At 35.3% G+C, this 72,089-nt stretch overlaps 1 protein-coding gene across 1 annotated transcript; it reads left to right on the top strand.

Moving 5' to 3' along the window:
- The first annotated feature begins 20,779 nt into the window (after nucleotides 1-20,779).
- On the top strand, nucleotides 20,780-48,895 carry LOC149787050 (cyclic GMP-binding protein C-like). Its single transcript, XM_089976027.1, has 6 exons — nucleotides 20,780-21,017; nucleotides 28,914-29,444; nucleotides 31,790-31,896; nucleotides 41,278-41,538; nucleotides 42,089-42,207; nucleotides 48,721-48,895. The coding sequence occupies exons 1-6, from the start codon at nucleotides 20,780-20,782 to the stop codon at nucleotides 48,893-48,895; spliced, it is 1,431 nt and encodes a 476-aa protein (XP_089832153.1).
- Nucleotides 48,896-72,089: the final 23,194 nt, after the last annotated feature.

The raw sequence follows: 72,089 nt of genomic DNA, 5'->3' as shown, positions 1-72,089 counted from the left end.
GTCCGGAAGAGCGGATTCCATTCGTGGTGTGTTATGAACATTACTTTTCCTGCGATTTCATTTTGAGATTAAGTCATTTTTTAAAATTCTGCTATTTTACATAAACCATACGACACGTGTATATGATTGATTGTTTTTGACATTTAAAGGTGATATTACAAAAACAAATAATTACGCTATAACAGACATGCATACCTATACGAGTGTGAACAATAAAGTACACACGATTATGGTATATACTCCTTAAACCAAAATTACATACAAAATTTTGATAGACAAACAGCAATGTCAGTCAATGCATTTTAAAAGAATAAGCCATAAGGGTCCATTCGTTATCTTAGTAGGGATTGTTTTGAATAATAACAAAATTTTGTCTTTGGGGAGTCATCTGTAGAGACAATACAATCCCATGGTTTGTCACTAATACAAAACAATACCACATTAATAAATTCAGCTAGTTAATGGTCTATGGTATGACCCAACCGGGGTTTGAACCCGCAACCTCCCTCACACCAGGCGGACGCTCTAACAACTAGGCCGTCGAAGCGGGAAACACAAGAAAGAAGGAAAGAAAGAAACAAAAGAAACAGATAAGGATAGATAGATAGATAGATAGGTAGATAGAAGCAAATATTTTTGTTACGAAATTCAAACAAATAAACAGAAAGAAGTAGATGCAAAGGTCGAAGTTTTGATAGAACTGTATCCTTGTTCATTGCTAAATGTTCTTTTTCATGTTATTTTATTTTAACTGACTTTATTTGTTTGACCAGAGCAAAGGACCTATGGATACATATCACTATATAATTCATTTTGATCCCTTAAATGTCTTTGAACTAATAGTTTTCTGCAATACAATCAGCTAGGTACGGTGTTACCTACTCAGTACCTTGCTTTCTCGTGCATATTTCATAAATTTTGTGCATCAGTTGGTGGGTTTGATTATATATAGCGACAGAACTTTACCTGGGGAGGTATCAAAATAAGTTTCGAAAGTGACATTCCAGGAAATTCAGGAATCTTCCAGTTTGAAGGATTTATATAACTTTTAGAAGTATCATTTTTCTGTATATGATTATAAAACTACATGAATGCGCATTCATAGAACATGTGCTCACAATGGGCGTTTGGCAGTTATCAGCCAGTGTAAGTCTAACTGCATGCAGACTTAGTCATGTTACCCGTATTCAGAATTACGGTAAATTTTATTTAGTCATTGTATTGTTCAAATATCATTCTGACTACATAAATACGTGTTCGCAATTACGGAAATTCATATCCAGTGAATATATAAAATTCTATTGGAATGACATTACTTTCGAGGGTATTTATTATCCACTATTGACATAAATACAAATCATGGTTGGATTCGGACTTTGAACAGTTCTTTAAACATCCAATCGTTGTGGTAGAGACTTGAGTGGATGACGGTAATAATTCTAATAACTCTCTGGTCTATACATTGTTGAAATGACATTCATTTTTTTTAAGGTTTAATATTTTGTAACAAATCTGTTGAGACAGATATATCCTTGAAGTAATCGTTTGCAACACAATTAGCTAGGTATGGTGTAATCTATTCGTTACCGAGATTGTTCATACATGCTTCATAAATTCTCTGCATTGATTGGTGGGTTTGTTTATAGCGTCACTGCTTTGCCTCGGAAGGAAGAAAAATACATGTTGTCGAATATGACATCCCAGATAACTCAGGAAGCTTAGATTTTGAAGTATCTAAATAAACTTTGTAAGTATCAGTCTTCTTTGTAAGATTACTAAACTACACAAATACACATTCATATTACCTGTGTTCACATTGGGTGTAGGGCGTTACCAGCCAGTCTAACTACCCATACACCCAGTCATATTACCCGTACAGTTCCGGTAATTTCTATGTAGTCGTTTTGAAAATATATGTCGGGGGCCTCGAGTGGCCTTGTGCTATCAAGCGCTCTCTGTTCCAGATCATTGTCGTCTCACCTGTCTTCGTGGGTTTGACTCTCGGCCTCTATAAAAACTATGGTCCATCACATTCATTATGCGGGTGTTTAACAAGACGTTTTCCTTAAATATAATGGTTATTATTTTCAAGTATACGAATTATGTTTATAGTGACTATCGTGTACGACACATTTCGTTGATTGCACTGTGGTACAGTTTACAGTGACAATAATGTACGATACATTTTGTTGATAGCAATGTGGTATAGTTTATATTGACTATTGTGTACAACACATTTCAGTGATAGAAATGTGGCAGTTTATTGTGACTATAGTGTACAGCACATTTCGTTGATATCAATGTGGTATAGTTTCTTGTGACTATAGTGTACCACACATGCCATCGATAACATTGTGGTACAGGTTATAGTGACACTAGTGTACTACACTTTTCATTGATATCAATATGGTACAGTTTTTAATGAATATCGTATACGATAGATTTCCTTGATAGCAATGTAGTACAATTTATAGTTGATAGCAATGTGCTAGAGTTTATAGTGACTATCGTATGCGATACTTTTCCTCGATAACAATGTGGTACAGATTCTAGTTAATATCGTAAACGATACATTTCCTTGATAGCAATATGGTAGTTTCATTTACGACTACTGGAGACTAAACTCAACTGAAGAAATAGCTAGCTTTCATTACTGATACAAATAGAGTCCCGGATCTGTGAGACAATTGAATACACATGCGTGAAAGTATGTATATAGCGAAATCTCTTTGTATGTTTGCCGTTATTGTATCATTTAATTCTGAGTTTCCTCTGACCGATCTCAACCTGTTAGATCCAGAGGATAAAAAGTGTGCCAATCTAACCATAACCGTACGGAATATTAATATCAGGCAGGGGATAGAACATGTCAGAGGAAGTCGCATTAAGATTATATGAACTGAAATAATTGTATCCATCACGGGATAGAAGATTACAAAGGAACTAATATAATATAAGTTGCAATAAAATATTAGCAACCACCAAGTGAGAGCTGTCAGAGGAACACTAACATAAACGGAAATAAAATAGTGTGTGTGATTTAGATTTTTAACGTAGCTTTAATAGCTTTACCACTTTTTCAGTCATATCGCTACGATATCTGCAGTGTGGCAGTTTATATTGATGTCTAGCACTGGGGCATCATGCCGCAAACATGCAGCACGATGTCCCACCCAGTCACGTTATCCTGACACCAGGCCGACCAGTCCTAACACTAACCTCTTAATGCTGAGCGCCAAGCGAGGCAGCTGTTAGTACCATTTTTATAAGTATTTGGCATGACTCGGCCGGGAATCGAGCCCACGACCCCCCGCATTCGAGGCTGACGTTCTAACCGCTAGGCCTCCGGAGCGGTCAAAATAAAATATTAGTATCCAACACAGGATATGAAATGCAAAAGGAACTCACACTGAGATAACTTTAACTCGATTGCACTTAACTTTTAATTGTCGAGGGTAAGCTTTACTCTGTTGAAATTTGGAAATGACCCATACAAAATCAAAAATGAATGTATCAAATGGGACTGTATCATATATACAGTACATCATTAGATATATACATAATGACCCACACAAAATTAAATGTGTAAGCATCAAATTAAGCCGTGTCAGAAAAACAAGACCTCAAGATCGCCATGATATTCAATGTTGAAATGACCCTTACAAAATTAAACATGAAAGCATCAAATAGGACTGTATCAGATATACAGTACATCATTATATATATATATATATATATATATATATATATATATATATATATATATATATATATATATATATATATATATATATATATATATATATTGAAATGACCCACACAACATTAAATTAAATGTGTAAGCATCAAATTAAACCGTGTCAGAGAAACAAGACATCAAGATCGCCATGATATTACATGTTGAAATGACCTATACAAAATTAAGAGTGTAACCAACGGGATTATTTATTAGAATGATTTACCTTTATATTTACAGGGAATATTTATTAGAATGATCTACTCTTATATTTACAGGAATTATTTGCTACAGTGATTTTATTTTATGTTTACGGAGATTTTTGTTTGTGAATGATTAACTTTTATGTAAACATAGACTTTTTGTTACAATTATTTACTTACTAAAAGGATTTACTTTAAAGTCTCCGGGGAATATTTGTTAGAATGATTTATGTTAGTGTCTACTATGACTGATTGACAAATCGCACCCAGGATTGTAGACGACATATTCAGGTCCATACCATGAAATTCGCCTTTGACCAGATGAATTAAAACAAGAGTGTAATAAGCATTTTTAATGTGCTGGTGTACTTCTTCTCAATCATTAACTTTCCTATCAGTAGATGACTCTGGGGTGAAATTAATTATAAAGTAGGTTAACAATATTAATACATTGCTAATTCTGCTTGAATACTCTTTCCACTGTTTACAAAGCAATCACACATGGTGTTTCGATTTGCTCATGCCTATAGTCTGGACATGGTTTTGTAGTGCTTAAAAGTAAATATTTAATTGACGCCTGACTTTGTTCTTTTACACACAAGCTGATAACTTAAGAAGTATTTCTAAATTAAATAGTATTTATGTATGTTCAATTCGGTTGGAAGTTTGTTTTTGTTCTTTTGCAGACCAGTCCTAACATTGTCGTTGTGTTAGGTTGACAATTCACTTCACCTAGGTCCACCGCAAATTAAGACGACACGATGGCCACATCAAGGTCACAGTATGCTGCTTGCAGGTTGGTCAAAGATAGGACTCTGAAACTAGACACGAAAGGTATGTGATAGATAAACTGAATATAACAACTTAGAGACAGATAACGTGATCCACCCTAATCGCAGGACACAGAAAAGTAATATTTACAAGTATCCATTTTATTTCGCCAGTATAATGTCAAGTATGTCTCTGAATCTGCATAAAGAACGTAATTCATTCCTTTTTCTACCGAAATATTGTTTCATTCTTATTATGAAGGTTGATATTACATGTTTCAATGTTAACAATCCTACTATCAGGGTTGACGCTGCTCATTTGCATGCTGACAAGCATGCTATCAGGGTAGCCGTTGCTCATTTTAATGTTAACAAATTTTGCTATCAGGGTTGACGCTGCTAATTCTAATGCTGATAATCATGCTATCAGGGTTGACGCTGCTTTTTCAACGTTAATATTCTTGCTATCGGGGTTGCCGTTGCTCATTTCAATGTTAACAAATCATGCATTATAGTTGACGCTGCTTATTTCAATGTAAACAATTTTGCTATCAGGGTTGACTCTGTTCATTTCAATGCTGAGAATCATTATATCAGGGTGGACGCTGATTATTTTAATGTGAACATTATTGCTATCAACGTTGACACTGCTCATTCAATGTTAACAAACTTGCTATCAGGATTGACATTGCTCATTTCAATGTTAACATTCTCGCTATCAGGGCTGACGTTGTTCATTTTGATGCTGACAATCATACTATCAGGGTTGATGCTGCTCATTTCAATGCTGACAATCATGCTATCAGGGTTGCTGCTGCTCATTTCAATGTTAACATTCTTGCAATCAACGTTGACACTCCTCATTTCAATGTTAAGAATCATGCTATCAGGATGGACGCTGCTCATTCAATGTTAACAAACTTGGTATCAGGATTGACATTGCTCATTTCAATGTTAACATTCTCGCTATCACGGTTGACGCTGCTCATTTAGGTGCTGACGAATTGACAATCATGTTGTCAGGGTAGACGCTGCTCATATTAATGTTAACATTCTTGCTCTCTGGGTTGACGCTGCTGAGTTCAATGTTAAAAAATTTGCTATCAGAGTCGACTCTGCTGATTTTAATGCTGACAGTCATGCTATCAGGGTTTACGCTGCTCATTTCAATGTTAAACATCTTGCTATATGGGTTCACGCTGCTTTTTTAACGCTGACACTCATGCTATCAGCGTTGACGCTGCTCATTTAAATATTGGCAATCTTGCTATCAGGGTTGGCGCTGCTCATTTCAGTGTTAACATTCTTGCTATCACGGTTGACGCTGCTCCTTTCAATGGTGACAATTATTCTATCAGGTTTGATGCTGCTCATTTCAATGTTAACAATCTTGCAATTAGGGTTGAATTTGCTCATTTCAATGTTAATATTCTTGCTATCAGGGTTGACGCTGCTCATTTCAATGTTAAAATGCTTGCTATCATGGTTGACGCTGCTCAATTCAATGCTGACAATCATGCTATCAGGGTTGACACTGCTCATTTCAATGTTAACATTCTTGCTATCAGAGTTGCTCTTGCTTACATTAGTGTTCACAATCTTGCCATCAGGGCTGAAGCTGCTCATTTCAATGGTAGCAATCATGCTCTCAGGTTGACATCCCTCATTTCAATGTTAACATTCTTGCTATCAGGGTTGACGCTGCTCATTTCACTATTAACAAGTCTGCTACCAGTGTTGACGCTGCTGATTACAATGCTGACAATCATGTTATCAGGGTTGCCGTTGCTTATTTCAATGTTAATATTCTTGCTATCAGGGTTGACGCTGCTCATTTCAATGTTAACAATCTTGTTATCAAGGTTGCCGCAGCTCATTTTGATGCTGACAATCATGCTATCAGGGTTGATGCTGCTCATTTCAATGATGACAATCACGCTATCAGGGTTGTCGCTGCTCATTTCAATGTTAATATTATTGCAATCAACGTTGACACTCCTAATTCCATTGTTAACAATCATGCTATCAGGGTGAACGCTGCTCATTCAATGTTAACAAACTTGCTATCAGGATTGACATTGCTCATTTCAATGTTAACATTCTCGCTATCAGGGTTGACGCTGCTAATTTTGGTGCTGACAAATTGACAATCATGTTATCAGGGTTGACGCTGCTCATATTAAAGTTAACATTCTTGCTATATGGATTGACGCTGCTGATTTCAATGTTAACAAACTTGCTATCAGGGTTGAGTCTGCTCATTTTAATGCTGACAGTCATACTATCAGGGTTGACGCTGCTCATTTCACTGTTAAACATCTTGCTATCTGGGTTCACTCTGCTTATTTTAATGCTGACAATCATGCTATCAGCGTTGACGCTGCTCGTTTCAATGTTAGCAATCTTGCTATCAGGGTTGGCGCTGCTCATTTCTGTGTAAACATTCCTGCTATCAGCATTGACACTGCTCATTTCAATGTTAACAATCTTTCTATCATGGTTGACGCTGCTGATTACAATGTTAACAATCTTGCTATCATGGTTGACACTGCTCATTTCAATGTTAACAATCTTTCTATCATGGTTGACGCTGCTCAATTCAATGCTGACAGTCATGCTATCAGGGTTGACACTGCTCATTTCAATGTTAGCATTCTTTTTATCAGAGTTGCTCTTGCTTACATTAGTGTTTACAATCTTGCTATCAGGGCTGCCGCTGCTCGTTTCAATGCTGACAATCACGCTATCAGGGTTGACGCTGTTCATTTCAATGCTAAGAATCATGTTATCAGGTTGACATCCCTCATTTCAATGTTAACATTCTTGCTGTCAGGGTCGACGATTTTCATTTCAATGTTAACAATCTTGCTATCAGGGTGGACGCTGCTCATTTCAGTCATAATATTCTAGCTGTTAGGCTGCCATTGCTCATTTCAATGGTAACAAGTCTGCTTCCAGGGTTGACGCTGTTGATTTCAATGCTGACAATCATGCTATCAGGTTTGCCGTTGCTTATTTCAATGTTAACATTCTTGCTATCAGGGTTGACGTTGCTCATTTCAATGTTAACAATCTTTCTATCAGGATTGACGCTGCTCATTTTGATGCTGACAATCATGATATCAGGGTTGATGCTGCTCATTTCAATGTTAACCATCTTGCTATTAGCGTTGACGCTGCTTATTTCAATGATGACAACCATGCTATCATGGTTGACGCTGCTCATTTTAATGTTAACAGTATTGCTATCAACGTTGCCACTGCTCATTTCAATGTTAACAATCATGCTTTGAGGGTGGACGCTGCTCATTCAATGTTAACAAACTTGCTATCAGAGTTGACATTGCTCATTTCATTATTAACATTCTCGCTATCATGATTGACGCTGCTCATTTCGGTGCTCACAAATTAGCAATCATGTTGTCAGGGTTGACGCTGCTCATATTAATGTTAACACTCATGCTATCAGGGTTAACACTGCTCATTTCAATGTTAACATTCTTGTTATCTGGGTTGCCGTTGCTCACTTCAGTGTTAACAATCTTGCTATCCGGGTTGACGCTGCTGATTTCAATGTTAACAATCGTGCTGTCAGGTTGGCATCCCTCATTTCAATATTAACTTTCTTGCTATCAGGGTTGACGATGTTCATTTCAATGTTAACAGTCTTGTTGTCAGGTTTGACCCTGTTCATTTCAGATGACGCTGCTTATTTCAATGTTAACAACCCTGCTATCAGGGTTTATGCAGCTTATATCAATGTTATCATCACTGAATGTAATATGTAAATCTTCCATGTTTTCTAAAATATTGCGTCACATATATTTTGTGTGAAACTGAGAAAGAAAACTTGTAACACATCTATATTTGACCACACTCTTATCCCATCCAAACTTGTAATACACCTATTTTCGGCCACACTCTTATTCCATGCGGACTTACGAACAAATGCACAGTATCACTTGATACTTATATTCTTGTTTTTATGTTAAACGCGTGAAATACTTACATCACCTCTCTAAAAAGAATAATTGAATTTATCACAGTATAATGTGCATGCGTTTCCACATATGTTTCGCTCTACTGAATGCAACGTGATGATTATTATTTGGGTCTAGGAACTAGAATGCCTATTTTATTAAAGTATGAGTGGTCAATATCTGAAACTGCCCTATGATCAAGGGGCATGATACGGATTTTTTAAAAATATGAGTGAATCGTGAAATCCCTGTAGAAAATGAAGAAGTTGTACAACCTTTTAAAAATGTCAAATTATCGAGGAAATCGAGTTTTTTTTAAAAAACATTGGCGGCTAGGATTCGAGCGCATTTTGAGTAGAGAAAATCTAGACATTTTCATTTTACTTAGGGATTAAAACTCAAATAAAAAAGACGGTAATTTTTAAAAAAATCTTAGCAATGCACAGAGTCTGTTTTATACCTATTTTTTCCCAATCCATACCTAAAATCCAGCGTGGAGTGGGGTGAGGGCAGACATGTAGATAAATAACGTTTGGGTACTGCAATTTCCATCGAGCTTCCATGGATATCCGTCCAATATCAAAATTCAAGTGAGAGATCTTGTTACCTTTTAAACCCAAGTAACAGTTTATTGTGCTATTTCTATATAAAACACAGCTATGGTTACATATGTTACAAAAAAAATGAGTGTACCTATTATTTTCTAGTGTGCGTCTGCAGTGTGACAGTTTATAGTGATGTCTAGCACTGGGGAATCATGCCGCAGCCATGTAGCATTATGTGTCACCCAGTTACATTATCCTGACACCAGGCCGACCAGTCCTGACACTAACCTCTTAATGCTGAGCGCCAAGAGAGGTAGCTGTTAGTACCATTTTTCTGAGTTTTTGATATGACTCGGCCGGCGAACCAATGACGTCCCGCATCAGAGGCGGGCGCTCTTACCAATATGCTACCGGAGCGTTCCCTTTATTATTGCAAGATTAGGTGTAGTAATGAAAACCACACCTGTCATTATTACAGAATATATCTGATATAAAATAATGTCCAGGAATTTATAATACCTTATATTTAAAATATGATATTATGATTTCATTTTATGATATCCTAAATTAATTTACAAGAACACATATTCGAATTTCTGGTATCATAAATGTTTTCAATTTCTGATATCGTCAGTTCCAATATATGATATACATTCAATTTTTTGATTTCGTAAAATAATATATCATTAATTCGATTAATTTATATAACTGAATTAAGGAAAAATGAACCGAATGACCGTACCATCGTAAATGTACCAACTACATTTAAACTGATCAATTCTGTATTTAAAAAATGTAACCAGCATGCTATTCTCTTAAGTATCAGTGTAAAGAAGAAATAATAATTGAATTACTCGAAATAGAAATATACAACACTGTTACTTCATTTTAGTTACGATTTGATACCTATAGAGGACGCAACCGGAAATGACGTACATTTATCCCTAAAAGTCGAAGTGAATGCTTTTTGTTGTCGAAAAATAAAACACTATAAACTATGGATAGGGAATATTTAGATGAAACTAATGAAAACTAATTTAATATTCAGCCTTATGGACGACGCACTAGACTGTGTGGCTTTCAAAGCTGTTCCATTGTCTCAATTTATATTGAAAATTCCCGTTAATGCAGGTAAAATTAATTAATGCTGGCTTCCATGTGCCGGCAACGTTAAAAAAACGATGAAATAAATCTGCACACTTAAAGAATCCAAAGAAACCAAACTTGACTCTCTTTTGTCGGTCGACTTCAGAAGAAAAAAAATAACTAAGTCAAGTTTCCGGGGATGGTTTGCATTGTAATAAAATAACCTATGTATTTGATATCCTGTCGGTAAGTTTAAAGAATGTGTTTATTGCTCCCTGCCAGTTGTGTTCATCACCCGGGCTTCTATTTATTTGAAATATGTAATCATAAATGATGTTTGCAGGGCAAATATTATATACAATAATAGCTTGCTTTAATAATACCTTTGTAACTCAAGCTAGCAAAATGATTATCGTTTACACTCGCATTGAATGTATTTTAAAATAATGATTTTTTTAATTATTTGCGAGATACCGACTTATAGTTAATCTGGATGCAATACAAGCTGGGTCAGTTTGCAATAAGTAACGTATCATGCGTAAATGGCAGGTACTTCAAGCAATCGGGTGATACTTTCGTCTCATTCGCGATTGAGTTATTTAACATAAGCGATACACACTACACTAAGGATGCATACGCAAGTCGGCATCCGCTACATATGCGGAGTTCGTGGATATATACATTTCAAAAATAATGTTCGCATGATGAAATAGACAGAATATACGATAACAATACAAGATTAATTTCTTTCATTTTATTTTCAAACAAGTGTATGTTCATCAGATTATTTTGTACCGTGAGTGTGTGGTTGTGGGGGGGGGGCGGCCACAAATTAAACACAAAATTATTTCCTTTCTAATTTGTACGGAATAATGGAGCAGATATGATTGATGATATTGACCAGTAATGACAAGCTTTTAATTTACGCGCGCAAATCTAAGACAACTTGAAAAATAAAAACAAACAATAAAATTAACTGGTATATCCGGAAAAAATGCTCAACATTATTCTTTCTCTTTCTTCCATGTGTAATCTATTATGTACTGTATGCAGCTGTGTTACAACGTGAAGCCTAAAATTAAGTATATTTGTTATAATATCTAATGTAAAGTACCCTTAGCAAAATGTATACGTATTATGTAGAATATAATCTGTTACGTATTTTTTGTTTTATAAATGATTATGGATAATTTGACCGGAAGACTTAAACTGAAGATGTCTTTGTGCAGATGCATATATTTTTTAGCATACAAAATGTATATAAATATTTTAATTATAACTAGCAAGATATGTCAGTTTCTGTTTTCTCTTATTAATATGTACGTTACAAAGTATGATTATTTTCTTTCTAAGAATATCAAAATAGTTTGGTTAAATTGTTTTCCTCCTAAAACCTATTTTGCACAGCATCTACATTTCTGTTGAAGAAAAAGAACGTACAAACTATTGTTAAGTTTGGCCGAATTGTCTTTGTGCCAAATTCACTATCATCCGGCATAAATGATTCAACTTTTCCAGCCCTCCCCTATTCGATCCCAGAGATTAGATACACTTTTTTCTCGTAAACATGGTTTTTCGGAAAAAGAACGAACGCTTTTTCCCATCATCACTCTGATGGTTACATCCATATGCGACACAGTGCACCATATTTGCTGTACAAAAGCACAATCGTACGCAATATCACATATACATTTATGTCGGGAAATTAAGCACTTGAATGGCTAGGTTGAATAGAAGGGATAAATGCACGTTATATCCGGTTTTGGCGCGCGGAAACTACCGATTGTTTATGGAGATTGCTGAATAATTTTTTCATTTTATAAAGCTGAGATTTAAGTCTAATTAAACATTGTTATGGTGTGCATACATAACCAATGCGTTTTATTTATAACTATAATAATATCGCACGTTTGTATAATATAGGTGAAAAGTGACCTTTAAGTGTCATTATACTTTTGCTGATTGACAGCTATTAAAAACAGACATTGATAATACTAGCAATTGGAGAAAGTATGTCACTGAGACTTATACTATGCATTCTTCAGTTATGCACAATGTACAGTTTATGAAGCCTTAAACATTTTAGTTCACATGCTAATATAAAAATCATCTCTAAAGTTAAAGTAACAAATAAGGAAAATTAGGTCCAAGTGATTGATTTGTAATTATATATATCTCAGACTCTAAACAGACATTGGGCTACCTTAATGTGTTGCTAGCACCGGAATGTAGACAAGAATGGCACATGAAATGTAGACCCTAGTGATTGTACACTTGTATTGCCTGGGAAGGTGGAGAACATTACAGTAAGTCAGCACTCTGTTCAAACCTACCAAAGTCACATCTGCATTAAAAGTCAATACAATCTTAAGTTTTCAAAATATAGTCTATAACAGAGTTTCCTACCAAAAATAGAGTTTTCCATAAAAAAATATTTAAACAGTGACAAAAGCTTATGAACTGGGGTTACTGTTACCTACTTAGGGTAATGGAGAAAAATATTTCTTCGAACCAATTACATGCAGTTTTGCAAACAGATTACATGTACAAGTCAGACAGATATATATATATATATATATATATATATATATATATATATATATATATATATATATATATATATATATATATATATATATATATATATATATATATATATATATATATATATATATATATATATATATATATAAAGTAATCTACATATGCATATCAACATGAATATCTTTCCTGTATCAGGTTGTTTTTTCTAACTGGAACTAACAGTTTTTGGTTTAAAACAAAGCTATATTCAAACTATTACTAAGTGTGTACAACAAACTTTGGTTTAATTACAGTTACGATGTCCTTGTGGATGTCAATTAGAATTCAGTGAGTCGCTAACGTGGCATAAGTGTTTCCAATATCTGCCTCAGATGCGGGTGATAGTGTGTTCGAACCCCGTCTGATTCATACCATAGACTTATACAAATTGTACTAGCAGATGCCTCACTTAGCACTCAACATTAAGCGGTTAGTTTTGGTACTGGTTGACCTAGTGTCAGGATAATGTGACTTGTGGGACATGATGATACATGTCTGCAGCATGATGCCCCAGTCCTAGACAGTACTATAAACTTCCACACTGCTGACATCATAGTAATATGACTAAAAACATTTAAAACTATGTTAAACATTTAAATCACAAATGCAAACAATTTCAAGTACTCAAAGTTATGACTATCATTACAATTACACCATACTGATGATTTTCAAATATAATTACAATTTGATAAAATGTGTAATTGTAATTAATTCCTCATTTACACCACTCATGATGTAATTGAACCCAAGTCTTAACCCAACTGTAGACAAAGTAAAAACATTGATGCACACTTTTCTTATCTAAAGCTTAGTTTTATCGTTTAGTCGCCTGGCAGATAAATATGTATATTTGTTTTAAAATTGTACTATCTGCTTGGAATTAAGGCATTAATTATCTTTGATTTTGTAACTGACTTGTAACTGAGCAATTATGCAAATCTAGACCTTCAAGTACTATTACAATTGCATGATATTGGCAATGTTCATTTACAGTTACATTGTAATTACTACATTTTATTTGTTTCCCATAAATAATTGTTGATTAACCATGACATTAAGTTTTTTTTTTTAAATCGACTTCAAACTTTTAAATTAGCATACATAATTAAAACATGATAATCGAGTCACCTGTACCTAAACAGATGTTAGGACCTGCTCAATATATCTAAATATCTGATCTGTCCTGGTTTGGCTAAGTATTTTCTTTTCCTGTTTTTTTTTAATTTTTTTTATTGACATCTCACTTAAAATTAAATGCAAACAAGATTTTGGTCAAAATATGATCCAAGAACAGTGTATATTTTAGATTTTTAATTTAGCTTTGAGAATTGTTCAGTCATATCGCTACGATAGCTGCAGTGTGGCAGTTTATAGTAATGCCTAGCACCAGCGAATCATGTCAGAGACATGTAGCATTATGTCCCACCCAGTCACATTATCCTGACACCAGGCCGTCTAGTCCATACACTAACTTCTTAATGCTGAACGCCAAGCGTAGGCATTCGAGGCATGAAATTAATGTGTAGGTTTTATAATTCACAATCTGAAGGAAAACTATGGGCAAGCTAACTTTAATTTGTATTAAAGCTGTTATCGACAAACCTGCACTCGAACCAAATACAACCATATCGTACTGGCACTCCTGCTTACATATACAATATGCAGAATATGCAAATGAAATACAGATCATCTGCGTCGGTAGCTGCATATATTGGTCTCCTATTGGACTTATATATAAAATGGAATGTAGCAACATACTGTCTGGGAACCAGACTAAGCCGCCAAAATAGTCGGGTTATTGGTTATTTGTCTGGTCGTACATATGGACTGCAGGTTCCCAAGAACTTGTAGTGTATTAATAAGCCAAGCGCACGAGCTCTTAGGAATGTGTACCGAATTATGTAGCAGACGACATATAGGAATGGAGAATGTAGAAGTTTACTTGCAAGCATGACTGTTCTTTGGAGTACCCAGGGTATTACATACATGTAATATTGAACATCATTCCAAATATTGTAGGATGACATTATTGATCTCTTTAACGTTTATTTATTTAAAAATATTGTTTTAAGTGCCACTGGTACTAATAGTGCTGCTTGTTTCCTTCAGTAAAACGAAAATTATGGGCAATAACTGTTATTGTTTACTGTCATAAACGAGTGCCTGTACTGAACGCTGATTATCTCCTTTTGTATCTCCAGTGTGATGGTTTCCTTTTCTCTAAATAAATATTGATAATTAATTCATATTTTAAAAGAAAAAATATACGTAATTTTTCTCCTCAATTTTACGTAGAATTAGTTCATCATTAGGCATGCATTCTATCTTCTATGGAATTTGTTTTTGAAACCAAAATGAAATTTGAATGCACCGTCATATTGTGTGAATGAGTTGATAATTTTACCCATACTCTTCCGTTTATTGTAAACACTACCGATTTTTAAAACGACAAACATCAAAGATGTACAATATTCAAAAGACGTAGTCATTTCATTCATCAATTTTAAGTTATTGCATTCATTACGTTATAATTTATGACCTGATTAGCGTCAAGATGACCTTAACATTATTTGATTAATAAAAATGTGTTGTCTGCTTCAAATATTTATTGTCTAGTTGTATTATTTGTAAAACAAACTGAACCAATGAAAAGGAGAAAGAGATATCACTCCAATGCATACGGAATTATTGCGATTATTAAAGACGGTGTTACTTGAAAACAAATATGGCAACCGTATTAGTAAAGAAACTCACGTTTGATTCAAGGCATCGCTAATTTTTCCAATTTGTAGCTCCGGAAATTGTCAAGTCATCGTCATTACATGTAGCTAAACGGACCCAATTCGTAGTAATTACTTCGCGTGACATGAATTAGGTATTTTGTGGAAAGAACTATACAAGTAATAATGATATTTATTAATTGATGAATGGAAGGTCTACGTTTTGTGCAATTTGTCCTCGAAAAGGTATGTTTTCTGAAATCGGTATGCGGGTACACAGTTTGAAAGATGTGATGCAGTGGCAAAAACGTCTATTACAACAGGGGTGGTCCCAGCGGTCGGGAAAAAAATCTACTTATTTTTTCCTTCATGCCCGTCAATTATGTATAGGATTACAGGGTGATAATCTCAAAAGCCGCGTCCCTGGTGGTAGGGATGGACACTGCGATTAGACTTAAAAGGCATGGAATCTTAACACTGAGTCAAAAGGTAGCAGCATTTATTAATTTGTGTCTTTGAATTAGAGAAGTTCATATACGTCAACAAGGCATAGCTCATTTTTCCTGTCTGTAACTCCGGAAATGTTCAGGTCATCAACATTACTTGTAGCTAAACGGACCTCATTCGTTTTAAATACTTCGTGATAAATGTATTAGATATTTTGTGGAACGAACTAGGACTTTAGGCTATTATTTTAGGTCAAAAATAGATATATAGATATGTAGAAGTTTATTTTGCATTGTTTACTGAAAGTATATATGTTTATATTTGGTGTATTACTTATCCTTATGTGTGTCACTCTATTATCCACAGCCGGCCGTGAACCCGACTTTAATGGCGTTGCGGTGACAGAAGACACATTGCTGGTCATAGACGAGTATGCGAGGAATCTCCAGCTTTACAGTCGTCATGACGGCAAACTTTTGTCTACATCAAGCGAACTGGAGTCCGATCCCCGGGGTGTCTGTCTTATTAGCACGACGGAAGTGGCTGTGTGTCTGTATACCAGCAAGATTTTAATCCTGTCATTTAAATCTGTAGTTGACGTAAAACGGGTTAAAACATTAGATGTAATGACAGGATTATATATATGTCATTCAGTGGCAAAAGTCGAATCAACGGACAAACTCGTTGTCAGCGGTTGGAAATTGGACGACGAGATGTTTTACTGGTGTGTTGTAAGCCTTACACTTGGAACTGTAGACTCAACCCACAAGATTTGTAAAGGGGACAGTTGGAGTCCTAGTCACTTGGCCATAAAAGACAACACAGTTTACATCTCATGTGAGACTGGTGACTCCACTACTGATGGTGTGTATGCATATGATATTTTTAATCCACACACACTCAAGTTTATGTATCAACACCAGGAATTAAATGAACCGGGGTCGATAATGGTTGACAGGGATTGTGTGTACGTGTGTGACATGGACTCTAACATAATTCATCAGCTGACAGTAAGCGGCCAACTAGTGACCATACACAAACTGTCATCAATTCCCTATGGAATATTCTACGATGACCAACATGGAGTTCTTTACACCACAAGCTACAGATGTAAATTGATTACTGTATACAGACTGGAATATTCACATCAACCAGGTATTTCCATGATATTTAAATACATCTTTGACATAACACGACAACGAAAACTACATGCTTTATTTATTTACAGTCCTGAAGGATCTCAATTCACCCTTAGAAACAAAACATACGAATTGTAAATGTTACATTTGTAACTTTATTATAAAACAAACACGTTTTAAAGATGTAAAATGGAATTATAGTGGAACAAGTAACTCAATTTTTATTATTTTAATTTAAGTGTAAGGTAACGTCATATTGACTAAACCATCTTTATTCATTTTAAGTAAAAATAAATATTTTTTGTTGATTGAAAATTCATTGCTAATATATTTGCCTGCAAATCGATTCAGTAATGATTGTTAAATGATGCATACATTTCTTATCATCATAAAATATTGATATAAAAATTGAAAATCTCCATGGACTGGCACAATGGCGGCAGGCTACTTAACTCACATCATTATCATTGTAGCGTAAAAGATATTTTTCGCAGAAAGTGGCGCTTTCATTGATATATCCTTGCACACGACATTGAATCAGGATTAGACTGGTTCACCGTCTTGGTTTACAGCGTCAAAATTTCCCATGCATTTTGATATAGTTTTCATAGCATTGATGTTTAATGAGCGATTCTATACGGATTTTGCAAGGAATATCTATCAACTGACAAAACAAAAGCAACTGAAAATAAACCAAATAATCAAAATTTAAAGATATGTGTTGTCAAATTAAAATAAAATGCATGTATTCCTGTAGTGTTTAGTCACATGTATAAGTTCGACACGGGACCAGTCTAATGCTTGCTATACCATATTTTGGATATTCTGAGCTACGTTATTCAGTGCGCCATATTTACTAGGATCTGTTTACGTTTCCAAAGAAGGATACAATGGCCTTATATGGCACACCGAAAAGACGAAGCTGAAAATGAATGTGGTTCTTAGCACAGAGATGAGCACATCGTGACTATAATTCAGAAAGGAAATTTTTTTAAACTTTCAAAACCAAACTTTGTTACCTCTGTGTATGCTTTTAATTTTTGGAAACATTAAACTCATCAACGGCGACTGCAGTGCTAAATAAGACGGACAACTAAATATACATCGTACGTTGCATGGTCCTGAGGGATATATTTGGCATTACAAAATATGCAACGCTGTTTGAAATAGCAAGCAATTCAGACATAACTATTATTATTATTTTTATTGAAAACAGCAATAAACCTAAAGCAATAACATTATAAATGTTATAAATTTTATTAAAAAAATATTATAAAACCATTTTTATTAAGCATTATTTTGGACTATATGGCGTGTAATTCAACAAATTAAGTCTGTATTATATTTAATATTTCATTTTTAATTCAGATTAATTGACTCAATTTTGAATATGCTTGTTTTAATAGTTGCTATATTGTACTTTGTATACATCGGCCCATGACCATTAGCCCATAAATCACCCCCCCCCCCAACCTGTGTTGGTAATGATGCATGATTTATGGACTTCATTCAGTATCATTACAGGTGTGGGGCCGATTTATCAATCGAGTCTGTCTATCGATGTGAGTCTGCTTTTTAAAAATAGCTTTTCCTTCAAAGTCTTTAAAGACAATGATATGAGCCATTGTGCACGTAGTGGTGCTGATATTAGTAGTAGTCACCACAGGGTCTTGTACAGTTTCTTACATTTACTCATGCGATATGTTACTATATACTACTACCATAATAGTATTATGATATATGTATGATTTATAGGTTATTTTGTAAGCAACGAATCAAGCCCCTGTTGTATCAATATATAATTTCACGAATGTTATATATATATATATATATATATATATATATATATATATATATATATATATATATATATATGCATACATACATACATACATAAGGTTTATCAGTTTGGAATACAGAGTTCACAATGAGTTGAGGATTATTGATTTTTTTTACCTTTAATGAAACAAATGAGTTTTTCAGAATTTAAATTATCATGCCCATGATGCAGCTAGGCCTATACAAATATGGCAGTCTTTCATCTCGATATTTAGCAATGAACTTGAATATTGCTGTTGCATTCATACATAAGTCTACATGTCGTTCTGTTCGTTTTGACGAAGGATGTTGTTAGTTATTGTCTCACGTTACTTGAAGCATTTGAATGACTATTTGTATAAATTTATTGTGTAATCATTTCATTTTCTTGAACAGGGGATAAACAAAGTCTGATCACCCCTATAAATAAGTGGTCAGTTCTTATTTCCTTTTCCAATTTAGAAGGAAATGCATGGAAACTTTGTTAAAGAAGAAAGAAACATTTTGAAAACAAAATGTTTATACATCAACCCACTGTAGTACTTTCTCAGATTTGCAGAGAATATTCTTATATTTCATTTTCGCAAGGGTGAATATGTATATTTATTTGACAGCAAGAAAACAAAACTAGTTAAGGTCAGCATGTTTCAAGTGTAGGGTGATGTATTTCTATGACTACATTACAACTAGCATTTTATATGTTAGAAATTAAAATGTATTTTGACTTGTATCACGTGCTTAAGAAATAAATGTAATCATTCTGATCTTTGCAAAATGATAGTAATATTTTTTGGTTATTTTGGCTTAGTGTTACGGCTCAAGCTTTGTTGTAATGGACATACATGAATATGAGACCCTGTTCTGTTGTGTTGTTTGTATCGGACATACATGGACATATGACCATGTTCTGTTGAGTTGTTTGTCTCGGACATACATGGATATGATGCCATATTCTGTTGAGTTGTTTGTATCGGACATACATGGATATGAGGGAATATTCTGTTGTGATTTTGATATTTTTGTCACTTACGTACTTTCACATATATGGAAGTGAAAATGATCATTTTGAATGGTAACATAATTTTCCATAACATGAAATACAGTGCTTATTCTAAGTGATTAGTGATTACTATAAACTAATGAATATTCTAACTGATTAGTGATTACTATAAACTAATAAATGGTGTATGAGTGATGGGTGCTTTGGAGATTAACAAGATACAGATTGTTCTTGCTTCAGATGTGCACCTTTCTAAAGACTGTGCTAAGCTCTGCTGCGCTATTTTCATTTCCTGGACTTCAAAGATTAATAACTTGCAACAACAAACAAAACAAAAATCAATAACTAAACATACTGCAATTTCTGAAGCTGATATTGCTTACTCTTGCAAAAATGTATTGCATTAGTTTAAAACTGCTTAAATTTGTGCATTTCGGACTAATACCAGCCATTTATGATAAGTTGTCATCGTTTGATAATGTATGATTTCAATAATTACCACATATAAATAAAATACATCCAAAGTACATGAAAGTAGCAAAAAGGTAAGCCAACATTTCCATCGTGCATGTAGCAAATGCAAGGAACTTCACTGATACATGCCCCTCTTTAAGAAGACATAATAACGATAGAGCAAAATCATATTGGCGCCGCTGTCAGGTGTACTTGATATACAAATACTGCCTCAATGTTTATACTATATATGTAACTTATCCATTGCTTACACAGGTATTCCAGCAGAAATTTTAAACATGGACTACAGATCAATCCAACTTTTTGAAGAGGCTCTGAAAGACGGAAAGGAGACTGTACACAGCATACGAGTAATTGTTGTCGGACACATGGGTGTAGGCAAGACAACCCTGGTCAGGCGTCTTATTGGGGAGGAGGTAAACATTTCTGAGAGATGTAGTACAGAGGGTATAGATGTCTATGTCAACTGCTGTGATGTTTCTTTATCAACCCATGAATGGACAAGGCGAACAAAAGGTATAAGGGCATATACAATCATACAAGGTCCACATTCCTGTATTTGCACACATGCTGAGAGGTGACATGTATCATGTTTTTATCTGTCCAATTTAGAGTCAAAATTTAGTGTAGTGTGATCTTACCTAATGCTAGCTCATTTATAGGATATTTTGTACAGGAGGTACCTTTTAACTTTTATTACTATTGGCTTACAGTCAAGCATGGCATTGTTTCATTCTTTTAAGGATAATATTTGTTAGGATGTCTTCTTAAGACTGTATAGCGACGGTGTGCTTAAATTATGAGCATCGGAGTGAAAACCTTTCACAAAGCTATGCGCCATGTTTGATTATGCATGTTGTGTTTGGTACCTTTATGATTAAATTTATTAATGTAGCAACTGGCTGCTCAGTCATTTTCATTATCTAGACTTGTAAACAAAGGCTTACTAGAGGACTATGTAATATGTTGTATAAGTATCAAAAAGGATTAACTGTGGTATATTTCCAAGTTTCATTTTTTTTTTTGTTTTAGAATTAAATCTGAAATAACACAATCAAAAGAAACATAATATAAATTATACAAAAGCTTGAAAACGAGAATATTGTTAAATAACTCATTTTATAAATTAAATAAGTAAAATTTATATTAAAAAACCTTTACATTTTTATACAGTTTAGTTTGAGTTGCATGAATCTATCATTATAATAGATGAAAACAATGACAGTCATCCCCCTCTTATACATCACCCCTTCCGCACGGGGAAAGTGGCTGTATAGGATGGGTGGCCTTTCCTGAGGGGGAGTATAACTGTGACAGGTATGTGTATGAAGTAAGAAAGCTACAAATGACTTCAAAGGATTTAATATCTTCATATAAAAGTAGCACTAATTATTAAAAAGGTTCTTCTTGTCTTAAGAACTAACTTATTTCTCGTTAACATTCATTAATAGCTTTTATTCATAAGCGTAAAATGCGAGTAGGGTATTGTTGATATGTGCATGACATGACAAAACCTTTCATAAATTTCATTTAAATCTTGATATAGACATTGCTTGGCATTGGAAATAATTTTCTTTCAATTTACTTTATTTTTCCATTGCCAGAGAATATTCACCTAATCTGTTACGATATTGTATATTCTAGTCTTCCCAACAAACCTAACGTATTTTGCCAACTCTAATTTAGTCGAATGACTTTTACTTTTTCTTCTAAAATATTCTCTATTAATGTGATGACATGTTGAAGGTTTGTAATTATTTATTCCCATATTGGTGACTGTTCAGAACTGCAACTTAATTATGCAGACAAAACTTTTGAAGAGCAACGAAATATTTGTTTATAAAGGAATTCATACGTGTGCTGTCACATGAGGTTTTGGTGTAGCTTATTCTGACCATGTTATGGTCGTACAATTACATCCAGTTGTAATCACCAAAGAAAAACACTCAACCACTGTATGATGCCCAAACCTCTATCACAACATTGATCAACCCATTTTGGCTTTAGACATATTAAAATAAAATGTGGCTGCTTGTGAGGGCAAATTTTACATTTTTGCAGTAATATGCTGGCTGTTGGTAGTGTTGGTTGGGTAGCCTTTCTTGAGGGGTATTGTTTGCAACACAGACTTGTCGGTGATAAGGAAGTCTGGCTGTAAAATGTGGTTGGGCCCTGATCAGGGGGTATGTATGAGGGGGACAGATGTATCTTGAGCTATGAGGAACATATATCCTAGCTCAAAAGAATCACTCAATTAAATAGGTAAAACATGCAAAGTATGCTATAATTATCCCCCACTGTTATAGAACTTTTATTATGGAGTATAAAATTATATGGACAGTGTCCTTTCCTACAAGGAGTTGGAGAGACATGAGAGTAATATGAAAAAAAGTACTTTTGTGGATCCAATCACAATGGTTGTGGATACTGCATTTTAAGGTTTTAATGAAAATATTATATGAAGACTTATTTATGTTGAAATGTGCATGTCAGAAGGGCTGGCAATATGTCATGACTAACAAAATCAAGAACAAACTGTCCACTGCTACAGTTTGGTAGTATTGGATGTCTTCACAGACAGACCATTTCAGATGTTAGAATTTCTTTATGCAAGACAATGCCAGTCATGAATAATTGATGTGCACTTTTCTCTTATTCAAAATAATCCGATGTTGATGTAGTCTGTACTTTAAAGTGACTATAATTGGCTGATGTAATTTCGTTCAGGAGCAGCTGTAATGGTTTCAGTGTAATGCTGGGGTACAAGCCGTTCATATCAGTCCTACAAATTTGAAGCATGCTTACCTTTTATTAAACCTTAGTAAGACCTGAAGATGTGCTTACTTTGTAAAATAAAAGGAAAATTCATTAAAAAGTCCTTATTTTTAATGTTTCTAAACTTTTCATCTATAATATCAGCTTTATCATGATAGTTGCTAAACCATGTTTTGTTTATTGAATGATGAAAGGAGAAATCATTGAAAACAGGAAATGGAAGTCAGTATACCAAATCAGTACGCCTCAAAAGATCCATGCACTCTTTCAGTGTGGAGGTACAGAAATGACCAAGTTGTGACTAGGTTTGGTTATAACATTCCAGACATGTTTCCTTATGAAATCTTTACAAAGTCCTTGCACAGCATTTTCATAAAATGGTTTCAGCCATGAAATCACGAGTCATTTACATAAATTAATTTGGAAATGAATATACCCCTGCTTGTTGGATTATATTGTTAATAACATAAACATAATATTTTGATATGGTGTAGTTACTACTGCTGCATGGCAAAATTGACTCTGTCCTCATAAATATATATTTGTTATACAGAAATGGAATGCTGATTTTCTCTAGGGTCATTGCCATTTCTTTATTTCACTAGGGCAGTTGTACATTTTTAAGAGAAGTTATTATCCATAAAAGACCAAATATTATGAAAGTAGTTAACATTAACTAATCATTCTAATTTGTTAATGTATATAAAGGTATTTACATTATTTTAATAAAGCTGTAATGTATTAATTTATCAGTTTAAATTATACAGTATTGAAAAACGTAAAGATTAAGAAATAAGTCCATATAAATATGAAGATGTTTTTATTAAGTTCTGCAAATTAAACAAAGATTTTGTGAAATATTTATTTTTTAGTCAGGATATACCATTGAACCATCAACCCCAAGATCGATAGGCATTTTCTTATTCCTAGTGCAAGCTATTCATAAAACCTTTGGCCAGCTCTGTAACCATTTTTCTTCCTTTAGTCAGTGACTTTGCGACTTGACATTTTCACCCCAAAATTGATACCCTTAGTGCTATCCATCCACAATATTTAAAGAACGTTAGTGAAGCGGAACTAATATTCATTTGATATTGTACGGAAAGCATTTTAAAAATTGTTTCAGTCAGTGACCTTGATTTTACTGACCTTGAATTTTGACATTTGATTACCTTGTATGTTTGTAACTAATGTATTTGATATTGTGTGTATTGTATCTTTTAGCGTGCTTCTTCGCTTTATTAGTATAAAAGTATATGCTGATTTCATCCCGTATGCACCCTTTGGCTTTTAGTCACCCTCTGTTGCATGCTAACCTGCTTTGTAACATAGCTACATGGTGAGTGATATCTGTACTAACACCAGATACGCCATTAACCAGGCAATTTTATTTACATAATGTCCTGGGGGTTCTTGTTAGAAGGATCACACTGGATGATTTGTAAGTGAATATCTGTATTTATATTTTGTCATTCTTAGCAAGCTTAAAGACCAAGGAACATATTTCTTAAGGTGAAAGTTGTACTAATATTAAGCAGGATCCATGTCAAAAGACTCTTGTTAATGTCAACATTAGTACTAATTTTAAGCAGGATCCATGTCAATAGACTCCTGTCAAGGTCAACATTAGTACTAATTTAAGCAGGATCCATGTCAATAGACTCCTGTTAAGGTCAACATTAGTACTAATTTTAAGCAGGATCCATGTCAATAGACTCCTGTTAAGGTCAACATTAGTATTAATATTAAGCAGGATCCATGTCAATAGACCCCACTTAATGTCAACATTAGTAGTACTATTAAGCAAGATCCATGTGAATAGACTCCTTAAAGACCAAGGAACATATTTCTTAAGGTGAAAGTTGTACTAATTTAAGCAGGATCCATGTCAATAGACTCCTGTTAAGGTCAATATTAGTACTAATTTTAAGCAGGATCCATGTCAATAAACTCATGTTAATGTCAACATTAGTACTAATTTTAAGCAGGATCCATGTCAATAAACTCATGTTAATGTCAACATTAGTACTAATTTTAAGCAGGATCCATGTCAATAGACTCCTGTCAAGGTCAACATTAGTACTAATTTAAGCAGGATCCATGTCAATAGACTCCTGTTAAGGTCAACATTAGTACTAATTTTTAGCAGGATCCATGTCAATAGACTCCTGTTAAGGTCAACATTAGTACTAATATTAAGCAGGATCCATATCAATAGACTCCTGTTAAGGTCAACATTAGTACTAATTTTAAGCAGGATCCATGTCAATAGACTCCTGTTAAGGTCAACATTAGTATCAATATTAAGCAGGATCCATGTCAATAGACTCCTCTTAAGGTCACCAGTAATACTAATATTAAACAGGATCCATGTCAATAGACTCCTGGTAAAGTCAACATTAGTACTAGTATTATGCAGGATCCATGTAAATAGACTCCTGTTAAGGTCAACATTAGTACTAATTTTAAGCAGGATCCATGTCAATAGACTCATGTTAATGTCAACATTAGTACTAATTTTAAGCAGGGTCCATGTCAATAGACTCCTCTTAAGGTCAACATTAGTAGTACTATTAAGCAGGATCCATGTGAATAGACTCCTGTTAAGGTCAACATTAGTACTAATTTTAAGCAGGATCCATGTCAATAGACTCATGTTAAGGTCAACATTAACACTAATATTATGCAGCATGCATATAAATAGACTCCTGTTAAGGTCAACATTAGTACTAATTTTAAGCAGGATCCTTGTCAATAGACTCCTGTTAAGGTCAACATTAGTACTAATATTAAGCAGGATCCATGTCAATAGACTCCTGTTAAGGTCAACATTAGTACTAATATTATGCAGGATCCATGTAAATAGACTCCTGTTAAGGTCAACAGTAGTACTAATTTTAAGCAGGATCTATGTGAATATGCTCTTCTGAATAAATATTTTCTTGAACTTGTACAAGTATTAAACAAATATATGTGTCCAAAATATTGCTTAAACATCCAAACTTTTACGGAAAATTGATAAACAAAACAAATAATAATAATAATAATAATAATAATAATAATAATAATAATAATAATAATGAGAATAATAATAATACCACGATCGAATAGGAAGCGTCTGAGCTGAATGTCGACAAGCAGCTAACAACGTCATTATAAACTTCCGATGAGAGACCCAAAATTGATTTTCATTTTCGTGCAGTACATTTAGTAAATTTCCACAAAGATGTTATGTCGAAATAACCAATTTACTGAAAATGCTAACAATGAAAGTTAGGATCATGTATTAAGTTCGGAACATGTATTAAGTCTTGTACTCTTGAACATTACCGAAGTCGACCGCATGAGAAGGAAATTGTCTTGTGTGTGAAGCAAGACAACACACTAACAGAAAATCAAAGATACAATTGGTTATATAGCAAAACTGAAGAAGGGATAATGTAACCACCTTTATTTGGTATCACGTAGAATGTAATGGTTCAGTAAAATTAGTTCTTGGTCAAAGTAAGCATGTCAAAGGTGGGGGACACGTTACCCTATATTGTCGATAACCGTCGAAGTCTATAGACTATATTAGCTGCTACTAAAATTCGAAGCAAATAAAAACATAAAAAGAAGAGAATAATAATTTTCAATCAAATAAGAAATTCCTTATTCATTAAATAAAACATTGGTATCAGATATATTGCCCTAGGCCTCCGCGAAATGTAGCTTGAAATGTCAGCATTAATTCTTAAGTAGGTCACTCGAACAACAAGAGAAGTGTCATCCATTGTGTTATTTTGTACTATATGTATGAATGACAATTAAATTGTAGCTAACGATACGAGCCCCTGTGTTTCTAACGTATGTTTACACACACACGTTTCATGTTGAAGTATTTAAAAAAGCATCTTGTTACACTTCCATGGCAATCAGTATTGACTCCTGCATTTTGCACCTTTAGAATTAAACACTATCCTGGCAGAATTCAATCAAAAACATGACCAAATCTATCAGAAATGAGGGTGTTTGTAACAATGAGGAATGTTACATGTTATAATGTGATCATGTGATGAAAATATATCTTTATCATAAATGATTATTAATTGCTATCAGAGCCTGTCATAACTAAAAATTCGTTAAATATTATATAAAATAATTTTGGCTTTATTTTCTTCCTCTGTATATAAAAGAAATACTGAAATTATAGAGATAATATGTAAAAAATAATTCTAGGGTATATAAATTATATAATATTCAATATGATCTGCATGTAATCATCAACTGAGTCATAATGATAAAGTTACGGCCGATCTCAAATTATTGTTGACTTTATTTAAAAATGGTGATGGGACGTCCCATCAAGAAAATCCTCCTAGGATTTGGATGTTTCCAAAGTTTTGACTATACTGAAATTGAAGTACTGATGTCATGTTTGGTTGCATAGTGCATTTACTGTATTAATTATTCGAAACAATGGCTCTACCGGACTTCATGGAACATAGGCATTCTCAGGTTAAAGTCAACAGGATGAACCTAATAACCATCTTGTTTTTTTATAAAATTTATTGTTGATCTCTGTTGAATGCAAGTAGCATTTTTCACAGGTTAGAAAATCTACAGTAAAATTCAGGGAATAAATAATAACATTATTTGCTGCTTAGACTTTAATGATGCTGCTTTCTGTTTTTTGCAAGTAAGTTTCTGAAACAAATATACTGCTTATTTAGGGACAGCAGTGAGCTGCAATAACAGCTCATTAGCTCAATTTGTATAGAAATACATTACAGTTCAGCAAAAACAATGGAGAAAACATCAGAACTATTTTATTGTAAAAGGTGGAGAAATAAAATGTCGCATAACTGGTACATCAATTAATAAAGAAATCGAGGGATATAGGCACTCTGTAGTCTAATATTTTGCCTTAGATTTGATTTTATTATAGACATATACAGTTTCTGCATATTTGTTGTCTTCACTTTGAAATATTCATGAAAGAAAATATGTTGATGCTATGTATGATCTATAAAAACTAATGTATGATTAGACTTCATTGGAGAGGAAACATATAACATCTACTTCTATTACTACTACTACTACTACTACAACTGTAGGTCAACATGATCATGAATAATAAAGAGATCAGTACATTCCTTGAAAAGCAGGGAAAATATGTCACATACATGGCTATGGTGTGTTAAGATGTCACAGATAGTAAGATATCTATTTAGAGTTAGTAAGCTCTTGGATTTGAGACTTTGTCTTGGTGTAAATATTTTCCTAGAGATAAGCACATCGATAGTTCAACATGTTCTGCCTAATAGCAGCATTGGTGACTAGCATTGAAGAAAAAATCATAAAACTTACTTTCTTGCTGTTGTTTTCATGATTTAAAAAAATCAAAATGATTTTTTATTATTTTAAATTTGTTTTTATTTTGTTTGACTGCCATACTTCATCTTGACTAAATCCAAACCAAATCTTACCTGGCAAGTGGATTTTTTCAAAGTCTGTGTAATGCCTGCTCACATCATATTTTCAGAGTCTGCATATGGATGGGATGATAAAGTGTGCCTGATTTACTTTTCAATTTCATTGTCAGCTTCATTGTTTGATGCAAACTTCAGTTGTATTTGCTGTTCCTTGTGTTTTCAGATTATGAACAGGATTATCGATTACAACACCTTGCCAGAGTGCTGAATGAGCAGCAGTTAATGAAGGACAAGGCCACATGTGCGAAACAGGTGAAAAGTCTTCCTCAAGGAGAGATAACCGATAGGAGCTATGAAGTGGCTCACATTGCTGATGAATACAAGGGATCAGAAGTACTATACAGCAGTTCTCAGCAAGACATTAGCCATCATCTTTCATATACTGCTAGTCAGCAAGGAGATTCCTCCCCGTCATTAGCTCAGAGGGAGACAATTCAATCAGAAACAAACATTATAGCCATGCTAAAATTGTTGCAAGAAAATGTTTATCAATTAAAACAAGAGACAGACAAAACATTACCACTGACAGTGTGGGAGTTTGCAGATCAGTATGTCTTTTATACAACACACCAGATGTTCCCAACGAGTCGAGCCATATACCTCTTGGTTTCAGATATCAGCAAACAGCTTACAGATCTTGTAGCTGATGAGTATTATTTTGATTATGATCGGAAAATGAAGTGCAAAGTACATGGTGAGTTATGATGAGTTCTTTTTTGATAGTGAAGGAATAATAAAGTGCAAAGTTCATGGTGAGTTCTTCTACTACTCCGCCAGAATTAATAAACACTTTGATCTTTGTTATTTTATGCAGCAATACCGTCAGCACTGTTTTATTCCCCAAGAAAAAGATAATTGGACAGGAAAAAAACCCACAAAAAACATTTGTCAGTCCTGACTTGCGTGAATCGTGTTGGACAGTTAATTTGGCATCCATTTGCTTTTCTTTTAATTCTGTGCCATTTTATTTCACACTCTTTGCATTTGGAATGTAGCTTCAGTGTGAAACTATCTTTTTCTATATACAAAAATGCATATTCTACATAACAAGTTATATTTCAGCTATTGGAAACAATTTCAAATTAGGTTTGTTCCTAACCAGGAAAAGCTATTAAAGTTTGAAAATATTGATTAAAGTCCAGAGAGGACGGGGGAGGTGGTTCTGGGAGTTTTCAAACAACTCTTGATGCCAGAAAAAAATATTTGACTGAGTCCTAATTGAATTTGTTATTTTGGGTTTAATACCATTTTTCAGTGCATGGTGGCCGGTATAAATGGTGGTAGAAAACCCCAGGAAAGTCCCATTAAGAACCACTGACCCATGTGAAACTGATTATAATCTTTACTGGAATTTTCGGGGCTGCATAACTCATCATTCAGTTCAGATCCAGTTGCTGTGAGCATGATTTGGGTGATAGCCCTAAACATATTTATACAGTCAATTCAATTCAGGCAGTCTGTTGATGAAGTACTGGTTACAAGTCCGCATTAGTATCTTTTCTGATGTGGAATATGTGAAGACCAGTGTTATCTTCGTAAATGTTGGATGAAAATGATAAAACTTATCTTTCTGAGTTTTCCCACTAATACGTAAATTTAATGCAAGTGCACTGCAGAAATAATCACTACTAGTATAAGGACGTTTAAACTAGGAACATGGTGTTAAGCATTATTGTCAATAGTAACTCTTGACATCTTTTTAGTGATCTTTACAATCGGTCCTTGTTAGATATGCAGAAATATGCGAATGTTCATTACATTATATTAAATATACCTTTCCATGTTCAGATTATATTGAAAATTGATGTTTGGACACCAATGAAACACAGACATGGTTCATGAAAACCACTCCTCATACTCATAGTCCAGTTCCAATGGAATTGTACTACTTATCCTTCAATCAAGTAGATAATGACTCATTGGAATGTTGAGAATAGCTGTGTGCACTTTCAATCATAAGCAGGTTACTTAACCTCTAGCATAGATCAATTATGCCAGTTTCTCAGTTTAAAAGAGGTCACAAAGAAAGCAGACTTTGCATATTACTCATGCATCAATTACAGTCTTGCTACTAAACTCGATTCAGGTCAAGAAAATATTGTGTTCTGAGTGATGACAGTATCAAAAAGCATCTTCTAGTATCAATCTTGTGTTGGGCGCAAGTTTTTATTTTAGTACAAGTATAATTAGAGTTGTGACAAGACAGTCCTGTTGAATAAAGTGATTAAATGACATGGGCGAGTACCTGTTGAGTCTCGATCACCCCAATGCATTCTTTATAAACCAAAATGTTGTTCACTTTGAGAAATGAATTGTATCCAGGAAAAAAGTTTTTATTTCAACTATTGTGCAGTCGTTTTATATCACCAACTTTTGCCCTACATTATTTAAAATTATTGCATGGTTTGCTCTGAAGCATAGTATTGACATAATTCAAAGGGATATGTTTTGTTGTTTGAGCAGTCACCTGTTTGACTATAATGAACATTTTGAAAATTAAATAATGACCCTTTATATGCCAATTCTAACGTGGAGAGCATTTTATTATCACACTATTCATCTGTCAGAGTAGAGTTTGCTCCAGGTTCATATAGATCACATTAAATATGGGGTCCTTCACTTTCTGCATCATCATTCTGGGCTTAAATGTCAAGGTCACTGATTCAGGGAGATGTGTGTTTGTCTCCTCAAAATAACTAACGTTTCCAGAATCTACAGTTATCAAATGTTGTAAATAACTTGCCCGAAAGGTAAGAAAGAATTTGATTAATATTGAGATTTAAAGGTCAAGATTGTTGTTACTGAAAAAAGAGCATGGGCTTCACACTAAAGCCTATATAGTTATTTGACGTGGGGTGGGTCCATAATGTGTCATTGACACTTAAGTGTATTTATTTATATAGACAGTTAATTGACATGGGATGGGTGCATAATGTGCCATTGACACTAAAGTGTAATTATTTATATAGACAGTTGATTGACTTAAAGTGGGTGCATAATATGCCATTGACATTACTCTTGTTAATAATTTATTTTCAGAACACATTAAGGTTTGGCTAAACTCCATACATTCCTGTGCAGTATCACCAGAAGCCAAAAGCCCCCCTGTGATTTTGGTGGGAACACATGTGGATAAAATGTCACAGGTACAAATTATGGCAATAAACTTCCGAAGTTTTGCAACGTTTCTTTTTCTAACTTTATTTCTTTTGGTTAAAAACAATAAGAGCTTATGATATGGCCTGTTGTCCATTGTCTGTCCATTATCATAAGTTTGTTAACGTGGCTCATTTTAATCTAATTGGAAGATTGCTATGTAACTTTGAACATGGATTTATCTCATGGTCTGGTTGATCCTAAAGAAAATGGTGCCTATCAGACATAAGGTAAGGCCACCACACTGTCAATTTTGAAAACCTTGTCACAATTTCTCCAGAATGGATGTTAATATCATAATTGGGTTTTCACTCAAAAATTTCTTCTCATCTTGGTTCTAATTAAATCTTTTGGCCAATATGGCTGCAACAGCAATCAACTTGAAAATACTGATGTCACCACTCTCATGAATGGAAAGTCATGACAACAATAATAATAATAATAATGAGTACCTTTTATAGCACCTAATCTTTAGAAGCTCTAAACACTTTACAACATTAGACAACACCTGTAACATACAAAACATATATAATTATATGATTACTAAAAATAAATACCATGAAATTAGAAAACATAAAAAACATGCTGAAAATATTTAAGGTAGGAAACATTTTTAGGTCTTTTAAATTTATTCTTGGAGTTGAAATTGGTTAGTTTTAAGAGCATTCTTAAATGGAACCACAGTGTCTTTGTGTCTACTTTCAGTAGGCAATTTGTTCCACATTGATGGGCCATGGTATGCAAAAGATCGTTGTCCATATGACATAGTTTTCATAGTGGAAATAATGAGTATACGATGGTCAGAAGAGGAGCGTAATTATATTGCTGGTGTGGACACATGGGTGAGGCTGGATAGGTATGTTGGACTGGAGTGCGTCAGTGAAAGTAGCACAGACTACACATTTTGTGTTTGATTCTGGATCGAATGGATAGCTAGTGTTGGGTACATACCAGTGGGGAGGAGTGTTCCAATCGTGGTACTCTATGATTGATCCGAGCAGCTGTCTTTTAACGTTTCTGGAGTAGATATTGAGATGAACCAGACATAATTGAGTTGCAATATTCCTTTCTTGAAAGTACTAATGAAAACACAAATGTTTTAGCGGCATCAATTGAAATATATTTGCGAATGGAGCTGCTGTGTTTCAGCTCACGATGTGCAGCCTTCAATATGTTCATGATATGTTGGTGCTGTGTGAGAGTACTGTCCAGAGTAACACATAGGTTTTGTACTGATTGTATGAATTTAATGTTGGTGTTGCTGATATTTATTGTTTGAGGTAAAGGATGTGAATGAGAACGTATTTGTATTATAATCAGATGGCCTCAATTTTATCATCATTCGTCTGCAGCATGATACATGTCATACATGATTTCACATCAGAAATTAACCTCTCTAGACCTTGGATGGTAGCATCAACTTCAATGGTTGGATAGATTTGTAGATTTGGGTATTGTCATCGTACAATTGGTGAGGCAGTGGATGATGATCTATGACACTTGCGAGTGACTGAGTGTATATAATGAAGAGAACAGGTCCAGGAAAAGACCCCTGTCGAACACCACAACATAAATCAACTGGGCTGGAGTGTACTCGAATTGCAGACACAATTTGTGTCCTCATGACCAAATATGACTTGAACCACAGTAAGGCCGTATCATGAATGCCAAATATATGCAGGAGACGATGAAGTAATATATCATGGTCTATTTGTCAACTGATGTAGACAAATCATGGACTGTGAGGACTGTAATTTTGTCGATATCCAACGCAGAGAGAATGTCATTAACTACTTTTAGAAGAGTTTTTTCAGTACTTTGCCATGGGTGATATGCATATTGTACATTGCTAAAAACATTGTTTGAATTCAGATGAGATACAAGCTGAGATGGAACAACCTTTTCTAACATTTTTAATATGAATGGGAGATTAGAAACTGGGTGGTAGTTCTTTAAATCGTTATGGTCTGGTGTTGGTTTATTCAGCAGATGATTTACAATTGCAGTTTTGAAAAAATGATGGCAATTCCCTGGATGAGAGAGATATGTTAATAACATCAGTTAGTAAGGCAATACTGGATCTTAGCACTCAAGCAGCAGTGATGATGGAATTGGATCAAGTTCACATACCGCTCCGGTGTCCTAGTTGTTAGATCGTTGAGGGAGCTCGTGGGTTCGAACCCCAGCCGAGTAATACCAAAGACTTCTAAAAATGGTACTAACAGCTGCCTCGCTAGGCACTCAGCATTAAGATGATTGTGTTAGGACTGGTCGGCCTTGTGTCAGGATAATGTAACTGGCTACGACATCATGCATCATGTCTGTGGCATGATGCCCCAGTGCTAGACATCACTTTAAACTGCCACACTGCAGACATTGTAGCAATATGACTGGAAATTTGTTAAAGTTACTTCAAAAAAATCAAAATCACACACTAAATAAAGTTCACATGACTTTTGTGCACTCTTCTTCACAATTATACATACTAAATCCATAGAGACAGGTTATAATGCTGCTAATAGTTGCCACTGGAATTCTGTATCGCAACTGTACGGTGACGACGAGTGCATTGAAATTGTGTTGTCAAGCTTATCTCAAATGGCTTGTTCATTGTCACAAAATAAACTGGCAAACTGGTCCGGACGGTTGACTGGAGAGAAGGTAGCTGGAAGTGGTGCATATTTGCTCCTTGACATTAGTTTGTTAGTAGTCTTGAAGAGCTCTTTGCAGTTGGAACTTTCCATGATTTTAGTATTCTATTGAACTGATTTCGCCGCATGTTTGTGACTTTCCTAGCGGCTTCATAGATTTGCTTATGAATAATGAGTCTGGCGGAATGCCAAAACCTCTCAGCTTTACAGCGTTCTCTTTTAGCAGGGCAAAGCTGGTCACTAACACTGCTATACTACGGAGAACACTTTTGAATTGATACTCTGTGCTTGGTGGCTGGGGCATGTTTGTCGAGCAATGAATGCAGGCAGTTATCGAGTTGTTTATCTGTAGGAGGTAAGCAAGTTGTTAGGTTTGCTTGGATGTAATGCATTAGTTTTGTTATATTTATCATACGGAGGTTTCGCTTAGTAGCAAATAAAGGTCGATGGTTAAGGATTGATACGTCAAGATGCCGTATAGTGCAGAGGTGATCAGATGCAAGTTTGTGGGATACCAATGAGGACCATATAATATTATCATCAGGTCTATGAAAAATACGGTCTAACAAATGACCATGTTTATGTATGTGTTTGTTAACTGACTGTTTGATGTTGAAAACGTTAATGGAATCTAGGAGTTTTGATGTGTTTGGGTTTCAGGGACAGACACAGTGAAATTTGAAATCTCCAAGAATAATCAGGCTGCCACCTATCGAATTTCCATACTCCAGGTGATTCGGAATCTTCTCCAAAAAGAGAGATTCAGTCAGCTTGTTTTTTCAGCTAGGAGAAGGACAGTAGAGGCAGAAAAGGATGCACTGACCTTTGTTCCAGTGTGAGTTTTGTTTGGACTAGTTCAAACGATGTGTGGTAGAAATTGAAAGTTGTGGTGTGGTTATGACGTTTGATCAAAGTATTCTTTGTGACGACAGCAATTCCACAAGCGCGAGAGTGGCGGGGGAACGACTTGAGGAAGTAACCGGTGGGTGTTAGATTTGCGCGCTTGGGCTCATTGCCTGATTTTTTAACCATGTTTCTGTCAGGAAAAAGACGTCATTATTCTGATTGTTATTAATTTGAACTATTTAGGTGCACTTTTTTGGTGGTCCTACTGATTGGGCATTGAGCAATGCAATACGGTATCTCTTGGATAGTTGACACAAACGTTGACGATTTTATAGGGATTTGAATTAAGTAATCTAAATTAACGGCCTAATTTTTAAAGTTTGAGCCAGAAAGGGCATAAGGGAAATAAATGGAATTCTTCTTTCTGTTCTACGCCAGTCAGCTTTTAAACAACATTTCTTTTTCCGCTAATGTTTACATTTACGTAATTATAAATGTAGTCCCAGTTTGTTTAGTCTAGAGCGCAATGTAGTCTGGAGAGCCAAGGAGTGGTGATATAAAGCAATTTTATGAGGGTCCATCATAGCATAAATGGGTTGACTGGCGAGTATCACATGATAGTGGTTTGTTCAACAATGGACGTTGTAGCAATGGAGCAAGACAGCTGAAATAAAGTATATTTGTTCTCCTTTCCACATCAAGGAGATGAAGAAACACATACGAACTGAACAGCATGTGCATGATGAACACACTAACGTAGACGAAGACAGATAACAAACACATATATCATAAAAAACGTCACAAAAAACGGAACAGCTGCTTCAAGCCAGTTAAGCGATAGTCGCCATCTTGACAATCAAAGGCAGACAACTAATGACATCCAAGCCGGTTAAGTGATAGCAGGTGCATGATCAGCATGGAATGTTAACCAAAATTGGTCCTAAATTAAAAAGATGCCATTCTGAGAGCCAATAGTGTTGCCATGATGGCCACCTTAAATATCTTGTTTTAATTTTCCCTCCAGAATAGATAGGATGTTGACATAGGGTTTTCATTATAAGACTTATTGCATCTAATCGGTCCTAAATATAACTCGTGCCAATCTGATTTCCACTATGATCATTTTAGGAGCTATGCTTAAAATCTTGTTATCTTTACTCCCTTTAAAGAGAAAGTCATATTGACATGGGGTTGCCACCAGAAGAAAATTTTATAATTTCTAGTTGTTTTTATTGATCATGTGGCCAGTGTGACTCCATCTCCATTGATTTTGCTACTACTCCTAAATGGAAAGTATTTTCAATATGGGCTTTTCATCAGAAAACTTGGTGCATAGTTGGACATACAAAACATATACAAAAAATACTGATCTGACATTCAATATGACCATTGCTGTGGTCATCTTGACAATATTATCCCTACTCCTTCTGTGTGGATGGTGATATTGACATTCGGTTATTACCAAAGGATTGGATTTCAATACGGCCTTAAGTAAAAAAAAACTCTTTACAATGTTTCCTTTACATATATTATACAGGAAAGGAAGAAATATAAGGCAATATTGAAGGAACATCTTTCCAGTTTTTTGGTTGGCTCTATAAGAGTCATTTCAAGGATCGCCGTCTTTAGAAATACCACGCAAGCACTGTGGCTTAAGATGAGAAGTAAAGCAAATAATTCAAGCTTATTTTCCAAAGAAAAGGAAATGAATTAAAACATTTACATAGACAAAGCAGTGTAATTATGTTTAGCATGTTATAATGGTTCAATGTGGTTAGAATTTCGTTCAGTCTAATTGTATCAGACTCACATTTACCTTTGATGGAACCACTCGGTGCCTTATGTGTTTAGAGTGTACGTCTTGGATGCGGGTGGTCGCGGGTCTGAACCACAGCCATGCCATAACAAAGACTTATACAAATTGTATTAACAGCTGCCTCGCTAGGCACATACAAATTGTACAACCAGTTGCCTCGCTAGACGCTTAGCAATATGAGGCTAGTGTTAGGACTAGTCGGCCTGGTGTCAGGATAATGTAATTGGGCGGACATATTTTACCTGCACTGCATACTGATATGTATCTCAATACATAATCTGTGATACGTTACATTATCAATACACATACCAACATGATTGTCTTGTCAGTCCTGACATATAAAGGGAGTGTGTTTGATCAGCTGACTGTCTCTGTTCCTCATTGCTGACCCTAGCTCTTTTTCCCCATCGTCAACAAACCCACACTGAGTACATTATGTTGTTTAAAAGAAAAAACCCGACCAGCTTTTCCTAATTTTCAAACCGCTACAATGGGAAACAAAGATATTGTTTTGTTTGACCTCATCTTGAGCCATTTCATATATGTCCATTTATTGGTTGTATTTTCTGGATGCAGATTATAGGGAGACCTAGACTTTTCTTTTTGTTGGTGTTATGCCATCTTCATCCTTGAAAAGATAACACAAAGGCAATATAACACAAATAATTCCAATCAGAATACATGCTAGTAATTGGTGATTTAATTCAACGTTTTCAGCCATTTCAGGGTGCTCCGTTTGATTGGATGCAATATTCATCTAAGTCACTATGCCAAACCAACCCCTGCATCACTTGCATCAACATACATTTTAATTGATTAGTCGAAATCTGGAGCTGAAAGAACTGGTGCACTCCTAAATATAGCCTTTGATTTATCAAAAGCTTCCTGACATACGTCATACCAACAAAACTTGGTTTTCTAATACACCGAAGTAGTCAGCGGTTTGGGAATTAAAGGGAAAAAAATGCATCTGTTATTTTTCCTTTCTAATAGATAATGTGAATTCTGAGATGGCGTTAACCTGAACTTCTGGTTTGTCTTGAATGTGTTCCAAAATGTGTCCTATCAATTTATCTAAAGCATGGCACAACTCACTTTTACTTAAATTAATTGTCAAATTTGCTTTATTCATTCAGTCAAAGAAAAATCTGAATGGTTTGAGTTGATATTTCCACGTTTCATTGCATATAATGATGTGACCTCACTCACTTTAGACCTATCAATAACAGATGTTACATGTTTCTTAAATCTGTAGTGTTGAGAAAGAACCTTCCATAATAATTGTCATGACTGTAAAAAGGACTTAATGTGGGTGGAAGTAGCTGAAATTCTTTCAAAATAAATCAAATTTGCTGCCAGCCTTCTTACATACAATAAATTACTTCAGTCAATCAACTACCTTGCCTAATCATCCAATGGGAAAGTATCACAAACATGTCATCAATAAATTCAATGTATCGACTGAATTTAGAACTTGTCAACTGATATTCAGCTCATTGCAATTTACAGTCATTTGCCAAAAAACTAGTCACACGGTAGAGTCATGTACCTAAAATTACAAACAATGATGATATAACTAAGATTTTGATCAAACCGCTGGTTAATTAACTTATATTGTCAGCATATATAATTGGATGAATCTGCTTATTATGAACGGGATCTTTGCCTACCAATGAGGTGGTTTTGCATCTTATTTGACGAAATTCTGCTTTTCATTGAATGGCGTTGCAAACTTGTTGAACTGGTAAATATCATACATTTGTTGCGGTTTTATTATGACACCTATGAATATTAATGAGATGGTCTTGCATACAATTAGCAAAGCATTATAACCACTATGGAGAATGTATGATCAATATTATAATTGATTAGACTTGGTAAATAGGCAATTATAATTATGATGTTTTATGTGTATGATCCCAGGTAAGGTTCATAGCTATTAATAATGCGATCTTACATTTTATTTGCTGAGCTTCATGTGAAATCTTAACATTTAAAACCAAGACAGTCCATGCTCCTGAAATAAAAGTGGATTCTGGGAAGAAAAGGAACCAACTTTGTTCCATTTTATACAAAGAGGATCTCGAATGGGTAACGATTTAATATTGAATTTATGAAACGAGTTGAATAATGTCCAACTTTGGCGAGCCTTGGCGAGCTAAAGCCTGACATTATTCAATGGGTTTCGAAAATTTAATATTAAATAATTACCCATTTGAGATTTTTTATCACGTAGTTTTTATTTCAAGGGAAAATTATTTAGATAGAAAGAAGAACGAACAAATTCCTTCATTCTGACAGACGGTGCACCTTTGATTTATTGTGCATCAAATATAGTCCAAAAAAAGTTGAACTAGTAAAAGTAGTTTGTCCATTTTTACAAACTATAAATCAAAGAAAAAGCTTCCATCCAAATAAACAGAACATTTCATAACGACAAAATCATTTTTCATAACAAAATGGTTAATGCGATGTGATGCCACAATGATACGATAAACATTAAGCATAAAGTACATGTTTACCTTAAATTTCACATGCAGAACTAAACGTTACATTGTTGCGATTCTTATGTGAAATTGGATTACTGGATGCATACATTCAGACATTTACTGCAAGGCGTTTGTGACTGGATATTTACAGAATTTGACTTGAACAAAAGACTGTACAGAAGACGTAAACAAATTTCTTTTTGAGTCGGATTTGCATCCCATATATACTGCATCAAGTTCTGACAGTTTGGAGACCCATTTATGTCTAAATTATGCTGTGAACAGAAAGGAGTTTATTTACTTCTGTAAGTTAACATTTACACCACGCTTGTATATATGGTGGATTCTATATTTACGTTATAGATATACCGCTCCCTCTCCCCACCCCGCCATCAAATAAGCAATGATTTTGGTTTTACTTCTTATTGTTGTTCTTGTATTGTAGTTTTACGCCATGTTTCTCATTATGATATTGTTATACATGACATAACAAACCCGTGTGGGGGTAACATATCCATATTCAGACAACCGATCTAATTTTCATTCAAAACCAAACATTCATCAAGGCGGAATTAGGAGTTAAAAATGCTTTCCCATGATTCCACCCAATCAGTACAGAGGGTACTGCACAATAATGTCATGGCCTTATTTGGACCAATCAGAATTACACAAAGTGATATTTTAACATGTGGTGATATCACAAATATGAAACTGCACATACTGTAGGAAAACTATACCTACTGTGTGATAATATGATATATATATATATATATATATATATATATATATATATATATATATATATATATATATATATATATATATATATATAGGTGGGGGTGTGTGTGGGTGTGTGTGTGTGTGTGATTATTATTAAAGTAGTGAAACCACAACAGATAGCCAGTCTGTAGGGGTCACAGAGGAGTCAGTCTTGTTAAATGGAGCCAATCTTGGTAACTGTTACTGTATCCAAATTTTAAAATTGTTTTCAAAAAATTGTATCATCTAACTTAAGATGGACAAACTAAGTGGATAGATGAGTCAATTAAACTAGTGACAAATAACTTTTTATTAAAATCATCAGGTTAAAAGTACTAAGGATTGTAAAATATAATTGAGACTTCTAATGTGGAGTACGTCACCCACATATGCAATTTAGAATTCAACTGTATTTTCATATGGACTCTGAAATATATATTGCAATAAAAGAGCCTTATCAGGGTATCGTTTATGTTTAAATGGAATAGTCCTAACAAATAAACCTAACTCTTGAATCTATATTCAGTTAGAATTGAATGTTAGCAACAAGGATTAGGGTGGTTAATTATGTTTTGTATTCAAGAGAAATTTGAAAGCAGTTCGAGTAAAAACTATGCCATTTTTGTGATACTGATCATGAATTTCACCTTAGAGGTCAAATTAAAATCAATTAATGTTGTCAGTCATAGAAAATGAGGAAATTATGATGATTGAACATGGAAGCTGTATGAATATTGATACCATTTATAAAGCAGCCTACTTTGACAGTATCCACTTTGTACCACTATGCTCCCTATATTTCTATTCTAGAGTGGCCACTATGAGAATCGAGATATTTGTAAGAACTACTTCAGAGAGATCAGAACTTGTCTAGAAAATGAACCTTCCATATTTCACTTGGTTAACGAGGAATTTGCCATTGACAACACTGTTGTGGACAAAAGATTGGAGGATTTAAAGAGGAAAATTGTAGAGGTGGCATCACAGCAGCCATACTGTCAGGTGGAGATACCTGCACGGTGGATACCCTTGGAACAGAAACTGATGAGGCTGAAGGAAGCTGGAGTGAAGGTACGAATTCACACACATGTGAAACGAGTTAGGAAGTTTTTAATGAGATCATAATTGTTTAGCTCCCATTAACCGGTTTTTATGATTTTACAATGTTACATCAGTTACATATTGTTTGCTATCACATGCTGCACAGAGGAATGCTATGTTGGTATCAATATAACATCTTTTCAAAGAACTTTTGAACCAGGTGTATATGTGGAGTATGGGCTTTTTTTCTAGCTGAAAATGCTTTTTTACAGACTATGTACTATATGTGAAATTAAACAATTAAGCCCTTGGACCTTAATACATTTTCTGATCATGCAGTTTAGTCACAATTCATTTTATTATGTTAAATATTGTGCAGACGTAATGCATTTGAATTGACGCATTATCCACTTTATTAATACAGAAAAATATTTTCACATAATTTTATATATTTTGATATTTGTCATATATGCAAATAAAGATCATAGCATAACAGTTGCTTCTCCAAAGAAAATAATAAACATAGAAAATTGTAAAAGAAGAAAAGTCCTGTCAGACGAGTCTTTGCTTATGTTTACAGGTGATTCCTATCAGCTTACTGAACGAAATGAACCTGACTGGAGTTGTTCCATTATCTGCAGAAGAACTGGATCTATTTCTTAGATTTCTACATGCTATTGGCACTATCCTTTACTTCAGGTGAGATTCAAATTGGTTTTCCGCTCTGAGCAAATAAAACATTATTGTATTGCCAGTCAAAGGGATGATAACAGAGTGGGAACAGAGAAGAAGGCTTACAGATATTAAGCTTGAAGCTGACGTGCAAAAAGAGATCTCTGCTATGAGTGAAAGGTGGAATAAATTTAATTATTAATTTAATTGAGTATTTCAGTTACAAAGATGTTTATTTCACTATTAGAAAAAAATTTGGGGTGACTGTTTTAGATCATTTTCTTGAAAAAACAGTCCCCATTTTATGTCATGAGATTGTAGGTTATGCAGGATTGTGCCAATGTCTTTATATGACAACAGGTATCAGAAGACCTCTGCTTAAACAAGAATACCAACTGTGATTATAAGCTTCTAATTAAATGTCATTGATTTATGACATTTGAGTTAACTTTTCCATCTGATGTTTCTAGGAGCAGAGCTTTCTGGCACTGATATGGTGTACAAAAACATCAACATATCATCTATTTATTTCAGCTGGTTGTATTGACTAAGCCGCTTAGACTTTTTTAACACTTGCAACTAATACTTCAATCCATTAGAATTGAAGAGGAGTTAATCCTACACATTTTTTATAAATTGTACTTGCAATTATTTTAAATAAAGCATGTTTTCGGTGGAAAAAAGGCTGCAAATCATGTTTAGAGAAGATCACATGTCAACATACTCAATAAGTGGCTACCTTATGCTGACACCTTGGTTTCATCCATTCTAAAATTTAAATATTACACTTGTACCTCGCATCGAAACATAGCTATTAAGCTATATAAGATGTGGTAGGAAAAGTTAGAAGAAACTCGTGCTGCACATGCGACTTGACCTTAAAGATGTAACAAAATAATCAGAGATTTGTGCAGCCTTGCTTTGAAATATGATTTACAAAAGCATAATTTATTCTAACCTTTGTGGGACCAGTTCATCTTGGGGATTTAAACAATTTGCTCTCAGTGGTTTTGGACATCACACAATCAGTTATTTTTAAATAAAATATGCATGATAGTATAAATATATGCTGACTGATGATAGCTGAAACTTTACCAGCCATCAGACAATTAAAATTATGAAAACTGTTAGTTTGGCAGGACATTTACGACCTTTGCGCTACTGCATATATCCTGCTCTGTATAACATTTACTTGATTTCCATTAAATTTATTTGTACTTTTGCATTAATCATTCCATTTGTCAATCTGACATAAACTGGTAACATGCTGTTTTCATCAATAGATATGTCGGATTTGATATTTGTCTTTAAAGTTGGCATTATAAAGCAAGTTGACTTATATTTCAGTAACTGATATACATTTTGGATGCACTTCTTTGTCAGTTTCTCCATTCAGAAATATCAGCCAAGTTCAGACAAAAACAGACTGTTATACGTTGGCTGCCTTTACAAGCAGTCTTTTCAGTTGATCTGTCTGGCACAATGATTCCTGGTTTCAAGTTTTGTATTGCCGTACAAGAATGGCAACAAAGAGCAAGCATTCCGTTTTCCATTGCAATGAAATGGTAGTGAATGGCCTTTGAAACCCTACAACATGAAATAGCCATCTGTATGTTCCGATGCTAAGTTGTGTTGGGTTAGGGAGCACACTTGTGATGGTCAGTGGCAAGTGAACACAGAAAGTGAAGGCTTTTTCATATTACAGCACTCCCTCGTTAGCTGGCGCCCCGATAACTCGCGAAACTGCTTGTAATACAGGGTCAGTCTTGGATCCCATTTTTTTTTATACTAGAGAGGTACTAATAATTTCACCCCAGTGTGTTAAACATGACGAAAATCGAGATCAAAAATAGTAAATGAATCCTTGATAAATCGCTCGTTTTATCTTCGAAAACGGCTAATATGACCTGGAAATTTGAATCAACATTATAAAATTATCGACTTTTAATAAGAAGTCCTGTTTTGTTAAAATTTCTTTCCAAACTACAATCTTGGTACACCGTAAACAATAGTATGCAATGAATTTCGATCAACGAAAGTGGTGCGAATGCCTACTGGAGGCAGCACTATAATAACTAAATACCAATTAAATAAGGTGTTTTTATCAAGTGAAATGTGAGTTTTATTTGTATCTTTTAGATAAGTTTAAGTGTAATGATCATAAACACAATGTGCAATGTTGTATTCAAATCTACCGTAACAGCTATGACTGCAAGTACTGTTGTATTGTTGTACTGAATTAAATCCATACCACGTTAATTAGTTTTTTGTATGCAATAAATAAAATGTTAAAAGGCCTACAAATCCAACCAGTGTAAGAACTAACGGCACCAGCTGAGTGACAGGTCATTGAACACTGTTACAATTTGCTTTGTTTGTTTGTGAATGTAATATAATTAAACTACTTTAAATTGGCATACACATTCACAAATGTGAACAAAGATAGCAAGACAACTAAGCGAAATGAATGATTGATGACACAACATTCCGTTTCACAGATCGATTTATTAATAAGAAGATAGTTTCATAGTTTGTAGTTGATTTTTATTTATTGAATTGGCACTCAGAGATTTCGTCATCGATGAGAAGTTTCACTATTACTTGCAATAAAATCAGTGCATCAATATTATACTAATAGAACAATTAAAAAATGACTTTCAAAAGTGACCGCTGTTTCACAATCGAAGTGTTCCACTGTGGGTTTTTAAACAATTTAATAAAATGAATCTAGTTTGATCGTGGATTTGAATAAATAATTAGTCTGGTTCCCTGAATAGAATGCTACTTGCATTGCAGTCCACTGTTGTAGGTAGCAAAGTAGGACGCATACGGATTAGAGGAAATCAGACTACTCAACTGGAACATCATACGTATCAGGGAATCAGACTAATCAACTAGAACATAAAGCAGTGATGTAATACACAATGGTTTCGCATACACGTGACGGTTGTTGAAACCAGTTGGAATATCATTAAAGATCTCTTAATAGCTGGGCATCTTGAACTTTTTTTTAATATATAAAAGCAAAAAACTTAGTTAGAAAAAGTGCTTTATTGAAAATTATTCCCAAAATGACTTTAAAATGAGTATTCAGCCATTAATCACCAGTTTAATCAAAAGAAAACAATTAGCAGTCGTCTATATGTCCAGCACAGATGGCATCATTTCATATTGTTATGGAGTTCCATGGCTTACTTGCGCCCTCACGTTTAGTGTGGTCAATGTTTTTGGACCCTATTGTGCCCCAGTTATCGAGGGAGAGGTATAATCTCTTGGAAATGAACACCATTTTCAAAGCAGTTCATGTCTGGGTTGAGAATTACAAAGGAAAGACGGGTTTGATAATGTCAGACAATTTGTGCATGCCTTGTTTGACATGGGATGTCTATTTCAGATAATTGCTCAAGTCTGACACATTCTGGGGGAAAATCAGTGTTGTGGCTGACTCGTTAAAGATAATACAGGTGTTGTATACAGATTGGTCTGTCCATCCATCAATTTCCCTATGGCTCAGACCAATGCTGGAGTAATTTATGGCATGTTCGAACAAATACTCACCTTCATCGGCCCATTTCCTAACCAAGCATTATTTGAGTTTTGAATTATATCAACTGTTTTGAGCATGAACAATGTTATTAGAAATGCCAGTGAGCGACTTTGAACCCAAGTCTGTTTTTAAGATATGTCTTTGTATTTGTAATAAAATATGAAGCTCTAGAACAGAGATTCCAAAGTGTTTGAAACAGCATGTGAAGCTGTCTGAAGGACATTCCATGGTATTTGTAATAATGGGTAAACTTGTCTGAGTGTGGGAGATGCGAATTTATTTGTACTGATGAGTCAAGTTAAATGAGCGAGTGAGAATGTATGGTATTCTAGTAGTATGCAATGTTTTTTTGAATGAGGGAGAGCCGCTACGAGACTTCCAATATTTGACAGGGGGTTTTAAGGTATTTTATGTGATGTAGTACCTGTAGTATATTAATGAATAAGGGATGTTTTCAAAAATGTATATCATGCTCTGTGCTGTGCCAGAATGCACATTTTCACAGTCTTTCTTATTACAGCTTTTCTATATGAATTCAACATGTTGTGCTGTGACAGAATGAACAAGTTCACACCTAGTGAAGTCAATATTCCGTTGTTAATACACCACGATGTGCTGCAATAACATGAGTTTAATCACAAATGACGAAAGTTAACCATCTCGCTGAATGTCACCTTCCCAAAAAACCAAATGACACCATTATTTATTGCATATCATTATTATGTTAGGTTTAATCATCCCTCATCTGGCATATTATTCAGACAAATTTTAATCAATCGAGGGACCTCCCATAAGCAGAATAATTTTCTTCAAGATCTAATACATGAAATATTATTTCTCATCAAATTTGCATAGCAACAATAAAATAGTATACGTTGTAAGATCACTGATATATTGGTCATGTGTAAAATACAATAAATAAATAAAAATCCCCAAATATTCAACTAAACATGGAGTATTTGACATGGAATGTGTTACTGGAAGACAGAAGACTATTAAATACAACACTTCACTTTTACGTTGACATGGAAAACTTGTAAAGTGTTTGACTGGTGAAAATATGAATATTCACAAAGCATCCTCTTTCCCTAACTTGCAAATAAATTATGTAATTATACATGATGTTGCTTGCATACAAATCAGATATAAATTACAAATAAGTGGTTGTAATAAGTGACTATAGTGCCATATACTGGTCTCTTAGGTTTTAAAAAACTTAAGCACTTACTTTGACCTTTTCAGAAATAATGATATCTCTCATTAAATTAGAAACATTTTTTATTTTAGCAAAGTATGAATAATAACTGACAATGATATATTCCCTCATACCCTTCCTAGTTTAGTTTAAACCGTATGACCTCGCATGACGTCACCCTTTTAATGCACCTCGCATGTATATTTCTTACTCTGGCACCATTGCAAATATGCTTTTATGAAACTAATATATTGCAGAACAACATCAATAGAAAACTCGAGTTTATAGGAAAAATTACAGAAAGACTTTTCACTGTTTATTCCTAAAGCTTTTTTTTATACTAAACTGAATCTTTATTTTGCAACGGGTGATGTCAGAAAATCTAATATAATCCAGTTGGCATAAAACTTGGTGTTATGATACAATTTTTTCCTTTTGATAACACTATTTGGAATTAGTGTACTTTTCCAGTACTTTATTGGCATTTTGAATATACAGAATAAAATCATTGAATATACCGTTTTGGGAAGATAATTATTTTTTTATCGTTCGTGCCTTACGTCTCTAAAAAGCGGAAGCAAAACAATACTGCATACATAATGTTACAGATGTAGGTATTATTGCCATGTATTGTAATCCTTACTATGTTCTAACCAATTTAAAATAAGACTGAATACCTAATATTACAGGTATTGGTATTATTGCCATTTATTGTACTTCTTACCATTATCAAACCAATTAAATATGACTGAATACATAATGTCACAGGTGTAGGTATTATTGCCATTTATTGTACTTCTTACCATTATAAAACCAATTTAAAATAAGTTAAATATCAAGATTATCTCGAAGGCTGATTGAAAATATACGTTCATAGTAAGCTTATTGATCAGATTTGAAATCTTACAGTTATGATTAGCAAGTATAAATATAGAGAATATGTTTCATGTAAATTTTCCCAAATTATAATAAGAAAGAACCACTTCTGAATATCATTAATGGCAGATCCATATTAAAGTATAGCAATGTACAACATTCTAAACCATGCTACTGATTTAGATATAAGCTGTGAATCACGTAGCTAACACAAGTAGAGTAACAGACTGGATGCTGATTATGGTGGGAAAATGTATTTGCCGTATTAGAAAAGCTGGTAAGGATTTGTACGAGCACTTGCTGATTGGAGAAAAGAGAAGTGCATGTAGTTAAATAGAGATTTTTTATGATGTGCCTCTTTGGTTCATTTCACAACTGATATTGATAGGATTTGCGATAAACGTATCTGTCTCTGTGTCTCAATGTTGATCCTTGTAAACAAATGATGTTGTGGTATCATTTTGTTCTCTCAAGAATTATTGTGAGTTTATGACACTGCGTCAAAATAGGGTCTACGACGATGTATATAGATAGATACGTAAATTCGTACATACATACATACATACATACATACATACATACATACATACATACATACATACATACATACATACATATACTGGAATGTAGTGTAAATAGTATATTCACTTGGAATGTAATGATTTTAACTCTCAATGCATGGTGCGGGACGATGCATTCATGCATGTATACATACATGCATATCCTAGAATGTGATGTGAGTAGTGTATTCACTTGGAATATGTGATTTTTCTCTGTGAATTTGTTAAAAAATTATGAGACCAGAGCTGTCAAAGATTACTATCAAAAGTATGAATCAGGAAAGGAAACAGTAAGATACAATTTAGAACTAGGTGACGTTTATAAAGTATTTTCTTATCTTTTCTTTCCCTTCTATTTACAGCTTGGATGTCCTGAGAGAGAAGATTGTCTTAGAGCCACAGTGGTTGATCGATGCCCTTAAATCCCTCCTCATTGTTGATGAGATGTTCTTTCTGAGTCTCAGCAAAGCTGTCACAGAAAAGTGGTTCGAGTTTAAGACAAAGGGAAATCTTTCACCAGAACTAATTGGTTTGTAAAATTCTCTATTCTGTTTAAGCTATTGTCAAACTACTACTTTCATTCTAAAGTTGAACTGGACTGATTATAACGCACTAATTTTATGAAACATACATGAGTAACCTTAACAAACAATTTCACAAACTCCGACTGAAATGCCAGAAACACAGACAATACTTTCTTTATGCCCAAAGTTGCTCTTTTTTGCTATAAGTTTTCAAACAATGTTGTAATAGCTGTACTTCATATATGAAAAGATAAAACCTATTTAATTGGTTTGTGTGTTTATTCAGGTATCAGAAAATTTTATAGAAAGCAATATGTTTTTCTCCAGCTCCCGAGTTCAGCCATTATCTAATTGCAAATCAATACCCACTCCCCTTTGCACATTATACATTTTAACCACTGCATGGTCTTAATTAAAAAGGAGCTAACACCAACAAGTTTTGTCAAATTCAACAAATTATTTATTTCCCTGGAATGCAAAATGAAAAATGGAAATAAATTAAATTACGCTGTTGTGAGTTAAATCTGAAATTATCCTAGAATTTTTAACACAAGTCATAATGATTAAAGCTCCGAATAAATTTTAGTGGTATTTCAAATAGGTTCCAACGATGAAGATGTAGATGTGCCTGTAATGACCTGAAACGTGATGGTGTGAGGCTTCATTTCGATAGCGTTCTATATTTCATTAGTAAACAATTACCTTCGGACATCACGGAGGCCTCATTTGGATATCATATTATATTCCATTCATAAACGATTACCTCAGTTAGATATTACCACTGAAGCATCATTCAAATAGCATATTATATTTCATTCATAAACAATTACCTCAGTCAGAAATTACCACTGATGCATCGTTCGAATTGCATGCTATATTACATTTGTAAACATTTACCATATACATTTTGAGAGTGACCTGCTACAACATATATTGTATCGAAATGTGGCTAGTTTAGCATATAATAATGATAATTCAGTCCGAAGTCTATTACAGTATACTTTGTCTCTAATCATTAATATTGGTATTTTAGCACAGAATATAGTTTATTCGTTCAAATCATCGGATATGGTATTTGTGTAATAGATTATTCAGGTTAATTTCTTCAGAAAATTCAATTTTGTATAATTATTTACAATGAAAACACCACGCTTATAGTCATATATGGATGTACAAGCCATATATAGAATCTCGTAATTGCATCATAACCCCATTCTACGTGATCAGACGAGCTATATGATATGTTGAGACAAACTGTAACCCAACAAATGTTAAAAGGGTAAACATTAAAATATCATCAGTTTTAAATGTTTGCCTTTTTTAACAGATAATTAGTACACATTTTAAAATCATCCTTACTTTCCTAACATCTAAATCTTGCATAGGTTCACACGTCTGATCCACTGTTTTATTAAGTGGACAATGCCTTCCATGCCACATCAAAGTTAATAGGTTAGATTTGGCCTCATTGTCAATTTTCCGATTCACTGAGAAATACAGCAATGACTTTGCTAGGGAAGCGACAGTCTTTTGTGCTTAATTTATTAACCGGGCAGCTCACCATTTCAATGTGTTGACTGCATCGGCTTACTTAGACCTGATATTAGATGATGCATGTCTGCGGTCCATGTTAATTCAAAATTATGAATGACCCTGGTTGGGTCAACGTTACTTTCTGGAGGAAAACCTAAGTTCAGATTCAAGCACATGAGGAACTGCCCCTCCAAATCTCTGCTCAACCCACACAGGTATTTCAAAACAATGAGCCCCTCCCATTTGTGAAAGGATGATAATCGTACTAGGGACAAGGGATCTACTGAGCTGAGTGTGCAATACAGATCCTAGTCTAATGCCAGGAGACAACAGTCTAACCGGGCTAGGAGGCAGCAATGCAGAGGAGGAAAGAAACCAAGTTTCTCCACCTTCAAGCCTCCTGACTCTAAACATTGACCTACCCTCCTCACCGCTGGTAGACAGCCTTCCCGTGGGCTACCACCTGCTGCAGTATCATTCTCACTGGATCATCATATTTCCTCATAATTATTGGGTGATCCAATTCATTTTGGAGGCATTTCGGATTTCATGTTTCCAACCCCTTCCCCTTTTCCCTCTCCCCTCTTCATAGACATTCTTTCAAATCACAAGAAAGATGCGTTTCTACAAAAGGAGATATGACACTCATCAAAAAGAGGCTGTGAAGATTGTGCGTACACCATAATTACCGTGTCTTTATTCCGGATTGTTTCTTATTCAGAAGGCAAATGGCAAGTTGAGGCCGATCATTATCCTGTGTTGTTTTACAACCAGTACATTTTGTCATCGAAATTCAACATGGAGGTGGTGAGATCAATCCGTTTCCTTATCCGATGGGGCAAGTAAGCCATCAGTGTTGATCAAACCCATGCATATTTCCATGTCCATATCCACCCTGCGTCAAGGAAATTTCTCGTTTTGCTTACCATGACATGGTTTATCAGTTCAATGTAATACCCTTTATCCTTAACATCAGCCCTTGGATGTTTATCAAGGTTATGGATTGCGTCATCACTCAGTTCCAGTCGACTTCGTCTGCAGTTTAGTATGGCTAGCTTAGCACAGCATAAAGATAATTCAGTCAGAATAGGCATCACAATTCATCTGATGGGATTTGTGTAGCAGATATTTTATGCTAACATTTGGTAAGAAAATCCATTTGTGTGTAATTATTTACAATGAAACCACCGCTAGTGATATATTAATGTACTGAACTTAAGTGGAATCTTATCATTAGATGATAAATCACTACTCAAAAATGTGGTTTGTACTGTAAAAAATGATTTTATTTATCAGTAAGTAATTAAGCAACTATATATTGAATGGAGATGTTCCAGGTATGTTTCTATAGAATTTTAATTTGACCAAAATAGGTATCTCCATCGCATGTGATCCAACAAACTTTGTATTATTTTGTTAACACACTATAACCTAAGAAACAAATGATAAGTTTTAAATCGTTCCTTCTTTGAAGAGATACATAGTACATATTATAAAATCATGATTAATTTCCTAATCATATATAGCTATATTTAGGGGATCCTCTGAATATACAAGCTAGACTATGATGGATTATTCATACATAAGCACTATGGTCAGTATTTCATAAACGATTGCCTTGGATGTTACTTACTCATTTTGATGTCCATACAAGATATTTCATACATCTGTCCCATGAATAATATTTAATACACGATTACCATGGACAATACTGTATACATCATCACCCCATGGATGATACTTCATACTTGATCACCTTGGTTGATACTTCATGCTTGATCACCATGGATGATACTCCATGCATGATCATGAGGAATGATACTTCATACCTCGTCACCATGGATTATACTTCATGCCCGATCACCATGGATGATACTTCATGCTTGATCACCATGGATGATACTTCATGCTTGATCACCATGGATGATACTTCATGCTTGATCACCATGGATGATACTCCATGCATGATCACCAAGGATGATACTTCATACCTCATCACCATGGATTATACTTCATGCTTGATCACCATGGATGATGCTTCATACCTTTTCACCATGGATGATACTTCATACCTTTTCACCATGGATGATACTTCATGCTTGATGGTATCAACATGGATGATAGTTCCTGCTTGATCACCATGAATTATACTTCATACCTGATCACCATTGATGATACTCCATGCATGATCACCAAGGATGATACTTCATACCTCATCACCATGGATTATACTTCATGCTTGATCACCATGGATGATACTTCATACCTCATCACCATGGATGATACTTCATACCTTTTCACCATGGATGATACTTCATGCTTGATGGTATCAACATGGATGATAGTTCCTGCTTGATCACCATGAATGATACTTCATACCTGATCACCATTGATGATACTTCATACCTGATCGCCATGGACGATACTTCATGCTTAATCACCTTCGATGATACTACATGCTTGATCACCATAGATGCTACTTCATACCTGATCGCCATGGACGATGCTTCATGCTTAATCACCATGGATGATACTACATGCGTGATCACCATGGATGATACTTCATGCCTGATCACTATAGATGATACTTTGCTTATTTTTGCTACATATACATGCATTGGTCATAATTAATATAATGACAGAGTGGTTAATCATTATGTTATAGTATTCATGAGGATTTGCTTCCCCTTTCATGTGCCAACACCATGTTTTCATGTCTCTTGATTAAGTAACTAGAGAAGATGTTATTATATGGAAATTATGTTTGTATGAAAATGTGTGGATGACAATTTTGTAGATATGTGTCCTTTTTTAACTGACTTAGGATCTCAAAGAGGAAGTTCAAAACTCTAATAGCTGCCAGATCAAAATTTTGGCTTGAGTTTGTTACTCTTTTAACACAGGTGTAAGTCATTCAAATCATGCCTAATAACTGAGTGATTGTTATTTGCGTTAACGAAGCTTATATGAAAACACTACATAATTTGTTTTCAAATATTGAACCAAAATTGGATTGTGTATGAAAAAGTATTTACATTTCTTATTGAAACTACAGTCACATTGTGTCCACCTTTGTACCATATACAGTCGGGAAATGTATCCAAACAATTTTACACAGCCAACACTAACTTAGATGATTGGCAATGTTAACGATTATTATGCTCACTACAGCAGAATTTATAATATTGATATTTTTGCTGAAATTAGGATCTTTATTTTTAGATACCATCTGGACAAAGGAGAGAAACCAGGACCTTTATATCAGTAAGGAGTACCTCTTGCATCTCATGGAACAAATGAATATAATTGCAAAGCCACGATCACATACTAAAGATGGGAAGGAAATCAAAGTATGTTCATACCAATTCTGATGATTTAGTACTGTTGTTTTCCAAATCAAATCCTGCTTAATAGGCATATAGTGCTGATGAACAGTGACTGTTCTTTTCCGTCTGTACATCTTGTTGGTCCTTGGTCCATTTATCTTCTGATTGCTTTAGGAAAAATAAAATCTTGTCTGTCAAATATGGCAGGTGTCATTAAATAGATTTATGGAAAATAAACATTTGTCTGTACCTTGTGGTGGGTCTGTATCTAAATCTGATGAAGGCAAAACAAAAATGTGTCACTTCTTTCAGTTGAATACTTAATGTGATGTGCAGTTACATCAAAAAAAAATTATTTTGCATTTAGAATTGTTTCCCATACATTCAATGATAAGTAACAGTCATTTAATCTGCATTCGTTAGATGGTTGTAACTCGAATTAAACGCTCTTTTGCATCAGTACATTTTCTAATGACACATGCTGCTTCCGATTGCCAAACGTTTAAAAGTGTGAATTACATCAGATTATTAGACTTAGAAATGTGTTAGAAGTGAGAACTTTAGCTGATGCAGCTTGACTGAAATTGATGTTTGAACTGAGTACATCGCGCATGTAATCAGAACCGGAACTGATGAAATTTTGAATGCTCGAAAATATGCTACATTGCAAATGGGATATATGTCAAATGACTTTTTTTCTTAAGTATCATTTCCCCATTCATATTACATTTATTTATTTCTGTATTAGTTTTGTATTTGTTTCTTGTATTTAAATTAGTAACTGAAATACTCGATACCGTGAGCCGTCACTCAAAATTGGTCATTGAAAAGTCATTGAATAGTCATTGAATTTCAGCTCTCCTGACATGTATGAACCATGTTTCATGGATTATTTAGTTACTTAAGTTTTGTGTTGTTCTAGTGAGTATTCATTTTAATTGTGTTGGATTTTATTTGATTTGAAATTCTTGGACCGATATGTGTGTGTGCCTATATGGACCTGATATTTAAAGAATACAGGGACATTGTGTTTATAACCCTTTGTGGCAAGAAGCTGATGACTTCAAAGACTGGATAGGGCCTTCCAAACTTAAGATTAAATCATCATGTCGGCTATACAGGTCATTAAATATGTCACATTATTAAGTCTGGAAAATTATATTTTTTGGTTTGGAAAGGGTCCTGAAAAGGTTATAAATCTTTTCCTAATTTAGTGGCATGAACCCTGTTGTTTTGCAACCCTATTTTCCCTTTGAGTATTGTCCCTTTTGAGTATTGTAACCAACATGTATACTGTATCCAGATTTAACTTTTATTAAGTAATTGCCATTTTTAGTCACCATTTACATTGCACATTGATTATAAACCTTCTTATATTATCCTCAACATTTCATAATTGTGCTTTTCTTTTTTATTACTTGTGGGTAACACATATTTTACCTGTCTTGTAGTGCTTTAAAGCTTGACTGTGTCGGTGTGCCATAAAATACACAATCAACCAATAAAGCTGTACTGATTAATCGGCCATACTCATGATTGGTCCGATTATTAGAACAATCGGTATAATCGGCATCGGTAGAAATAATCGGTGCAGATGTAAACAAATTTCCAAAATATAAATTCAATCATAACATTCATCTTGACATGACTTGAATTTTAAATCAGAATTAAATAGTGGAAATTAAGGAATAAATATTTGATTTCGGGGTTAATTGAAAGACAATATTCTTAAAAGTAAATACCTTATAACACAGTTGCTGTAAATTACCGCTGATTGTCTGCACACAATAAATTATCAATACCAGTCATGCTATCATCCCAATCACAGCAGACATCCAGCCAATGAGGCCTCGTGTGACTGTTGAACTTCCAGCATACACATTAGCAGATAGCTAGGCAGATTAGATAGCTATTGAAATTTCCAACATGTACGAAACTGTGACTCACAATAGTTAATATATTCTCCAGCCAGTCCTGCAGTGATGCTAATCAACGAATAGTGGTCACATGCTGAAGCAGTTGAACGCTGACATACAAATATTATGCAGCATTGATACTGGTATGCCAACGCCAGCAACATTACCTCAGCTGCTGAGCTGCTTCAGTGCACGACTCGCAGCGTGGTTCATGCATCCATCCAGCCACATTGATAACTTTAGTAGTAACTTGATTTAAAATATTATTTCAAGAGCGCGAATCGATTGGATTATTAATATTGGCTACCGATTGTACACTATTAAATATGCTACCAAGCCTATGCATAATGTCGAACTCGAAACACTCAAGTTTAGTCTGGAATTACTTCAATGTAAATTCAGTCGACGAGTTCAAAGCAAATTGCACACTTTCCAGTGCATGTATTTCCAGAGGTGGAAAGAATTCTAAACCTATACGCATCAAATCATGTCCAGCACTTGCGCTGCAAGCACATCATCGCACATGGCCTGTTTCTGGTAGATAAAAAAGAAAATGACGCTGCGCAGTTAGCCTCAGCAGCTGTTGCAACTCCTCATACTCTTGACTATTGATGCCATGCTGGACTGGAAGCAGCCATTTGCATATGACGACCCAAGAACTATTAGTTGGCATACATCTATTGCAGAGTTCATGGCAGTAGATGTGCAGCCATTTTCCATTGTTGAAGACGTTGGATTTCTATGTCAGATGGCCAGGCAGGACCGCGCTTTACAATTCCAAGTCGGAAGTACTTTTCCACATCTTTGATACCTGACTTGCATAAGGCGATACAAAGCAAGGTGCGTGATTTAGTTTCTGCCTAATCTGACAATAGTTTGACATCTGATGCGTGGTCAGACCCGCCTATCGGCGTAGCCTTCTCGAGTCTTAGAACACACTGGATGTTGGAAGACTTTAAGTGGAAACAAGTGATTTTAGCAGCAACTCCTCTTGATGAATCATACAGGAGAATATTTGGCGAGCAAACTGGACAAATTATGCGAGGAATATAACATTCCCAAAACTCGTATCCATATTCGTCTGCGTGACAGAGGTGCAGACATGGTTAAATCAATGCATCTGGCTGAGCTTGACAGCATCAGCTGTTTTGTACACGTTGCAGCTCATTGTAAGTGTTGGCATTCTTTCGCAAAGAGCTTTCAAAAATGTTATGGCAATCTCGCGATCCATAGTCAGCAAGTTCTGGCACTTCATCCTGGCAGAACATCAGCTCGAAGATCAGCAGGAAACATTTGGTGTTACCCATAATAATCTCATCCTGGATGTCCATACACGCTGCAATTATGTATAAAATATGTTGGTTTCGTTATATGAACAACAAGTCCTGGGGGCTTACGCTACTCTCTTTGACCTGCCTAGTCTAACAGTCCATAAGTGGGTATTGATTAACAATATTGTGGACATGTTGGGCTCATTCGCGGACATTACCAAGGAAGTAAGTGATAGCCAAATATCAATATCCGTCATTCTTCCTATGCTGAAAATGTTCCGAATGTTGCTTAATCGAGGGCATGAAGCGAGTCAATGTATTCAGATAATGTGCCGTGATATATTGACGTCATAGAACACACAATCTGTTGATGGTGCTAGCAACAAGAAGCTTGTCTTGGCCACCCTCTTCGATCCACGATTCAGTCATCGCATATTCAGCGAAGAATTACTTGTGACTAGATCCAACGAATGGCTTATAAAGGAATGCATCATATTTTATTTGCATCAGCTGACAAGCAGGATAACCCCCCACCAAAATCAAAAGAAAAACTGAAACTGAAACAAACGTCGCTGGACCACCAACGTCACGTAACTGGGATTTGTTTTATGTGGCTGTGACGAACCTGTCCGTACCGTCAATGAAACAGCCCACGTGACGCGATGCTTAAATTGTACCAGGCCAGCCCTCTGTTGCCACAAGAAGATATATTCGGCTGGTGGAATGCTCACAGGTTTCAGTTCCCCATCTTGGCTAAATTAGCTAGACGCTTTTTGTATGCACCAGCTTCAAGCATTCCGGGTGAGCAGCTGTTGGAGGCGCAGGCCAGACTTTTTTGGATCGTCTTTGATCGTTACCTGGCAAGAAGGGAGAAATGTTAAATACAACCGACCTCAACTAGGCTTTCAGAATTAGCTGCAGACAACGTACAGTGACGTCTAACTTTATCTTAAAGCATGCGTGCTATTAATTTAAATTATTATTGGGCTATTGTTATTATTATTTTTAGTCATTTATTGAAATCTAGAAATGGCAACATGCATCACTGAAAGTAAGTTAAAGACTAGCTTAATACATTTTCTTCATTTATAACTTTAATTGGCAAGCCATACGTTTTATCAGTGTTAGTTTTAAAGTTTTTCAAGTTTTGTGTTTGTACGATCGTTGTTTTCTATAAATAGCAGTGTACTTCACGTTCAGTTTTTGTTTGTCTTTGTATAGAAGTTCAAATGTACTTGCTGCATAAACAACCTTGTTATAACTCACATGGCAAAATACCTGCTTGCATTACACTAATATGTTTATGTTTCTGAACCAGTCATTGTTATGAAACAATGATAATGAAATAATCGATCTCATAATCGGTATCGGCAAATTTAATCATCGGCTATACGAGGTGTCGGCATAATCGGCAAAAAGTGACATCTGTACAGCTTTATCAACTAACTCTTCACAATGACTAAAGTTATCCACTGCACACAGTTACCAGCTTTAGTGGATGGCTTCCACTTTGTGTAAGGAAGAAAGCAACAATTTCTCTGTGAAAACGTCAAATTTCAAGTTCATTGTAACTTAGAGAAGAATGTTAGTTCTCAACTATGCACAGTTACCACTTTGCAGATGACTTGCACTTGGGATATGGAATACCACCACTAGTTTTGGAATCAGATAATCAAAGGTCAGAGTCATTGACTAAAACAGTTTCATATTGGTTTCTAAAGCATTACCTAGCTCACAATTTGTGAGTGGCTTGTTGTTAGTACAAGGTATAAGCCTATTGATTTAGGGATTAAAATATAAGGCACTTTGAACAAAGTTTTGATCCATTGCTCAGTATTGTCCAGGATCAGCCATTCTCCATGAGTGAAGACTTTTCAACATGGGGCAGGTGTTTAAACTGACATTCATGGTAATCTATAGTTACATACACAGGGGAATATTAATCATAGGGCATGTATTTAATGTGGCATTCAAAGAACTCTTGTTTATTTGGACCCAAGCAACACATTTTTAATTTAACAGACAATTATATAACGGACAGAGATCACTCCAAGATTATTGTATAGGCATACTTCTCTGATTGGCATTTTCATAAGGATGGAATTTCGTGCGTTAGCTTGCCAGGCTGTAAGCTCATGTATGTTTATAGTATGGCTCTACATTGTCACGTGCTGCGTCATCTGCCTGTTAACAGTTGCTGGCTGCCAGTTTACTCTGGAACCCACATGTCTCATCAGATTTAATCATACTTGGATTATGGGTGTATATCATTAAATATTTTGAAAGAGTGAGAGATAGATATTAATGAGGAAATTAATGAGGAATAGTTCATTTTATTCGACGAGACTGCTACAATTTTGAGGTCATATTTATGGTATGCTTTCATCAAACTTGGCAGAGACGATTACAATTTCAATATCTTGGATGAGTTTATTATTAATGAGTGAGATCCACATGTATGTAGTATTCTTTCATGTGATTGGATGAGCGTGTTAATACTTTGTGATCTGTAATTCTGATCTGATTTTGATCCAACTCCGAATATATGGTTATATTGTGAAAGTGTCTCCAGTGAGTTTTGATAATGCGCAAGTTATGCTATCTTGCCTCCAATTGCCATAGAGACTATTTTAAGTTTTCTGTACACTTGATATAATATAATGAGATCATAAATATCTTTGATTTGAAAAGGAACATACAAAGAAAGCAAATAAGTTTCTTTTAGAATGACAGCTACATATATTTCAAAAGAACAGTTCATACAATTAATACTGTGCAAATGTAAAAGAAGGTATAAAATATAAATGCAAGAAGTAACACTCCAAGCAGATAAAATTATTGGCTTTAAGATTTGTTTGTAAGTCGGATGAATCAACTATACTGAGGCACATCGCAATAATATATTGTAAATAATTAGTGGACTAAAAGAACAGTGTAAATGCTTGACTAGATGCATTAATGCATTCCTGCTCTTATGTTACATATTTGCAGACTAGCATAAACTATATGCAGTGATATAATGATCATAGTCTCTTTATACAGTTATATACATTTGTTTGCAGATATTTGTGTTTTATAAGCTGACCATGGAGGAAAGTGTAATATGTCTATCTATCAGTCTGTCAGTTACCAGTTTTACTTCCACAAAGTGACTCATTTGTAGGTTGACACTTATCGAACTGTGGGGATGGCTTGCGACTAAAAGAAGAAATGTTGTTAATGCATAAAATCGCGATTTGTCTACAGTGATAACTCTTTATACACTGTAGTCAAATACTTGTATGTAAAATAATATAAAGTACAGTTTCTGTTATGGGCTACAAAGATTGTGTTCTTAAGTCAACTTGCTGAAATGGCCAATTGCTTATATGAATAATTCGGGTGAGTGATTTCAGTCTCATTTGGACACTTGCTGAGGTTGGGGGAGGACAGTGATTTCATGTGAGAATGATTTTTATGAATATATTCTTTCAGCATTTTGTAACTATTATGTGCATGATAAAACATGGTTTATCCTCATTATTGACAAAGTAACAATAGCCATGTGTTCTGACGGTGGCACAATATAATGTGATAAATGCATTGCGAACTGTGTTTAACAGCGGATACATTACCACTGAATACCAAAAGATATATACACCACTCTCTATATAACTCACGCCCTGATAGCTCGTGAACCTACTTATAACGCGGGGTCAGGCATGAATCCCATTTCTTAAACTAGAAAATACTGAAAAATGGATCCATACATGTTGAACTTGAAGTAAATCACATTCAAAATTGGGAGCTTTGATATATCGCTCGTTTTATTGTCAAAAACAGTAGATATAACCTGTACATTTTAAGCAACATTATGAAGCTATCAACATTTAAAACTAAGTCACATAAGGTGGTATATTTTCTTTTCAATCCACATTCTTAGTACGCCATAAATAATAATATTCAAGAAAGTTTTGATCAATGAAAACGTCACTTACACCTAGTGGAGGCAGTACTTTAATAAATAAATGCCAATTCATTTGTTTTAAAAAACGAAACATTTGTCAATCTACTTTAGCAGCTATGTCCACGAGCATTTCTCTGAGAACCTAATTATGTGCCAACTGTATTTTGATATCTAACGGAAGTATTTTCTTGTACTGATACAATGAATTAAAAGCTGGACTCCTTTGTATTATCAAGTTCATTTCATCTATTTAATCAAATAAAAAGGTGGAATAAAAGATAACGTAAAAGTCATGCAAATCCTACATGCTTAAGGTCTACTGGCCCCATTCATTTGGTGGGTGAACTCATTTTTATTTATACATCGAACAGTGTTATACATGTTATTGTGTAGAAAATGTTATTAAACTACCTGAAATTAACCTTCTCAGTCATAACTTTGAACAAAGCAAGGCAACCGTACGAATGAATACTTCGTAAAATAAACAACTTTATTTGCCTCATAGCTACGGACCATCGTAAGGAAACGAGTTTCAGAGAATTCCCGAATTGACGCTTAGAGATATCCTCAAGGATGAGAAGATTTAATATTACCTGCATTCAAATCAGGGTATCAATATTATACTAATTGAACAATACAAAAGTTTTATTTTGACGTAGATGATTGTCAAGTGATGCAATGCACAAATAATTTAGTGTATACGTGGCTTGTTGTTGAAACCATTTTGGAATAATGTTAACGATCCTTAAGATGTTAAACATTTTGAAAATAAACGTAATTTATACAAAATAACAAACGTAAATTTAGAAATGGATTTTATTGTCAATTATTCTCGATGTGATTATAAAACGAGGATTTAGTCATTAAAGAGTTCCAGTTCCAATGCCAACCCCAAACCCACGTTTTCTGGATGTCTAAAGGAATTTTTTGGGAGGTTCCTTGGTAACTCACACTCTCGTTTACAATGCAGTCTTGTTATCAATATGGAAGCAACATTTTGTATCAAATTTCTGACTAAAGTGTAAATTTATATTATCAAGATTTTCAATGTTTGCGCTAATTATAAATTCCACCCATAATAATGAGATGGTCTTAAATCTTACTGACTGAACTTTTAACCACCATGGAAGGTATTTGTCTGATAGGATATTGATCAGACTTGGATTATGGATGTATATGATCATGCGGAAGATTCCTTCATGCTAATGATGTCTTGCTTCTGATTTCCTAAACATGTTGCTGTGTCATCACTGTCTTTGATAGGTTGTACTGTAAAATAAAATTTACCCTAACTAATCTTGCAATGTATTCACAGAGCTGTTACTTCTCTAGAGCTAGTTGCTATATTTCTCCTCCAGCTTTATAAAAACTTGAAAATTAGGAATCGTGGAATCGTAATCGGTTCGAACATTAATCTCATGTTTGCTGCGTACTCACAATGAATACCAACCAAATATTGAGAGTGAGATCTTTTATTCAGTTCATAATGCTATATGTTCTAGTTTTGTTCTATGTGAGCTTTGCACTGTATATATCAGCACACAAAAAAATTAATATGTACCACATGTTTTTGTTACATAAATAACCCCAATAACATTCGTGTATTCATGCATTATTTAACAACACGAAGCCTCTGTTTCCATTTCTCACTCTGTGTCAATGTCAGTGTTGCATTTCCTCACACAGAAACAAAATATGAATGATGAATACTTGAAACACATTTTGACAAATACAGAATACATATTTATATTTAATCGTGTCATCAGATAGATTTAAGTCCTAATGTATTTGAATATAAGGAATTCCTTGACATTCAAGTCCTAACTTAAGCATAGGCTGTGATAAAAAAATGGGATTCATTTAAATTCCTAACTTCTCCACAGGCTATGTAAGTACATGTATATAAAATTGATTGACTTTCAAGCTCTAATCTGTCCATAGGCTGTGTGTCCTAATCATTATGATGACCAATACAAATGCTTAACTGAGTCTGTGTAATCTACTCAGATTTGTCAAGCTTGCCAACTCTCAAAATTTGATTCATCATAGATCGTTGATGCACATCACTGATTTCAAGATGACTGTAAAAATTGCCCTGCCCACCACTCTCTGCTTAAGTTATACCTAAGAAGTGACCAGTCACATATCTGGACCCACCCACCCCTCCACAATTCAGTGATATATATCAACTGAGCAGCCACAGATCAGGATCCAACCCATCCATCCACCTATCGGCTTTACCTAAGAAATGTGCAGTCACATGTTAGGAGTGCCTGCTGATAAGATCTAATAGTATGTACACACCTTCTAAAGATAATTGGACATCTAACAGTAATTTAATCTCAATTCAGAACATTTTGAATCCAGTGGTCATATGAATTCAAAAATTGGTGATATTATTACAACCGAACAAAGTGACTTGCAGAATATGCTTACTTGTTTCTTGTTAATTCAAAAACAAATATCAGCAAATATTATCATGGGCATTTCTGTCATCTTTAAGACAAAATTCTGCCATTACATTTTTGCTTGTATGGCATTGAATAAGTCATTGTTATTTTAGACAATTGCAAACTTTTCTGCAGCTTCCTTATCCTTACCTCCATCCATCATGGTTCAGGGTATGGATATATAATAGAGGAGGAAATTGTAATAATAGTGCTAGCAGCAGGGAAGTTCTACAGACCAGACTGTCAGACCAAAATAAAGCTTCCTACGAGAACTTTCTCCGTAGAAGCCTCAGATTTCAAAAATAAGCCTTCCCACGAAAAATAATTTGCGTAAATTCAACCCCGACTGCAATTTTTTGTGTGCAAATTCAATGATTCTAGACAAGGAAAAAAGGGGGGGGGGAAATTTATTCTGGTGTCGATGAAGTTTGCGAAGTTTGGCTGCAAGCCTCATGAATAAATTTGATCGAGACCGATTCGATATCTACTACGCGGATCATGAAGATTAATTGTGATAAAACCGTGCGGTATTGCCTGGGCGCGGCTGAAGAAAATTTTGAATTTGTTTATGTCCATATCGCCGTTGCACCAAGTCTGATGAATATTTCTTAGCGTGTGAGTATCAACGCCATTGAAAACCGACAAAATGTTACAATTGTCCCTAATTACCTTTGGAATTTGCGTATATCGCTGCGTCACGTAAATCACATCGGTGTTCTTGTGTCGGCCACGCGAGAATATCCTAGCCGGATTAGTTTGCTTATCCAGCATAACATCATCGAATACGACAAGATTATTAACATCACCGTCTAAATTTTCCACGGATGGGGTTTCATTGATGTCTGTGATGAATTCGATTGTGCCTTCGTCGGTATTGTCGCTAAATTCTTTTAGCACTTGATAACAACGCTGATCATCAACGGACGGTGCAACCAAATACAACTTATCCCATTTTAGCCATCGCATTATCAAATTTAGCAACAATTGAGTCTTTCCAGAACCAGACGGGCCAATAATTATCATCCTTATCGAATTCGGTAACACCGCGTTGTGTTTCACCTGCTCGCGTTTCTTCGTGGCGGAAAAATCAATTACATTCATGTTACTAGAATACATGGATCTATATTGTGTTAAGTGTCGCACGCGCACAGCTACGATAAATCCAACCGAAATCGTCACACGCAACAACAGGAACGCAATTGCAGGAGAATGCGAAGTTTGTAATACACGCAAGTTCAGATTTGTAAAAAAAAAAGTAGAAAAATCGGAGGAGACATCGCATCCCTCTTGTCAAAATTACCCGGAACTCCCTGGGCGAAATATCCCGGAGAGAAACATCTGCCAGGATACAATTACTGTGGACCCGGAACAAGGCTCGATATAAGACTCAACGATAATAATCAACCAAATCCCGGCGAAGATCCAGTAAACGCCATCGATAACGCGTGTTACTATCACGATCTTGCGTATCGCAGTGGGGATTTACAACAACGGCATCTCGCTGATGTCAGGTTAATTCATGCAATAGACGCGATTCCTAACAAAAGTTTCAAAGAAAAATTGGCAACTTGGCTGGTAAAAGGCGCGATGAAAGGTAAATTAGTATTCGGTGCTGGTAAATAATAATGGAGCAGATATATTATTCTCCGCGAGGATTCTGGCGAGGAAAATCAGCAATTGCCAAACTCGCCAAGGCAGCAAAAGTAAAACAATCCGTTGCTGAATCGTGGCTATCGAAACAGGCAGTCTGGCAAATATATCTTCCCCCGCCTAAGAAAATATCATATGCGAGTTTCTCTGTCAGCGTCCCTAATGAAGTCCATCAGGCTGATTTAATGTTTCTTCCTTACGATACCGTCGACGGAGTTACATACAAGTATGTGTTGACGGTTGTTGATATCGCTAGCAGATACAAGGAAGCGGAACCGTTATGGAATAAAACAGCAACGGAGATCGCTAAGGCGTTTAGCGAAATTTATTTACGATCTCCATTAACATGGCCGAAGCTTCTCCAGGTTGATCCAGGTCGAGAATTTCTCGGCGCGGTTACTTCATTGATGAAAAAGAATAATGTTAAAATCCGTCGCGGTATTGTAGGTGTTCATCACAATCAGGCTATCGTCGAAAGATTCAATAAAACTCTTGCAGAACGATTATTCGGATATCAGTACGCGCGCGAATTTATTCAAGATAATCGATCTCATGATTGGGTATCGAGGTTGCCTCATGTGATTAACGCACTAAATAACGAGACAATGAGAACAATAGCAATGAAACCCGCAATTGCAATTACAAAATCGAATATACCCCTAAAGCGAGATTCTACTATTCCACCTGTGCTAGGTAGCGTCACGGTCAGGTATTTATATAAAGAAGGCGAGGCCGAAGGAGGAAGAAAAAGAGCAACCGATCCAAACTGGAGCGTTACAACACACAAAATATCAGCCGTAACAAGATCATCGGGAAGACCAGCAATTTATTTTCTAGATTCGCTAGCGCCACAACGCGGATTTACCAAGGAAGAATTACAAATAATACCGAAAGATACTCAACTACCGCCAGCGTCATTAATGTGATTTACTCGAATTCTACCTAACTGAGATAATTTTCTTACTCTTGACACGGCTAAATACACTAAATTTGACCAGGAAATTCTATCATCGACGATCCAAACTTGGCCATCCACGGTTAATCCCTGCGATGAATGTATCGTTGTTGCATATCCTAGTTTCCATGGCGATCTTTCTGCGTTTATCGCGTCATTAACAAGATTAATATCAACGAGAATAATATCGTTCAAGACCAGGATCTTTTCCTCTCCGCAGGGTAAAGTAACACTGATATTTTGTTTTCTGGTATCAGCGGGCCTGTAACATAACGGCACCTGCAATGTTGGAAATTTCTCGCAATGAAGCTTGAATAACATATCCTGAATAATATCGCGAACAATTTTCCTACTAGCAACGATCAAATGATCGGGACGCCACAAATTTAGAAAAATATCCATCGGAGTCTCGTCGATTATTCTTCTCATCACATCGCATTGAATTTTATTCGGTTGTAATCGAATTATTTTCTTAAATTCAGTCAGTAAAATATCATCGGATCTATAATCAGCGTCGATTTCCTCATAATAGTCAACAAAGTTCCTGAGCCATTCGTGAGGAGATTCACCATCAATCGGATCAGGTTGGCCATGATCTCCGCACATTATCACGGCTGTATTTTTCTCCTCCAGCCAGGTTAGGAACGATTTTAATACAACTAAATTTACTGTGCAAATTTCATCAAATATTATAATTCTGTTGATATATTTATTTCCCATGCGAGCCGAATCCCATAATCCACCGCTGTATTTGAAATAACTGTGATACGTACCAGAATCAACGCCGCGTTGCCTTATTTCTCGCGCTAATCTGTGAGTTGGAGTCAACACGATCATATCAGATTTCGCAAATAAATTTATCGCTCGCGTTGTTTTACCGCTATCACCAGGACCATTTAGGTAAACGAATTTACTACGTGAAATCGGGTCAAATGCGGATGCAGCCGTCGATATTTCCTCAAATTTATCTCGATGAAATTTATCGCAATCTTCGACATCGGCGTCTTCACAGTAATCTAGAATATCCTCGTTTTTTATCCTCCAAGTTCCCCATGAACCATCGGAGATTAAATTATCCAGCCTATACTGGTATTTCTTATCGATATAAAACGAGTCCGTTGCGACCCTTACCGCGATATCAGAAAATTTATTTATCATCGACAGTAAATTTATACTCACATAAGCGAGCATCGATGATCTCAAATGCGTATACTGTGCTGATTCTCCGTCAAGGTAACTAATTACGGTACCTAACTTTACTCCGTCAATGATAATATTCTCTCTGTTGCAGAATATTCCTCGCGATACCGTATCGGCAATAATAAAGTCCATTTCGGCGTCGTTGATAAATAACCTAGCGTGTCGGTGTTTATGATCAACGGATCCTCCTTGAGTAAATTTGCCAATTATTTTTCTTCCAATATCTTTCGCGTTTTCACAGTCCGTCGGTAGCCACACCTTAGTTTGTTTTCTATACGATATAATTGCCTCGCTCACTGTCAACGATACTAACATTGACGAATCTAGCATATATCTCAATAACACTATAGGGACCCATCTGCGTTGAGAGAAATGCCGACCGAACCAAATATAACAAATTTTATGTAAATTTTCAGCAAACTCAAATGAAGTGACACAAGCGAATCCGGTCATGACAAAATCAGGTAACGGTCCGTTAATTGCCACTCTCGTCATCTCGCTGGTGGGATGGCCAAATTTGGCAAAATAATCCGCACAATCGCCGTATCCGAGGAAACTTCCAGGATAGCACGCGCTCATGTCAACGGATATCATGTCTTCGAAATAATACTTGGTATTCCATAATCCGCCATGGCCGTACTCGATACAACTAAGTTGAATATCAGCGAGGTATTCGTTCCTTGTAGGTTTCCACGAATTTCTCTCTCTGGCAGCGTGAGCAGCAACAGATGGAACAGTAAAGCAGTTCGTTAATAACTGATCGGGATTTGACGAATATTTCACCGCGATATTTTTCATAGATTCATGTAATTTTTCATCACGGTAAATATCTCCTCGCGGCAATATAAACTGATCGTATTTTTCTTCACTCGAGAATAACCAAACCGATATCGGATCAGATGCGGCTAATATTTTGATATATCTGAACATGGCATCGGAATTGTCCTTCGCAGAATTTTCAACGGGATAAAATTTAACAACCCGATCTCGCGGAAATATCATTACCGATTGCGACCACGCATGTGAATTATGATCAACAATCTCGATTGAAACTCCTCGAGATCTATACGGCGACGAATATAATATTTCTCCTGATAGCGTTTTCACCGTGATAGGAAATTTAAGTTTCTTGCTCAACACAGCAACATCGTCAATCGACGCGCCATCAACAACTGTCTTCGCCCATGAGTTAATTTTATCCAACCTCAACTGAGTCAATCCGGATCCGCGACGAGCGTTTTTCATATGCTCGATAACACGCTCAGCCACGCAGTTTATCATCGGTGATTCTTTCATCGCAGGTAGATTTTTCGCATCCGGGTTGTTATTTAGCCGATAAATTCCATAAACAACAGCGCTAGAAGGATACGCCCTAGCATAATAAGGACCATCGATTCCCAATAATAATCCTGGCTTCGAATTTTTATCAAGAACGACGTTTTTCTTACCGCCACGCACGGGATCTCGTTTATCGCGAATAATCCAAGTGTCGTCAGGCATTTGTGCAATAAATTTTATCCCAAAGATAAATCGTTCTTCCTTGTGTTCGAATTGTATGTGCTCTATTATCTTCTTGGCCCGTTCCAGATTCATCGTAGCGTCAACAGCGTTAGTTTTCCACGTTGACCAAACATGAATCGCTCCATCACCGAGGAATTCTCTCTTGGCGCGATCGACCTCAGGTATGATATATTCTGCCTCATCAAGATCAAAAATATCCATTATTATATTTTAGACAAATATTTAAATTATAATGAATAAATGTTCGTGGATACCAATCGGATCAACAAAATCATGCGACAAATCCTGCAGAGGTGATTATTGTGGCGCTCACATATATGCAATTCGACGAGGCAGTAAAGGACCACAACGGTGTTTAGTTTGTCAAGTTGGCACTCGAGGAAAGACTCGATTGTGTTTATCCTGTGGGGGGAAAAATTATCGGGAATTGCGCCGATATTATGAAAAGAAATCTTCCTCGGTGATAGCTTGCGAAGAAGATTATATTAATCGATTCAAGGCAAATTATGATTTAGACAGATAAATATTATATAATGGAAATGAAATCAACGATTCCTGCAATGAAAATCACGCACGAGTATAGATCTCATCCAACGATCGAGGGATACGAGGCTTCATCCGATGGTACCGTCAGAAATATCAGAACGAAGAATCCTGTTGGTAATGTTAGTAATACTGGTTATCTCAGATTTACTGTCAATAAAAATAATAAAAGAAGAGACGCAAAATACCTCAACCACAGATTCGTTTACGAGTGCTATCACGGACCAATATAAATCGGACTTGTTATCGATCACATTGACGGAAACAAACTCAACAATAAATTATCTAACCTTCGCGCAGTGACGCAGAGTGAAAATTCAAGATCCGGCAATGCTGGTAGGCACCCTAAATACGCCAAGGCCATCAAATCGATAAATCAGGAAACGGGCGAGGAGATGATATTCACGTCGATGAGCGCTGCTGCAAGATATTTTAGTATTAATAAAGCATCGGTGCAACGAGTGGCAAAAGGAATAACTAGCGCAGCATTTTCCTACAAATTTGACGAGTGGATCGAATTTTCCTATATTCCGATAATATTCGATTCAGATAGTGATGAAGAATAATTGAATATTACAGGAATTAATATAACATGGATGAACAAACCATAAACAATATTATCGAAGCTATCGATGACCTGAGAAAAAAAAATATAAATCTTCCCTCGGAGTTGGACGCGAATAAAATCCGATCCGAATTTGAGACGATTGTTCAAGGGAAAATCGAATACAAATACACGCTACCATCCGAATACAAATTAATAAAGAAAATCCAAATCGCGATGTATCAATCACTTTCGACAGTCAGCGATGATCGCGTCGAGGATTTTGTTAAATTATCTACGCTGGTAGAAAAAGCTAGATTGATTTTATCAGAAGCATACGAGTCAAAAAAATTACAAGTTCACGCATCAGACAGCTGAAAAAACTTGTCGATGAGGGTAAGGCCAAGGAAATCGCAGACTCTTGAATTTTCCTGAATATTTTCCGCAAACAACAAAAAAAAAAAAAAAATTAAAAAAATATATTAATTTTGAAAATTTCCCTGGATTTTATTTATTTTTTTGGCCCGTTTTTCCCTGGCAGATGGATTTACGATCTTACCAGCAGATTGATACATATCGTTTCCCCGCGTATATCAAGCAAATTTCCTTTCTGATCCGTTAGTTTGAAATTTATCTTCGACAATAATCGATTATGACATCGCAGATAAAACGGATTCACCGGCTCCTTTATTATCAAATAACCCGGAGAAGCGCTAGGTGAAAACGAATACAAGATAAAACCCTGCTGCGCTTGATTTGACTCTGACGAATCAACATTGTAACTGCCCTCGACAACATCCGCGTGAAGATAAATCGCGATAACTTCCGTTATATTAACGATACCTGGCGAGATATGCCGCCCGCCTTTGGTCGGATCATTATCGTGTCTGAGTAATAGCGCTAATTGTTTTTTCTCTGCCCACGCGGCATGTAATTTCGGAAATAAATCATCGATGGTATCAGTGACGGATTTTCTCAGTTTATCAACATCATAATCGGGAAATTTGAAATTTGGTAACGTTTCCTCGGTTAAACTAAATACTCTCATGAATTTTTGTTTTTCTCCTGAATTTCTGATCAACTCGAATTTGCTAATAGGAAGAACATAATCGGCAATTGATATATCGTCGACTATCGCCTGAATAAACATACCATGATAATATTCAACATCATTCGCGAGTTGATTTAAAATTTTCACGCGTTTGATAATTTCGCTACATGAGCCTGATTTATTTAGGATGCATTCATGAAATGATCCCCGCAATAAATTTAATTGTATTGTATGTTCTTGAATAAATTCGTCGAGGGTTCTTCTTACCAAGATACCGTCTATGGGGGCTATTATCATGTTAATGTTGGTAGCGTCGAAGATTTCCACGCCGGGGGGAATTTTGGGAAGAACCAACCACGAGAGAATTTTTTCGTTAATAAAAGTAAAAGCGAACATTACCCAGTTAAATTTGTGGTTATTTATGAGGTTGATGGCGCTGTGGATCAGAGGCTTGTGTTTGTTATCTTCTCTCCATATTTCGTCAGTGGTAAAATCTGATTTTTTTGGCTCCGGTAGTTCTGGAGGAGCTTCCTCGTACCAACCTGGAATAAAAACATCTGGTTTTTCTGGTTTTGCCAGAGGTGCGATTTCAGGCCAACCTAATATGGTCCTAATCGATGATTGGTAAATATCTACCATGTACGGCGATTTCACTTCTATCATCGATGACAGTGTTGGTTCATGCGCAGATATTTTTATTCCCGGAGTAGCATCGCCGGTTATATTTGATATTCTGGTAGTAAATTCCTTATCCAGCTGATCAATTTCGTAACTGCCTGTTGTTATACCGACATATATCCAATCGGGAGTTCCATCGGGTTTGGTTTTGTTGGCAAAAACAAGCGAATTATTCGATGATAATTTACCGAATGACGTCGATCTAACATTAGGCCAGCTGTTGTAGACACGCAATTGTGTTAACGCAATTTCTTTGACGCTAATTGGTGTTGGAAAATTGATGCTAAATTCAGGTTTGGTGGAGCTTAACGATATTAACGTCGTTGTCGGCGGTGTCGTGTTTGTCACGATCTGAGCTAGCTCGGACATTATTAATATTCATCTGTTCAATCTCCGAGTAAATACCGATCATTACCGAAAATTCTGGATCGGAGATAACGCCATCGTTGAGACTCTCCGAAAGCAGCGATGATAATTTCGAATACGCATCATTGATTTTAGTTAGTTTGTTTTTGTACAATGATAACTTTTCACTCGTGCACGAGGAGATTTTTTTCGCTACGATATTGAGAACACCAGCGATTGTCGTTGTTGACGAGATTATTATCGTTGCAACGATTGGC

Source organism: Sinohyriopsis cumingii, chromosome 12, assembly GCF_028554795.1.
Source record: "Sinohyriopsis cumingii isolate HCF-2022 chromosome 12, ASM2855479v2, whole genome shotgun sequence".
Lineage (NCBI taxonomy): Eukaryota > Metazoa > Mollusca > Bivalvia > Unionida > Unionidae > Sinohyriopsis > Sinohyriopsis cumingii.
This window is presented reverse-complemented; position numbering and strand designations above follow the sequence as displayed.

Excerpts from the sequence above, each read along its gene's own strand:
- LOC149787050 (XM_089976027.1), top strand. The coding sequence starts at position 20,780 with ATGGACTACAGATCAATCCAACTTTTTGAAGAGGCTCTGAAAGACGGA. Across the intron at positions 21,018-28,913 it reads ATGGACAAGGCGAACAAAAG|ATTATGAACAGGATTATCGA; the intron begins GTATAAGGGCAT and ends TTGTGTTTTCAG. Across the intron at positions 31,897-41,277 it reads ATGTGGATAAAATGTCACAG|AGTGGCCACTATGAGAATCG; the intron begins GTACAAATTATG and ends TTTCTATTCTAG.